Below are 72,089 nucleotides of genomic sequence, written 5' to 3' on the forward strand. Positions count from 1 at the left end.
GTTTCCCATGCGAATCAATAGGTTAAAGGAGTAACTAGCAAACCCCACCCCAATAGTCAATCGGGTTAGTTCAAATGAAGCAATCCCCACGTATGAATCTGCTGTGGGAACAGGGTTGATAAGACTGCCGTTCCCTTGGCTGTTAGGTTGTTAGGTCTTCGCACCTTCTGCAGCTAGAGATAAGGCAGATGGCTGGAGGCACATTCCATTGTCACCCCAGGCTGGCATCAAGGGGAATAGATCAAAGAGCAAGCAGAAAGTGGAGAGGATACATGGTAGCGCTCATAGCTTCCCCCCTCCCCCCAGGGCTATGGCAGAACCCACAGGAATAAAGAAAAAAGAAACCCAACAGCTGGGTTCTGACACCTGACATTGTTCTTGGGATCTGTTGGAGCCACTCTCCCAGTATAGGAGTCACACCACCACTGAAACCATTTTAGCCTTTATTTTTCACATTCTCTCTAGTTCTTTTTTTAGGCCTTGGTATATCTCCAGCTCCTCATGCCCCTTCCATATGTTGCTGTCGCTTGGCACTGCTACATTGAGTCACTCGGCATTGAATCATAGGCTTGCCATGATCAGTCTAGATTATGCACAGATTGGTCTGTTCAGACCTTGAATCTTAAGACAACTGCTGTATCTATGAGCAACTGGTGTTGTTTTTTTATTTTAATCCCATTTATATCCCGCCCTTCTTCGAAGACTCAGGGCGGCTTACAATTTAAGCACAAACCAATGTGCTTAGCAATAGCCTTCATTCTATGTATATGTCTGCTTATTAGGGCTTTCGCCCTAATGTTCCCAATGTCCTTCTGAGTTTTGCTCCTGTAGCTTGGTAAGTATAATTGACTCCCGACTCAATTTTGAAGACCATATAGAAGCCGTGACCAGGGGGGCTTTTGCCCAGGTTCGCCTGGTGCGCCAGTTGCGACCCTACCTGGACCGAGATGCCCTGCGCACAGTCACTCATGCGCTCGTGACCTCCCGTTTAGACTACTGCAACGCTCTCTACATGGGGCTGCCCTTGAGGACCACTCGGAGGCTTCAGCTGGTGTAGAATGCAGCCGCACGAGTTGTGATGGGGGTTTCCCGATACTCCCATGTAACACCTCTACTCCGCAAGCTGCATTGGCTTCCGGTTGCCCTACGGGTGAGATTCAAGGTGCTGGTAATGACCTATAAAGCCCTAAATGGCTTGGGTCCGGGATATCTGAGGGAACACCTGCTGCCAGCATCAAGCTCCCTTCATCTAGTGCGCTCCCACAGGGAGGGTCTTGTCAGGGTGCCGTGGGTAAAAGATTGCCAGCGGGTAACACCCAGGGAGAGGGCTTTCTCAGTGTGTGCGCCTGCCCTCTGGAACCAGCTGCCCGTGGAGCTGAGGACTGCCCCCAACCTCCGTCCATTCCGCCGGGACCTGAAGACCTGGCTCTTCGAGCTCTCTGGCCCAGGCAGAGAATTTTAATTTTAATTTTAATTGGGGGCTTTTACTTTTTCAGGGACTGTTGTAATTTTTTAAATCGTTTTTAACTTTTGTATTTCTTGTTTTAATTACCCTGTAAATCGCCCTGAGTCCTTCGGGAAAGGGCGGTATACAAATCTAATTAAATAAATAAATAAATAAATAAATAAAGCTTGATAGGACATTCCATGTTGTGGTGAGGCAGGTTATTGGCTGCTGTGACGGTGAGCTTTTCTGGAAGACTACTGAGGTCTGCAATCACTTTGCACTTGTGTTACGTATCTTCTCTTTCTTCCATCTGTTCAGTTTCTGCTACTGATGTCTCTGCTGTTATTGTGTGGTTGTACTATACAGTAGTAGGGAGCACACCCTGGATGTTCTTTGGAGAATGGGGCATTTATCTCCTTGGTCTCTGCTTCTCTAGAGTATCTCCCTAGCCTGGTAGCCAGTGCTGTGAGCCTTTGTTCAGCTGTGCTGAGGACATCAGAATGAGCCTGGTCCTTTTATTGGCCCTCTCCCTCCTATATAATTTGAAACATTTCCAGAGCTATGGTTTCCATGTACTCCGTCCCATGCAGATATGTAAATTTACAGGCTTTTTGAATTATTGGAACATAATTTATGCTCCAAATCTTAGCTTATTTTAATAGTTAAAACATTAAAGGTGAAAAGTAAGTGTAGAAATGCTAACCAATGAAAAAGACAGAGTAATCATAGAGTGCATAACAATACCTAATCAGATAGCAATTTAGATTCCAGGCTAAAGGTTTCAGAACTAGACCCAAGTCTTCCTTGCAACTGTAGCTGCTGAACGGTATTTAGCAAAACTCATGAATATTTCAGAAGAGAGCACAATGTTGCTCAAAAGTGTGATCTGAGGACCCTATCGGGGGTCTGCAGAATCCAAACTATTTGCCACCCTATCTTGAATATTAAAATCCCATCAAAGAATTGTGATAGGTGGTAAAAGTCACAAATGTGTTGATTTTATTTTTAATGCAGTAAATATTTATAACCATTACCCAAAGAAAGAAAAACTTTGGGAGGAGTTCTCCATAATTTTTAAAAGTCCTGAGAGAAAAAAGTTTAAGAAACATTGCACTGGCAGAAAGCTTGCATTTCATGCAGCCAATCCAAGCAATTAAGTAGCAGGGATATTCTTAGAACAGAGTATAGAAGGGACAACATAGCAAAAGATGAAAAACCATCTCAACAGATCCTTTGAGTGTTAAAGGGTTCATCCTACAGGTAGTCTTCAATTTATGACCACAATTGGGACTGGAACTTCTGTCACTAGTTGGAGTTAACTGAGTCAACCCCAATTTTAGGATCACTTTTTTTGCCAGTCATTAAGCAAGTCACCACGGTCATTAGGCAAATCCAGCTCCCCCCATTGACTTTGCTTGTCAGAAGCCAGCTGGGAAAGTCACAAGTGGTGATCACCTGATTGAGAGCATTTATGACTCCTCCTCCTCCTCCTCCTCCTCCTCCTCCTCCTCCTCCTCCTCCTCCTCCTCCTCCCTCTTTTACCTCTAAGTGTCAAGGGAGATACAAAGTTCTCGTTCTTGTTCTTCTGGCAGCCTCAGCGATTGTTAATTGATATTGTGGCAGTGAAAATGTTGTAAATACATACCAGTTGCCAAGCGCTTGAATCACAAATACATGATAATGGGGTCGCTGTGATGATTGTAAATGTGAGGGCCAGTCATAAGTCACTTTTTTCAGCACCATCAAAGTTTGGTTGCTAAAGGAATGGTCATAAATCAAGGACTACCTGTAAATCAGCAAAATGTTTCTTCTGTATGAATAAAAGAGAAAAAGAACTGGATAGGATAAATGATCCTCATAAACTATTTGTAAGGAAGAGGGGAGTGGGGATTTAGACTATAATATTTCTAAAAATTACAGTCAAAACAAATTGCTTTATCTCCAGGCTTGCTCTCTTGGGCTTTTGTGGAGATCAGAAGAATATAGGATCTATAATCCCAATATTTTCAAAGGGAATCAAGGTAGATGATTGGAAGCATCACATACTAGGTTAGGGTTACATGCCCTTCTTGCGTCGTCTTCCCTTCTCTTCTGCCTTTTCCCACCTCAGAATTAAAATCCAGCAAGTTTGTAAGATCTCTGAAGGATCTATTACTTTTCTTGCCACCATCATTCCTTTTTTGGGGTGTGTATAAATTATTTTGTTTTTCTCTTTTATTTCTTTGTATCATGGACATAATGTGACTTGGTGGATTATGGGAGAAGTTATAGGATAGCACAGTCACTTCCATAACATTTGAGGAAACACCATTTATTAAATGACCTAACATGGGCCTGCATGTTCTCTAAAATAGTAGCGGCCTAAACCAAACAAGACATAATATAGTAAAGTTTGAACAGTGAATTTCCAGAGAGTTGGGAGACATGCTCTTGTGCAAATGTTCCCTTCGTGCCTATTGGGTGCCTCTTCATTATATAGCACGGGTGTCAAACTCGTGATGTCATGGGACGTGTCGTGACGTATCCTGACTTTTTTCCCATTGCCAGCAATAGGGTGGGCACGGTTTTGGTGTGACGCATTTAATGCATTTAATGTATAATTTGTATATTAAGTACAGATGGTCAATATTTGCCTTCTCTAAATATTTTCATAACTTTTTATCTCTGATAGAGGGTTTTCTAGGTCAGGTCTCTGAGCCTTCCTCAGGCCTTTCTTTCCACTTATATCTTCCTCTCCCCTCAGTTCACTCCTCCATCTGGAATATAAATTAAAAGAAGGGGTCCTGCATTGCCATGGAAATTTCATTACCCAGTTAGCTCAGTTACCCATTCATAAATATTTCTGATATTATAATGCCATAGTTGGTAGAAACAGGTGTCTTAAAAAAAAGAAAAGAGAATGACGCAAGAATGCTTATTGATTGACACCATATGGGTTTAACTAACACAGAAAATATATCCCAAAGGTGCCAGACCAAAAGACATGACAGAAAGAATCAACAAGGAATGTCAAAAACCCTTGGAACCAATGCAGAGGACACCACTTAGCTGAAAGTAAAGAAAAATTAAGAGGATTCATATTTTTGTGAGCTTAAGGGAGAGGTGATGGCAAAGATGCGAAAGTGATAGTTTTGTAGGTGTGAAAGTGAAAGTGTTTTCTAGATTTATCACAGTTCTTGGGATTATTATCATTCAGTGTAGGCATTACAGTATTAAGCCCATTTACTTGGTTTATTGCTAATAATAAGCATTAATGTTTCAAAGTAAGATTGAAAGAAAGCCTTGCTTACATCCTGCATTAGTTTCACTCCATGGGGAAAAAAATGCTGTTTTTTTTTAATGGTGTGGTTTTTAAAAGCAACTCCGTCTTGCTCCACAAAAAAAGGACTTGGAAGTGTTCCATCCTTTAGATTGGCCTTCCTCAGCCTGACACTTTCCAGATGAATTAGACTCCCATTAGCTCCCAACTATCATGGTCATCTGGAGGACACTTGGTAAGGAAAAGCTGGGACTTGACCTCCTTCAAAGCATGGATTAATCAAACCAGGTTTCACACCCACTGAAGGTTTAAAGCTTGGCCTGAAAGCTTGGCCTTCTTTCATTTAAGGATCTAAATATCTTCATATTTGGACAATGTGTCTAATGCCTATTTGCAAACTGTACCGCATCTGGGTCAAGTGACTAATGAATGCATTAATCAGAAGCAGCAGAATCAGCCGTCAGCTCATAATTCACATACTTGGCAGGTATGCCATCCTTAACATTACAATTGTATTTGGGATATTTTTTTTTAAAAAAAAGCTTTCTTAGAGAGCCTTGCCTGTACTAATCTTTAAATACCCTAATTAAAGAATTACCATTCTTAATTACAACAAACAGAACTGCTTGGGCCAATTTATAGTGAGTATTCATCTACAGAAGGAAAAACAGCTGGTGTTAACTAAAAAGCTAGAGCCATTGTAAGTTAGATCTATGCAATACCTTTTGTCCTTTGCATGAATTGTGAAAGAACCATGAAACGCTGTGTTAAGTTTTAGATGTGAAGGTCCATTGTTGGCAAATGTCTGTTCATCTGGAAAGGACTCACCTGGAGCAATTTGTATTATTTGCATAACAATGTAACTATGCAAATAACACTAAATCAGTGCAGAAAATTAGTCTACTCCATTCAAATTCTGTTGAATTGCAATCTGGTAAATTGAAATTTCTGTATTGTCTTTTGCAGTAGAATTTTTTTTCTTGTTGCACAGAAAACTGGAAAAAGGGGCTATATTCATGAACAACAGAGAAAGTAGTGTGTGCCTGAGTTTGCATAATGTCTAAACCATTTTTTAAAAATCATTTTCAAAGTATGCCCAGTCCTGCTAGCCATAACAATTTTAGCCTTAGAACTGTGACTAGATTTTGACTTAGTTTAGCTATATTTTATTCTAATTCATTTGTTATTGCTTTTTTTTGCACAGGGTGAAGACAGAGAAAACTTTTTGTCTTAATCATAATGAAGTTGGGTCGTAGGGTCATCTGAGGTCAGTTTTCCCTCTGCAGATCTTTCATTGCTACCTAGGTAGCATCTTCATTGCTATGACCTTAGAGAAGTGAAGTCTGTTAGCAGCTGGAAAGGACTCAAAAAGAACGGGTGGGTCTATGTTCTGGCATTAAAACTTTACAAAAATGCCACCCCACTCCCACCTCAGAGTTTTGGGAGTTTTAGAAAGAACTATAGAAGAGGTAAGCAACTTTGCAAATTGCATCCGTGCCTCTTAATTCTCTTGTCCAAAGAAAACATTCAAAATTTTCAACCTTGGCCACTTGTGTGTACAAATGATATACTGAGGCCCTGTGCACTCATGAGCTACTGGTTGCCCATCCTGAACACATCTAGAAGGTGCTTGTGATAAATGCTGGATCCACAGAAAGTGTCCAAGTTGGGGGGGGGGGAATATAAGCGATGAAATGTGTGTTACAATTTCACCCTGCAAAATCTGCCTCTTTTGCACTTGCAAAATAACACTGCACACAAGAATGTATAATGGGCAGAAATTATTGATATTGCCACACATGCTTTGTCTATGTGGGTTATCGTGCTCCGCTGCCATCAAGCTGCTGTAAATCCTTTTCCCTTTCCAGGATTCCATTTAATGAGTATCTGTGTGTGGTATCTTTATTTCATAAACACAATTTAGCTCATGAGGAGGAAGAAAAGCTAAAACACTTTCATCCCTAGCAGTACCTCAAAACAGTTAAACAGCATAGATAGTGCCAGACAGACATAAACAGAACCACCAACAGTATGTTATGCAAGTCTTGGATTAGTTGTCATTTATCTACTGATTACCTTAGTTTATTGACTCCAATGTTTTTTTCACTGTCTGTTCCCACTAAACAGATGTCAACTTCCTAAGGCAAGGACTATCAGCAGGCAAGGCTGTAGGAGGTGGTATTTCAGGCAAAGTCTTAGTCATAGATTCACTTAAAAAGACAACCCAAATGAATAACTCACAAATGTTATAACAATGATGTGTTACTGTGTTGGCAATGGAGCATGCTTCCTTTGTAATTTGGCAGTCTAGTTTATGCTTCCATGCCCTGTTTGTTAAACTCCCTGCCCTCTAAATTCTTTTTTTTATCTTTTATGTTGGTTAATGTTACTGTTTAATAGCTTGCTTTTGACTCTTGCAGAAAATTCTCTCTCTCTTAAACTGCACAGAGCTGTGGCTTTAATAATGTTGCTTTAAAACTTAACCCATGTTAAGTAAGCCTGTGATGGTCTTTTCAGATGCAATCTCATTTATGATTACTGGCAATTTCCATACAAGTTCAAAGCACAATTGACTTTTATGATCCAGCACATTCATTAAATGCAGTGGCATTTCTTTCTCACATCAACTTCTTCTGTTTTGTGGCAAGCCAGAAGATGGCAGTCTTTTTTAACAGAAGAGAAGGTTTCTTTAAAAATAAAAATATAAAGAACCCAGGACTGGGAGACAGCAGGTCTGGGAATATGATTTGAAGCTTTACTTTTTCAATAATTCCTGCTCTGGTGAATAAATTTGAAGGGATAACTGACATGGCAAAAGATGCACAAGACAAAATAAGCTAGCTAGAAATTAAATAACACAAATACTATCTTGGAAGGAAGCAGGTAAAGTGATTGGCTCATGCTACCTTTCTTACTGATCACTTATTTTGTGATTGCAGTATACAGAAAGCTTTAAAGTGAATGTGTATGGCAGCTCCAATTTGAAGAAAATCTGAGTGGTGAAACAATTGTTGCAACACGGGATACAACACTTGGTAAACTTTTCTTCAACATGGAGAAGAGAACAATCTCCTCAAACTGTGAGATTAATGGCTTATAAATTTGATAAATAAATGAAATTGTCACGAAGTCAGTCACGAAGATAGAAAGAGTGCAGAGAAGAGCAACAGAGATGATCAGGGGTCTGAAGGCTAAACCATATTATGCATGACTGAGGGAACTAGGTATGTCTAGTCCAGTGATGGCGAACCTTTTAGACACCGAGTGCCCCAAAACTGCTCCGCCCCACCCCACCCTATTATTCTACATTCTGTGTTTTATGTTCTATTATATGGATCACTTTGGATCAGCTAATGATAGCAATATAGCAATCTGTCTATCAAAAACGATAGGAACCGGAAGGTTCTTGAAGATTCCCTTACTTTCAGTGCTTCCAGAGAATAATAGATCTATTGTCAGTGAATGCTATATAACAGGGGTGTCAAACTGCCGGCCTGTGGGCCGGATGCGTCACACCAAAACCGTGCCCACCCCATTGCTGACAATGGGAAAAAAGTCACGATACGTCACGACACGTCCCAAGGCATCACGAGTTTGACACCCATGCTATATAATGAAGAGGCACCCAATAGGCACGAAGGGAACATTTGCTCAAGAGCATGTCTCCCAACTCTCTGGAAATTCACTGTTCAAACTTTACTATATCATGGCTTTTTTGGTTTAGGCCGCTACTATTTTAGGGAAGAGAAAACACAGCATTGAAAGCAATTATATAAGCTGCATTTGCCTAAATTGGCTCAACTGAACTTAAATGTAAATTAATTCCAATGGTAATTCTTGACCTAGGCAATTCTAAGCAAAATATGGTTCATGGCCTGAAAAAAAAAAGATTCTGGTTTATGGCTTAACAAAACTCTGAATATATGTATGACCTAGCCATTGGATTCCTCATTGTGCAAGTTCATGTTCAGAGATTCACTGCAGCCTAAGAAATTTAAGAAGTATTATTGTAAGATATTGAGGAATAATATATAGCCATCCTTTTGTATGACTGGTATAGCTAGTTTTAGCCAGAGAAACCCATTTTGGTAAAAAAACAAAACCAAAAAAACAAAAACCAAAAACCTCCATTTTGCATTTAGATGTTTCCCTTGGGCCTCTCATACTAGGGCAGGGGTAGGCAACCTCGGCTCTTTTATGACTCATGGACTTCAATTCCCAGAATTCCTGAGTCAGCTCGGCTCTTATGACTCATGGACGTCAACTCCCAGAATTCCTGAGTCAGCTATGCTGACTCAGGAATTCTGGGAGTTGACGTCCATGAGTCATAAAAGAGCCGAGGTTGCCTACCCCTGGTACTAGGGCCTCACATCTTTGCTCTAAAATTCCTGGAAGGCTATGTGATTGCTTTATCAAGGATGTCGTCCTGGGTCAGCAGATTCAGGGTTACCAGATTCAGTGTAAACTTCCTTTTCCTGAATTAGCTAGAAAGTTTCCCATGCTTAATTACCAGCCTTATCAGTCAGTGACAGAAGGCCAAGGAGGGCTATGATATTTTAGTAGTGAACCCAATTTCTAGGAGGGCCACCCACTACTAGGCATGTGAATACTTCATTGCTTATTGCCTATTGCTTGCTAATGATCACGTGCCTAGATTTTCCAGAAGTGTATCAAAGCCATTACTAATGTATAGTTTGTATTGGGGGCCCTTGATTTGTGATAGTCCTACGATGGCTGGGCCAATCTGTGGTTTGGCCAACACATTGCTCATAGTAGTGCACTTTTCAACATCCCTTATCATTGACAAACCACGTTTGGAGGGCCACAGGTATTCTATCTTTGCTTTCAAATAGCTACAGTATAATACTCAGTGCTTTTTTTGTAAAAGAAAAAGGTGCCGGAACTCAAACACGTCATACAACCCGCCTTGCCTACGCTACAAGGTTCCATCCAAAAAAGGTGCCGGAACTCCGTTCTGAGCGTTCTATGAGGAAAAAAAAGCCCTGATAATACTAATGGAAAGTACTTCCTAATTCGAACCTTAGGCATGCTATATGACGATAGTTTGAGGTAGGCTAGCAGTCGGAGGAGGAGGAGGAGGAGGAGGAGGTGGTGGTGGTGGAGGAATCAGAACACAGGTTGATCCTAAAATGCAAGTTATCTGGCTCTTTGATATCTTACTTGTCAATGCTAAGCCTGATTGTTTTACTGGTTGTCATTAGTTTGGTCTTCTTTGTATTTAATTTTGCTCCCATTTTTTCACTGTCCTCCTTGAGTTTTAGTACTGGGGTTTGCAGATTGTTTGCATTTTCAGCTGTCAGCATCATGTCATCATCATCATAACATTGGTGTGTATGGAGATTCTCAGTCATCCAGGACATTGTTATCCCAAAGGTGCTTTTTCACAAGGCAACTGGACTTTCCTGTTTTTCTTTGAAGATGTTTCACTTCTCATCCAAGAAGCTTCTTCAGCTTTGACTGGATTCCCCACCATCCAGTCAGAGTTGAAGAAGCTTCTTGGATGAGAAGTGAAACGTCTTCAAAGAAAAAGAAGAAAATCCAGTTGCCTCGTGAAAAAAACACCTTTGGGATCATAGCATAGGCTATTGATGTTTTTTCCCCCCAGTTTTAAAACCACACTCATCTTCTTCCAATCCAGCTTCCCTCAATTCAATATACAGTTTGGATAAATATGGGGAGAGTATACAATCTTTTGTCAACCAGGAACCTCTCTGTTTTACCATGTTCTGTCCAAATGGACACAGAACCATTTCCCAAGTTATGTTAAAAATCATCAGGCTCATTTCGTAGGGCTTCTCTCCCTTTAAAGAAGGGCAAAATGGGATATGAATCCAGTTTTCCCATGCCAATGAAAGAAACAGAGGACTGATCATGAAAATTGTGGCTAGTACTATAATTTTACTTGAGAGTGTATAGCTAGATTGTTGCTGTCAAAAAGAGCAGTGAAAACTCTTACGAGTTTCACAAAAATAATCAAATTCAGTCACATTGGGTAAGGAAAGTGTCTCCCAGACTGCTGAGGCTGCTGTGGCCAAGAGGCTATTGAAGTTAATTCTTAGTGCAGTCATCAAATTAAAATAATCATATAATGTGGAAGGTAATGAACAGCCTTGGTGGAGCAGTGGGCTAATGCCTCCTTAAGTAACACCAGCTGCCTGCAATTAGTGCAGGCTCGCATCCCACCAGGCTCAAGGTTGACTCAGCCTTCCATCCTTCCGAGGTAGGTAAATGAGGACCCAGATTGTTGGGGGCAATAAGCTGACTTTGTAATAATGCCGCTTGGGGGTGGTGGTGAAAGCCCTAATAAGCAGGCATATACATAGAATGAAGGCTACTGCTAAGCTTGTAAGCCGCCCTGAGTCTTCGGAGAAGGGCGGGATATAAATGGAATTAAATTAAATTAAATTAAATATAATCTGGAAGATTTGACATAATAGTTTTGAGAAGTTTTCCTAGTTGTTGAAATGGGCACATGCAGGGCTTTTTTTCTCATAGAACGCTCAGAACAGAGTTCCGGCACCTTTTTTGGATGGAACCTTGTAGGGTAGGCAAGGCGGGTTGTATGATGTGTGTGAGTTCCGGCACCTTTTTCTTTTACAAAAAAAGCACTGGGCACATGTGATCACAAGCACTTCTGTTGGGATTGGCAAATTGAAGCAGTTGCATGGGATCCTTGGTCCTCTCTGAGCTTGATTGTTTTCTTATAGACATTTCACTACCAAACTGGGTAATATTATCCATGCAGCAATTTGCATGCTCATATATGTGGAGGTAATCCTGGGAAGTTTTTGAAAGAGCTTCTGGAGGACATATTTTCTCAATGCTTGGAAGGACATTATAACTTGATAGAAAACAGAGAGTTCTAATGTTCTGTTAGTGATATGAGAACCCAGACAAAAATCCTGAGCATGGATAAAGCAAGTTTTTTTTAAAAAATGTATGGCAATAACGCATAGACAAAGAGCCACTTAGAGTTATCTTTTTGGATAGCCATAAATAAACAAACAAAATTTCAGACACATAGTCTTACTAAAAATTAATGCCTACAAACTTTTCAGTATGGTGGCCCTTGATTAGGGATATACAACTTCTGGGAACTTGTGGGCGGGATAGGATTTGTGTAGCATGCCAGGGTTCTCATCCTAAAAAGTAGGCAGGGCCAAACCAAAATCTAAACGCAACTGAAACTTCATTTAAATGTAATAATTAAACTAACTAAATGCAATTCATACTGTGAATTTCCAAGGTTTCCCCCCTGAAATTTTTGTTTTACTGGCTAATTAAGAATTTGTAGAATGGGTACTGGAGAAGGGGATTAAAAGAGGTGCCAGGACCAAACCAAACAGGATCGTGTTTATTTAAATTGTCCCCATTAATTACTTACTGCACCAGGAAGTCCCTCAGAATGATCTTTGGAATTTGATTCACAAATAGGTGACTAGTTTAATAGCCCCACAATCTCTCTTTCCCCCTCCATTCCAAGAATTGCTTAGTTTAGGCATTAGAAAAAGAAGGTAAGATCTTAATGAGGATGGAGTGTCTGGGCACCTGCTACCACAAAAGAAGGAAATACTTATCTGATTGCTGTTAGAGCAAAATGTTTGTTACCTCACAACTTGCAAGACTAAATGGGAAGAGCGACTGTACCTTACCTAAGTCTCACTTCCAGGTGAGACTTAGGTAAGGTACAGTAGCTCTTCCTATTTAACACTTCCAGGTGTTAATTGAAGGGTGCAGGTCAATTACAGGATACCTATTTTATTTAATAACCCCCTTGTTCTTCTGTGTTAAGAATTACAGTTTAATGATAATGTTTGGAGGGGCACTGAGAAGTTTCATCTAAGGTTTTTAAGGGCCACGTGAAGGTGTGAGTATTCTGACTGCGTCCTGCCCTCATATGTGAAGATATACTACTACAAGTAAAAGTTGATTCAACCAGAACATCTCAGTTTGTAAATATAAAAGTCTGAAGTGACTTTCTGTGGATGTAGGATTTTGAAATATAGCCTCATAAAGCAGCTGAACTGAAGGTTTAACACAGGGGAACTCTGAGGCAGTTATTCAGGGCACGGAGGTAGGCAAAGGAAGTGGTGTGTTGAAACCAATTCGAGCAAACGCATTCTCCGCATTTTGTTTTTTGTGTTTGTTCTGATCAGTGATCACGATAAGGTTTGACATTATTGTTCTTAGAAAAATTGCACTGCTGACAAGTTTACTTTGTGTCAGTCTCAGTCTAATCTATCTTTATCAAAACATTGTTCCCTTCTTATAGCCAGTGAGCACAATTCTACAATTCCGGTTCATCAGTAAGTTCACAAGGAAGTATGACAAGGGATAATCACACTACAGTATGTTATTTAAGCTTACAGAATAGTGGTCTGGACTTCAAACGTTTCTTCTCCTGTTTTAGTCCTTGAACCAAGCTATGTTTGAGATCCATGTATACAGGTAGTCCTTGACTTAACAACCATAATTGAGCCCAAAATTTCTTGGGCTCAAAATTGCTAAGCAAGGTAGTTGTTAAGTGAGTAAGCTGCGTTTCATGACTCTTTTTTTGCCACAGTTGTTAAATGAAACGTGCGGTTGTTAAGTGAATCTGTCTTCCCCCGTTGATTTGCTTGTCGGAAGCTGGTTATGAAGGTTGAAGACGGCAATCCCATGACCCCAGAACCATGCAAGTGTCATAAATACATGCCAGTTGCCAAGTGCCCGAATTTTGATCATGTGATCACAGGGTGCTGCAGTGGTTAAGTGTGAAAACCAGTTGTAAGTTATTTTTTTCAGTGCTGCTGTAACTTCAAACAATCACTAAGCGAATGATGGTACGTCAAGGACTACCTGTATTTCCAAAATGTTCTTTGATAAACAGGAAATAGCATGGATAGGTGAAGTGGAGAAAGATGATGGAAATTCAGCTGAATTCAACTGAAATGGAAAGGAGCCTCTACGAATAATATTTTAGGAAATGACTGAAACCAGAAGCCAATTAAAGGGAAAGAGAAAGCAGCTAAGAGCATGGGCAAATCCACTTAAGTGCATTAAAAATGTGTGCAAGTCAGACCTTTGTCCCCAAAGCTATGGAAGAAGAAGAATGACTCCCAAGTTAGTTTCCTGATCATTTATTCTGTCTGAAATATTTTTCTTTCCCCAAGTACATTTTCAGGTCAGCCTGCAGAAATCTACTTACATATCTTGTTATAGCTAATGAGACATTCAAAGCAGCGTATAATTTTGGTCTGCTAAAATTGTCTAACTTGTATTACATCTATCAATCTGACTTCCCTCTGTACTGTATTTCATTAATACCTAAATGTTAAGGTATAAATGTCAAGCTCAACTTACAGTAATAGTGATTTTTTTGTAAAAGAAAAAGGTGCCGGAACTCACACATGTCATACAACCCGCCTTGCCTACTCTACAAGGTTCCATCCAAAAAAGGTGCCGGAACTCCGTTCTGGGCGTTCTATGACAAAAAAAAGCCCTGAGTAATATTAAAACTACCAAATTCTAGGTTTCTGGAACAGCACATGAGAGCAGTATCCATCAGAACATGTGTACGTGTATGTGTGTGTGCATATGCGTGTATATATGGATGTGAAATGAGGAAAAAATGTGTAGATTTTTATTTCTATCCACCCACCCACCCCGTTTTCTACTTTGTTATAACCCCATTTCATGGGGGTAAAAAATACTTGCACCATACAAGATGCTAACATTAAAGAGAATCCCTGTTTTTAAAAAATGCAGAAAGGAAGGCACTCTACTATAAGCTGCATTCAGAGTGTGATCATTGAACTAAAATGTATATATTGGGTGTGAGGGGGAAATTTTCTCAAAGAAAGCTGCATTGGGGTCTGCCTGTCAGAGAACAAAAGTAGAACAATCTGCATTGAAAATGGTTTCTGTGTAATTTACGTTAGCAACTAGAAAAATTGGTTGCAGAGGCATTCAAAGGCCCCTTGTACTAGGTGACATATCAAAAGTAAGTGCCTGAATGCTTCAATTCCATGCCTCCCACCTTAAATCTATAAATACACCTGCCAGAGAGGAGTAGTGCTCTACTAAGTTTATTTGGTAGTATTGGCTATATTCAACTCTCAGGCTGTAAACAAACATACAATGGAGTAATTGAATATAAGTGAAAAGCAAAAGTCTATTCTGGATTTCCCAGCTCTGCAAAACTTAATGTACATTGCTAAAGGTAAGATTAGGGATTGTGTGGTTTGTCACCCTCACCCTTCTGGATGTTAGAAATTCTCTGGTTGAATGCGGTGGTATTTAAATATGGAAATATCTTCCTGCGCTATTAAACCCAGCCCCCCGGAAACAATGAGTACAGGAGCCTTTCCCCTTTGACTTATCTTCTCTTTGCATTACCATGATGGATGATAGTTCAGCCATTGGGCTAGTGGTAGAACACATGATTGGAATGCAAGTCATCTTCCTGACAGCTCCAGAGGGAAGGATCAGGTACGAATGTGATATGAAAAGACCTTCGCTAGAGAGCAACTGTCAATCATTCCTTTCCTTTGGTCCTTTAAAGTCTTTCCAAGGTCAATACAAGGAAGACTTTCCAAAAGTGCTTCCCATTAAAATGAATAGCCTTACCTCGTGATTTGCTATAACTCTGGCCGAAGCGTCCTTTATATGCAATCGAACACTTTTTGTTTGTTTATTTGACAGGCACTTGGTAAGTAGGGATGAAGTATATATGGTTTATTTAGTTTAGATTAAGTTATTTTATTTCACAATAATTTATTAGCTGCCACGAGCATTCCAAGACGGGAACAGGTATAAACTCAATTAAACAATGGCATTTCCTGGCGCTTCAAGTTACTCGTGGCTTTTGATTTGCAGTATTTTGGTTTTGAGCAGTGATTACAAGTTGGTTTTCTCTTGCCTTCCAATCTTTCAGGCAGCTGAAATTTATTCACAACTCAAGGTCTGTATGTGCCTGTTTGATATATAGCCCTTATTGGATTCTGTTGTCAGTCTTAAGAAAGGAGAATCTAAAAGGTTTCTAATTTTGAACATTGGGAGTAATGATCAGTTTCACAGCTGTTTATTATAAATGTAATTTCTGGAAAAACTAAAGGAAGCCATGATGGCAAATCATGACTAATTTTTCTACTCTTTCCATTTCTCCTTGCTTAATATTGTTAATTAAATTAGCTGTTCCCTTCCAGCTGTTCATACAACAGCAACTAGATGCTTTCCTATATTCCACACATTTTATTTGTTGCATCAAAAAGAGTAAAAGAATATGCAAAGCATGTTTGTGGGGTGGGGGGGGGGAGGCAAAGAAAGCCCACTGGCAATATTAATATCTGATATCTGACAATTTCAGTCACAACATGATTATGTGCCATCTAGTCAATCTCAGCTCTTAGTGACCACTTCAATAGACGTTATCAGGATGATCTGTCCCCATCCAGATCTTTCCAGTTTTCCAATGGTACATTTGTCACTGCTATAGCTGAGTCCATCCATCTTGCTTCCATCTTTCTGATCATTACTGACTTCTCAAGAAAGCCAGGTCTTTGCAAAATGTGTGACACAATCTGAACTTTGACTGAGAACTGAGGATCCATCTATGACTCATTTGTTTGCAAGGGCGATCCATGTTGAAGTTTCCTCCAACACAAAATTCTAGAGTATCTTTTTACCCTGCTTCTTCAGAGTCCAACTTTCACTTCCATAAAGTATCAAAGGAAAAACCGCTGCCTCAATATTTCTGATCATCCGGCCACAATATATTTTCCAAGGTTTTATCAATACCCTACCAAGTGTTACTCTATGGCATATTCCTGACTGCTGCTTTCTTTATTGTTAGTAATTGATCCTAAAAGCTGAATCTAGGCATATCATTTTCAATTCTAAGGTGGTTGCTACACCTGTTGTCATTAGTTTGGTCTTCTTTAATCATAATGTCATTTTTTTCCACTGTGTTCTTTGACTTTCATGAGTAGAATTTGCAGATTATTTGCATGTTCAGCTGTCAGGGTGCTGTCATCAGCATAAAGTGGGTTACTGATGTTTCTTACTCCAGTTTTAAAACCATGCTGATTTTTCTCCAATCCACCCACCCTCAAAATATATTCAGCATATGGGTTGAATAAGTAAGGAGAGAGTTTATAGTCTTTCCAATTTACATGTGGCATCTCCATTTCTATGCATGGAATTTAATTTGCATTGGATAATGCAGATGTTTCAACTTGGTAATAACCAGAGTGGTGATCTAATTTCCACTTATAGTACCAATTTTGTAAATAAGGAAATAGCTTTCAAACTGCCTTAGATGTTGACCTCTTTATTGTGCAGAATTTCACTGTATTCCTCCCATATTTGTTTGATTTTCATGGAATCAGTTACTATCTGTCAACTGGTATCCTTTAGCATACCAACTAAAGGTGGAGCCTTCTGCATATGGAGACTTTTTGGAAGATTTTAATTTTTACTCCAGTTTGTTTCCATCTTCAGTAGAATGTTGTACTATTGGTTCTTGTCCGTATTAGCAGTTCTCTCGCATTATTGGTTAAGTTCCTTCCTGAAATTCTTGATTTTTTTAAAAAAAATAAAAATAAAAAAAGAATTTGGAAGTCTTGAGATTGGCCAATCTTTTCTTGGCGACTTGCCCCTTTTATTCTTAAATCCTTTTGACTTTCTTTTGTTTCTGACTCTTTGGCCATCTCTTTTTACATTCATTTTTAATAACTTTGATTTCATTTCATAGTTCCTCTTGTTCTCTGTCAATTAGTTTTCAGGACTTCAAAGTGATTCTTTGATGCTCTTCTTGTAAATTATGGCTATGTGCTCAAGATCGTATCATCGAAACTGGTTGCCTTTTTTTCTTCCACTTTAGTAGGCTTGGAAGTTGCACACAAGCAGTTTACAATGTGTTCTACAGTCTGCCTCTGGCAATGCCTTTGATGATATAAGTGAGGTCTTCTACTTCCTTTGAAAAATAATAGTCAATTTGATTTCTGTGTGCTTATCTGAAGATGTATGTATAGGTATCAGTTTGTGTTAAATATTGGAGTTCAGGAACACAGGCAGCAGAGTTCGGCATAGCAGCTCTTTATTGGTGTGAGAACTGAGTTGGGGAATAGGGGTTACCTGTACCCTTTATATACCTGGCCAGGTACCCACCCAACCAATCAGGTTAAACCTGGCCAGGTGCACACTCAACCAATCAGTTTAAACCTCTGTTTCCCGCCGAAAGCTTATCCCGGCCACAGCGGTTTCGGTACAGCGCCACCTGGTGGTATCGGCTAAGCCGCTGCTTAAGGTGCTTCTTTAAACCCATACATAACAGTTTGGTTGTTTGAAAACCATGTTAGTGTTGCAGAATAATTGAATTTGAAAAAAAAAACCTGATTTGCCATTCTCCTGTTTCATTTCTGATTCCTAGACCATGCAGTTCAGCTCTATTTTCTTCTAGTTTTGGTATTCCAGTCTCCAACCCAAGTGACATGCCTTGCCTGCATGTTTTATTAATGTCTGAGTGAGCTTGATCCAAAAGCTCATCAACCTCTTCTGTTCAGCAGTGATTGGAACATAAAGTTCGATAATCACCATATTAAAGGATTATCTGCAAACTCTAATTGATATTATTTGGACATTGACTTCCTTATACCCAAGTACGGTCTTTGTTATATGTTTCATGACCATATAAACAATTCCCTTTCTTCTTTATTTTTTATGCCCTGAGCACTAATAATATGATGTTCTGAATGAAGGTGCTCAGTTCTAGTCCACTTGAATCGCTGGTATCTTTAATGTTAATGTGTAATTGATTTGTTTCATTGTTCACTTTTCTTCCCCATATTTATGCTTCTTATATTCCATGTTCCCACTGTAATTCTATCTTTTCAGCTTTGGATTTAGTTTTATCATATGGCAATCGGCACCTATGTGTCCTGAAAGCTTTAATCTTAGCGGTGTAGGGCCATCTGACCTGAGAGGTCCATTGTCTGACACTATATTATCAGAAACTTTATCTTGTTTATCCGTGTGCTTTTCTAGGTAAAATATAAGAATGTTTTGCCTTTCCTTCTCCCATGCAAAATGAAATTATAAGTTTACTGTTATTAAGGTAATTGTCTGCCTTATATTGCACCACTTTGGCAGAACCGGTAGCTAATTTTTTGTTGCCCAGGCCCAGAATGGACTTCTGGAAGCAGCATCCACCCAGAGAACTGGTTGTTCACATATCTGAATCCCACCATTGTATATAGGGTACCTGCTTGGGCAGCTGGAATGACCTTAAATTACTGCAATGTGATCCTATGTAGTCCACCTAAAGGCTAGTTTGGCCAACAATCTGGCATCATACTTTTTTTCTCTTCTTTTAATCATGTCTAATTGTTGGAGAAGTCACTGCAGTTATCCTGACAAATATTTTTTTTACAAGTGGTTTGCCATTGCCTCCTTCTTAGGGCTGAGAAAAAGTCATCTTTGGGTTTGTGCCAACCAAAGTAGGACTAGAATTTCTGATTTATAATCTGATGGTTTAATCACTACACCAAACTGGCTTTCTGGTGTCATACCAGTCCTTTATAAATCCATAATTCTTCACATGATGATAAAACTCCAATTTGGTTTTATTATAACTCCAAAATACATTGATTTTGAAACTGTACATATCTTCATAATATAATATTAACAAGTTTATTAATGTTAAAGCTAATAAATTTCATTTTAAGATTGTAAGAACCTTACTTAATACCCTTAATATTATTTGAGACTCTAGCGATTGATTTGTTAATATGGACTATATCCTTTTATTCCAGAGTTTTTGAAGATAAGTAATATTCACATTAGCATTATACATCACTTATTTAACACACAAACGAAACATAGACATCATCCACAACCTGTTCCAATACTGATAGTAATCAAGCAATTTACTTATTGTTTTGACCACTGGTTGTAACAAATGAGATAAAATCTGCACAAAAGAAGCCAAACAATAACAAACTAGATTAGCATTTGTAATTATGGGATTTTAGATATTGCTAAAGAATTTTGTCTGAATGTTGAAATCAAGAAATATTTTAAATAAGTAATATTGCCATTTCCCAACTAAAGGCAATCCAAAAGCCACTTGTAATGTCATCCTAATAGGTGTGGGAACACCCCAGTGGTGGGATTCAAATATGTGAATAACCGGTTCTCTGTGTGGGCCTGGGCAACAAAAAAATAGCTACCGGGCTCTGCGCAAGTGATGCGAACTGGCTGAATCCCACGACTGGAACACCCCTATCACCTCTTGCATATCGGCAGAAAACACTGCAATCTTGTCAATTTGAACTGGAGAAACTCTGGGGCTTCATAGGCTTTGAAGAAATATCCAACATTTTCTGCAACTTTAAAAGAATGAAAAAAAAATATTGTGACTTTCCTAAGGTTACTCAAGGAGCTCAAGCTGATGCCTTTCATGCTAGTCCCTTCAGTGAGACACAAAACATGGTGCAAACGTTCAGCAATGTCATCTCTAATAATCTGAATATTTGGAGGGCTTTATTAGGTAGAATCCAACCTGACTATTTCCCACAATGAATCAATGTGAACTTTTAGTCTGTACTGATAAGTCTGAAGAAGGCCACTATGATAAATACTTGCTTGCTAACTTTTAAGTTTAAAAATATAGTTTTAATAATTCATATTGTATTGCCTTCTAATTACACATCACTGGAACATATATTTCTTGAGGTATTGTGAGATTGGGCACTGTGGCCCAGCACTATGACCTTTTTATTCTTACAGTAATTATGACTTTTGGGATAGATAGGCTCAGATGACTGGAATTGGAACAGCAACAGCATCCTAAAATACGATGGGCAATCTGTTAAAGTTTTCTGTGAATTCCATCCTTGATATTGTTAAATTTCTTGAGGACAATGTTTTTCATTTCATGTATGGATGTGAATCATTGCACTATCTTTATCCTGGGTAAAGAGTAGCTACTGTATATAGCAGGGTGCTATGATAAAAAAATATTGATTTAACAATGACTTATTTGTGTCATATTTCTTTAAATGTAATATAGCCGCAGTATTCTTCTTTCTGTGTCCTAAGACAAAAAAATCCTGCAAGGTTTTTGCCAGATAACTACATGGGAGCTAGTTATATCAATGAAGGCATGCATTCTGAGATGGGATGTGGTAATTTAGAAAAGATGTTCATTTACCTAAGACAGAGCAAATGGATTTAAACCTGCTGTCTTCCAGCTCTGAGCTTTTATGAGACCTGGTCCCTGCAGTGTTGCTTTGATTTAATGGACCAGTTATCTAGAGTCCATTAAATCAGAGAGTATGTCATCCATAGTGATGTTATTGGGTAAATGGTACAAATTGTACTATTTAAAAATAAATGAGAATTTTGTTTGTTGCATCTGATATCTGTTCCACTGAACATTTATCAAACGATAACCTTTTTATTGCTCAATTAAAATAACATTTTAATGGAGAATTTAATGGAGAATCTTGCATTCAGTGATTACAGCTTTGTCTTCAAAGCCCCATGAGCCTTATGCAGATACCACCTTAAGTTCACCATTGGTCACTGCAACCTCAATTTCTTGGACTAAGAGAAAAAGACAGATACTTTTCATTCTATGATGTGCAGTGGTATTTCGATATTCAGCATTAATTCGTTCTGGGCAGTGTGATGGATACTAAAATAAAAGTAATCCTCGAGTTACGAGAGTTCACTTAGCAACCGTTCGAAGTTGCGACTTTCTGCCTGTCTCTTTTCCTATGTCAGTGACCTTTCCAGCATGGCAGGCTTCCTGTCCACCCACTGTGGCCACCCCTTCCTTTTATAGTGACCTTCCCAGCATGGCTGACTTCTCGCCCATTGCTCACAGGTGTCCCCCTCTTCCTATAGCAGCATGTCAAGTACTAAACAAAGGCTGAATACCAGGACAGCATTTTCACGTCAAAATGCATCAAGAACCAAATTCGACATGTTTTGAAGCAGTCAAGTACCGAGGCAGCACTGTATCACTTTAGCACTTGCTCTGAAGGCATAACTTTGAAATCTTGTTGATTAAAGAAAGCAGATGTTATTACTTTAAGTCATCTAATGGGTACTGCTCAAAAATTGCTCAAGACAAGAGGCTGGGAAATATTAATTTTACTTTTAAAAAAGTATTATTCCCAAGAGATAAGGAATAAGATTAGCAGTGTATGACTAGCTCTGATTTCTGATTTCTTGTTGGCTTGTGTACCAATCAATTCATGTTAAATATTTAGGGACAAGATTAAAATCTTTACAAAATTTTGCAGTTGGTGCTTCTCGTCACTTAAGAATAAGCACACTGAGTTTTCTTTCAAATTTGAAATTGTATTATGATGCTGTTGCCTTGACGTGGGTTAGTGATTGGCTTAATTTAACTAATAAGAGAATACTTCATCTTGAGGGATGGGATTTGGTATATGGATGGCATGCATATTTGCTTTACGATAAGAAGGTGGACAGGGCTTTTAAATCCCATATTCTTAGAAGTGCTTTATTGCGTGTCTGGAAAAAGTATTATTATAAGTTAAATTATAAAATACCGATTTGGGGAATTCCTGGACACGCGATAGAGGGTGTATCTATGGGAGTGAGTTTGGATATGGTTTCTTATAAGGAACTACTTAGATTGCAAGGGAATGATTGGCAACTTAAATCATTAGATGAGTTAAGACAAGAAAACATAAGTTACTCTTGGTTTCAATATACCCAATTGAAAGCTAGGTGGAAGTTAGACCAAAAGGTTGGCATCACAATTACAGATCAAAATTTAGTAAAATTAGAGATTTAAATTGTGCACATATAAAGAGGATATATAATGCTTTAATTGAATTGGATTCTGAAACGGAATTAGTTAAAGATTGTATGATAAAGTGCGCACAAAATATTCAGGAACCAATTTTCGTTGGACCAATTTCGTTATAGATGGCATCTGGATCCCAAGAAGTTGTCTAACATGTATCCTAACTTACAGTCTAATTGTTGGAGATGTGGTAGTTTAGAAGCCACCTATTTTCATATGTGGTGGACTTGTAGAAATATAAAAGCTTTTTGGATTAAAATTTGGTGGAACATTCAAAAGATTTTTTAGAGAAAGATAAAGTTTTCTCCGCAATTGTTTTTATTGGGTATTGTTGTAGATTGTGATGTTAAAGAAACTAATTTGATGTTGAATATGATAACAGCAGCACGGTTACTGGTGGGACAATATTGGAAGAAGGATAGTTTGCCTACTATAGAAGAATGGGTGTTTAAAGTTTCGAATCTTGCAGAAATGTCTAAGATTTCTGCTTACTTGAAAGATCATTCACCGGAAAGATATATTTCAGTTTGGAGGAGATGGATAGATTATATTCAGAACAAATATGGGACTAAAAAGTTCCATTTAGCTTATGAGTAGATTTTAGTGGGATATTGTTATTGGTACTTTGTATGTAGTTATGTTAAAGGGGAGTTAAAGTACATTATGAATTTGGTTAATTGTATATTATGCATAATTTTTATTTAGAATATTATTATTATAACTAGAATCCTGTATTTAGCTCTGGGAAGTGTGGGGGGAAGTGGGCGGGTTTGGGGTGGGGGGGATTTGGGGATATATTGTAAAATTTTGTTTTTGTAAAACTCTTTAATAAAAAAAAGAATAAGCACACTGAGATTTCTTTCAGTTGGATAACTATGTGACCAATATATGCACATCTTTTGGGGGGGGGACATACCGACATTAAAATATGTAATGCCATTCCTCAAAATAAATGGGGAAAATTGCCTTTTGCCTTTTATCTTTTTTTCCCTTTATTTTTTGTGGCTACTATACATCCAGGCTGACTATTTCACCTTCTTGTATCTCTGCTGTCATTCCATTTCTGTTTCATTTAATACTGCATGCCATAAGAATTAACTACTTTTGTGCATTCAGATCTCTTGTATCATTATCTCCTATTTCATTCAGATCAGGAGAAATCCTGAAATCAAGAATTCATTTGTAATATTCAACTTGGCTGAGTCCAAGCTGAAATACATTCCTGCATAAGTTCTCAGTGGGGTGGAAGTTATGATACCTTACACACATGCTTGGGTAGCAATGATGGGAACACTCTCAAGTGAGACACATATTCTCACATACAGCCTGAGATTTTATATAATTCAGCCAGTTTTTCGGTGCCTTTCTACTAGAAGAAGAGCATAGCCACATCAGAAACTATTTAAATCCCCTAAAATAATTGTTCACCAATCAAACCCCGGCAATATACTTCTAGCTATTATGGCAAGCTACTTTTGAATAGAACAAAGCTACACGGCCGTGTTCATGAAATCACACGGAGGACCAGACTTGAAGGAAACTTTCCTTTTAAGTTAATAACAGACTCTTCCCGCAGATGGTTAACTACAGATGAACCAGATCAATCAGAATTTCCAAAGACAATGAACAGCTGTATGTTCATAAGACTCTTTCTGCTGAGCACTGAATGAAAGGATGCTGGGAGAGTGGATAGTGGAATAGAATCAAAAGGCCATTTGTGTACAAGGAGAAAAGATTTTGTTCTACAAGGACGCAAAAATGACATTTCTTTGGCAGAAAAATCATATGGACAATTTCACTAGCAATTTCTCAAGGGCAGGATTCCAAATCCAGTTAGGGCACTTTCCTCCCTCCCGTCCATCATGCTCGATTAGAGCAAGAAGGACATTTTTCTGCCCACCACTATTGTCCACAAACCTCCTACCACCCCCTTCATGAACTAAATTTGTGCAAATAAAAATTAAATATATCGTAGATTTAGAATGGGAAACCTCTGCCTGGTTAATCCAGTATATCATCCTTCTTCTACAACATTTACTTGCTGTGATTACCTGGTGAAAGACATAGAGCTTATTTCTTAAGCAGAAAATAGACAAGATTGGATCGATCCAATGCAACCCCCCAAAAAAAACCCACAAACAAACAAACCCTAATGTAGGCGGAAAATGAAAGGGCATTTTGGGGTATTTCCACACAATCAACATTTCCATCTCCCAATTCGTCACAAAAGCAAAGCTGCCAGAAAGTGTCTTTACAGTGGCCAACTTCAAACACAGAAAACACCAGGACAATGTGTCAGGGTTCATCTCCCTTCTTTCAAGTGATTGATAGGAGAGTCCAATATAATAATAATAATAATAATAATAATAATAATAATAATAATAATAATAATAATAATAATCTTAATGTCCCTGATAATCACAATGAGGTGGTCACTGACCTCGAGCCAGACATCCTAGAATGTGAAGTGAAGTGGGCCTTAGAAAAATGAGCAACAACAAAGCTAGTGGAGGTGACAGTATTCCAGCTGAGCTATTCAAAATCTTAAAAGACGATGCAGTAAAAGTGCTACACTCAATTTGCCAGCAAATTTGGAAAACTCAACAGTGGCCACAGGATTGGAAAAGATCAGTTTACATTCCAATTCCAAAGAAAGGCAGTGCCAAAGAATGTTCAAACTATCGCACCATTGCACTCATTTCACATGCTAGTAAAGTTATGCTTAAAATTCTACAAGCTAGACTCCAGTAGTATGTGGATCGAGAACTACCAGAAGTACAGGCAGGATTTCGAAGAGGCAGAGGAACTAGAGATCAAATTGCTAACATACGCTGGATCATGGAGAAAGCTAGAGAGTTCCAGAAAAACATCGATTTCTGCTTCATTGACTATGCTAAAGCCTTTGATTGTGTGGATCATAACAAACTGTGGCAAGTCCTTAAAGAGATGGGCATACCAGACCATCTTATTTGTCTCTTGAGAAACCTATATGAGGACCAAGAAGCAACAGTGAGAACTGGACACGGAACTACTGATTGGTTCAAAATTGGGAAAGGAGTCCGGCAAGACTGTTGCCTTGCCTATTTAACTTATATGCAGAGCACATCATGAGAAAGGCAGGGCTAGATGAATCAAAAGTTGGAATTAAGATTGCCGGAAGAAACATCAACAACCTAAGATATGCAGATGATACCACTCTAATGGCAGAAAGTGAAGAGGAACTAAAGAGCCTCTTGTTGCGAGTGACGAAGGAGAGTGCAAAACTTGGGTTGAAACTTAACGTTAAGAAAACCAAGATCATGGCATCCAGCCCTCTCAATTCCTGGCAAATAGATGGGGAAGAAATGGAGGTAGTGACAGATTTTATTTTCCTGGGCTCCAAGATCACTGCAGATGGGGACTGTAGCCAAGAAATTAAAAGACGCCTGCTCCTCGGGAGGAAAGCAATGGCAAATGTAGACAGCACACTAAAAAGCAGAGACATCACCCTGTCAACAAAAGTGTGTATAGTCAAGGCTATGGTCTTCCCAGTTGCAATGTATGGCAGTGAAAGTTGGACCATAAGAAAGGCTGAGCGCCAAAGAATTGAAGCCTTTGAACTATGGTGCTGGAGAAGACTCCTGCGAGTCCCTTGGACTGCAAGGTGATCAAACCGGTCAGTCCTAGAGGAGATCAATCCTGACTGCTCTTTAGAAGGCCAGATCCTGAAGCTAAAACTCAAATACTTTGGCCACCTAATGAGAAGGAAGGACTCACTGGAGAAGAGCCTAATGCTGGGAAAGATTGAGGGCAATAGAAGAAGGGGATGACAGAGAATGAGGTGGCTGGATGGAGTCACTGAAGCAGTAGGCGTGAGCTTAAATGGACTCCAGAAGATGGTAAAGGACAGGAAGGCCTGGAGGAACGTTGTCCATAGGGTTGCGATGGGTCGGACACGACTTTGCAACAACAACAACAACAACAACAACAACAACAACAACAACAACAACAACAACAACAATAATAATAATAATAATAATAATAATAATAATAATAATAATAAGTTGGAAGGGACCTTGGAGGTCATCTAGTCCAACCCCCTGCTAAGGCAGGAAACCCTATACCATTTCAGGCAAATGGCTGTCCAGTCTCTTCTTAAAAACTTCCAGTGTTGGAGCATTCACCACTTCTGGAGGCAGATTGTTCCACTGGTTAGTTGTTCTAACTGTCAGGAAGTTTCTCCTTAGTTCTACGTTGCTTCTCTCCTTGACTAGTTTCCATCCATTGCTTCTTGTCCTGCTTTCAGGTGCTTTGGAGAATAGCTTGACTCCCTCTTCTTTGAGGCAGCCCCTGAGATATTGGAAAACTGCTATCATGTCACCCCTCACCCTTCTCTTCGTTAAAATACACATACCCAATTCCAGCAACCGTTCCCTATATGTTTTAGCCTCCAGTCCCCCAATCATCTTTGTTGCTCTTCTCTGTACTCTTTCTAGAGCTCGACATCTTTTTTACATTGTGGTGACCAAAACTGGATGCAATATTCCAGGTGTGGCTTTACCAAGGCATTGTAAAGTGGTATTAGTACTTCACGTGATCTTGATTCTATCCCTCTGTTAATGCAGCCTAGCACTGTGTTGGCTTTATACATATACATCATCTAATCAGTGCATCATTTCACGATAAGCCACAAGTCACAGAGTCCTGCTCCCACTTATTGAAATCCAACAGACTTGTTTCATTCAAGCCACACCCCAAAGTGGATGAATACTGTATCTATTTGCCTTGGGTTGGTGGTCTGAAAAAAAAAGGTCTGATGGGAAAAAATCTGTGAAGGGATAAGAGGAAAAGTTTATTGTAATCTATCTGTCTGTCTGTCTGTCTATCTATCTATCTATCTATCTATCTATCTATCTATCTATCTATCTATCTATCTATCTATCTATCTACCCATCCGTCCACTTACCTACCTACCCACCCATCCATCCATCCGTCCGTCTGTCTGTCCATCTACCTACCCACCTACCTATCTACCTACCTACCTACCTACCTACTCACCCATCTGTCTGTCTGTCTGTCTGTCTGTCTGTCTGTCTGTCTCTCTCTCTCTCTCCACCCATCCGTCCACCTACCTACCTACCCACCTATCCACCCATCCATCCGTCCATCTGTCAGTCTGTCTACCTACCTACCTACCTACCTATTCACCCGTCTGTCTGTCATCTGTCTATCTATCTATCTATCTATCTATCTATCTATCTATCTATCTATCTATCTATCTATCTATCTTTAACCTATTTATCATCTCTCTTTTTCTCCCTCCCTCCCTCCTAAATATCCCGTCATTTCTTTCTTACTTTCAAAATCCCCTGTGAACTCTGAAGATGAAATGATATAATAGTAATCATTCTGAGTAACTTTTTCTAATAGCTACAGCCATGGTGACCTTCTCCTCCTATGGCAGGTTGATTGTAAGATGGAAGATAAGTACCAGCCGGCAGATAGAGAATCAAACAATCTCCAGGAACAAAACCGCAATAAGGCAAGACTTCCTATTTACAGGAAAATGGATTCACACAAGATCTCTAGAGCCACAGCTGTTCAAATGAAAACATCAGCTTTGCTGTGGTTTCAGATAGCCACATGCCTCAAATAAATTAATGCCGCTCCACAAAGCACACATAGTAACGAGATCAATCCCAAAGTGATTCCGTGGAATATTTTTATTCTCTTCATTAACAGCTTCTTGTCACTGTCCTGGCACAAATTTTTCTTTCCACCAGCTTTATCAGCACCTTTCATTAGCGGTTGTGGCTCTGTAAATGATGACTCTGGCTCGCCATCCAGTGCAAATACAAAACACAGAATTCCTTTCACGATTCTCTTGTTATCCTTCTGAGTTTTGGTGTGCATGTGTATGCATGCACAACTGTTTTCCTACTCTTCTTTTTCTTGTAAGCTTGTCCATGTCCTCAGGTCTGACTTAATTGGAGGAGATATACTGCCTTTTACTTTCCCATGACTTCAGTGGAGCAGACAAAAAACATTTTCGGGAAATGATCGTCTTTCTTTTTCTGGCCCTCCTGACTTCTCTTGCCCTGAAATTTCAGGAATGAACATCTATTAAGCTTTCAGATTGAGGCAAGATGAGGAGAGCAGAGAAAGAGAGAAAGCACTTACAGCACAGGGCAGACCTTCCTCTTCTTGGAAACTCCTGGCCTTAGTTTCATCCACTGGGTTTGTTTTTTTGTTTTTTGTTTTGATAAATACAATTTTCTTTGTTCTGTGCTTTAATCTCGGTCTCTCCTTATAATACAATACTTAATCTCGCAATGTTGCTAGTCAGTTTGATATCTTGCACTGTCTTTTATTCCCTAGCTTAGCTTAAAGCTTTCCATCTTTACAAAGGGCATTAGATCCACCTTCATTCATTGCTATAAGTTTGCCCTTATAAAATACCACAAAGTTTAGACTTTGGGGTTTTGTTTTGCCCCACTTTTTCTGACTCTTCTTGAGCTATTTTGCTTCTGAATGAGGAATCAGTGCAATTTTGTTTCCCTTCACTGATGCTGGTTGGCAGCCCATTGGCTAAAGTCAAATGCAGGACACAGGCTTGGTTGACACTGTCCATAACTTCTTCATAACTTCATAAATTCAAAATTCAGAGAACAACAACAGAGCCTTGGTGGAGCAGTGGGCTAATGCCTCCTTAAGTAACACCAGCTGCCTGCAATTAGTGCAGGTTCGCATCCCACCAGGCTCAAGGTTGACTCAGCCTTCCATCCTTCCGAGGTAGGTAAAATGAGGACCCAGATTGTTGGGGGCAATTAAGCTGATTTTGTAATAATGCCGCTTGGGGTGTGTGTGAAAGCCCTAATAAGCGGGCATATACATAGAATGAAGGCTACTGCTAAGCTTGTAAGCCGCCCTGAGTCTTCGGAGAAGGGCGGGATATAAATGGAATTTAAAAAAAAAAGATGATCCAAGGCCTGGAGACTAAAACATATGAAGAAAGGCTGCAGGACTTGGCTTTAGCTAGTCTAAAGAAAAGAAGAAATAGGGGAGACATGATAGCAGTATTGCAGTATTTGAGGGGCTGCCACAAAGAAGAGGGGGTCACGTTGTTCTCCAAAGCACCAGAAGGCAAGACAAGAAATAATGTTTAGAAACTGAACAAAGAGAGAAGCAACCTAGAATTAAGGAGAAACTTTCTGACAGTGAGGACAATTAACCACTGGAACAGCTTGCCTTCAGAAATCATGGGTGCTCCATCACTGGAGGTTTTTAAGAGGCTAGACAGTCACTGGTCTGAGATGGCATAGGTTCTCCTGCTTGAGCAGGGGGTTGGACTAGAAGACCTCCAAGGTCCCTTCCAGCTCTGCTTCTATTCTATTCTATTCTATTCTATTCTATTCTATTCTATTCTATTCTATTCTATTCTATTCTATTCTATTCTATTCTATTCTATTCTATTCTATTCTATTCTACTCTACTCTACTCTACTCTACTCTACTCTACTCTACTCTATTCTTGTGACAGTTGTGCTGAGCTTCATGTGGTTATGCTTGGAAGGCATGTTATTCATTCCAGTCTTGTTCCTGCCAATAGTCTCATGCTAAATGTGGGCTTCTAGCTTTGTTTGGATTATTCTGCATTCTATCTAACTAAAAGGAATTATTCTGTATATATTCCCCCCACTTTTTTTACTAAACCTTTCTAATGACTTTCACCTTTAGAATATACCCATTCTTCTGTGCTTCTTTTTTCCTGTAACTTTCTGGCACTTATCCAAGTGTGAAGTGAAACCCTCCAGGGTCTTCTTGAGATCAACACATTTGGTTTGTCCAAAAGAGCAATAATTTCTTCTGGGTTTGTTCAAGGCTAATCATATCCATTACTACTTTTAAATTGTGTTTAAACATGTGAGAACATCACCACATCCTAATCATGGGTAACAGAGTAATGGGAAGCTTTAATTCAGATATGCCCTGACATATGCTGTTGGAAGGATATATTTCAGTGTGGTTGTAGGTCATTGTAAGTATATAAGTACTCCCTTGAGACTCAGATTGTAATATCTTCCCTGGTTGTGTCTTAAAGAATTGTCATACAGTAATGTATATTATCTACATGTCTTTTCTATGTAAGTGTAACAACAGAAGAAGGGAATCATTTGATCTAGGAATCAATTTTTCAATATTAATGACTAGTATAGATTTAATAAAAAAGAATATGTTTTCATATATGAGAGACAGTTAGGTTTAATAGCTAAATAGATGGGTTAGAAACCACATCATAAGTTACATGTCCTCTCTTAGAAAGCTGATTGGATGACTTTGGGCCAGTCACTTTATGTCTGCTCAAACCATGATAGGATTTGGAAGTATTAGGGATGTGTATCTCCTTGAGTCAACTAAAAATCAGAAAGGAAGGAAGGAAGGGAGGGAGGGAGGGAGGGAGGGAAGGAAGGAAGGAAGGAAGGAAGGAAGGAAGGAAGGAAGGAAGGAAGGACGGAAGGAAGGAAAAGATTTTTCATTTCTGCTTATGTATATTTTGTAAGAATATCAGCATTGGTTCTGTTTCCTAAACTAGGGTTTAGGTCAAGATCACATCTGACAGAGTCAATAGGAATACTATTTAAAATATTAAATAGTATTTAATACTACAGTCTCTGGACATTTCACATTATCAAGAATTTTGGAAAAAAGTCAATTTTTCAACATGGTGCTTGAGATCTAGCACACAAAGTGACTCCAGAATATATACTAAATAGAAGGGAACAGGATATTGAGAAATAGCATCCATTAGAAAACAATCGCCAGAGGCAACAGCTTTATCATCAGCCTGCCTCGAATGAAACATTTCACTGCCCAAATAGTCATGCAGTGCTTAAATTATAATGTGTGGATTTAATCATTTCTTCTTTTATGTATGATTATGAATCATGCCTGGAGAAGAATGGCATTGCTACCACTTGCTGCTTATAAGAGGGAAGTTCTGTTCCTATTACTTTTTAATTTTTTTCTTTTTTGCCTCATTAAGTGTGTTGGAACCTAAAACCTTTGTAATAAAGCATAGCCTTTTACCACAAAGGTCATGAAGGAGAATGTGAACAACAACAACACAGATCAAAGTAAATCCTGGTGCAGAGCATCTTTGGCTGATAACTTTGTGAAAGCATTGAATAGTTTCTAAAGAAAAGACCCTGAGGGTTCACATAACGCATCAAGGGAGGAGAATGTTGACAAATCTGAAAGGATGGAGAGGCCTTGTCTTGCAAGGGTGAGCCTTCGAAGACGCTTGCTTGAATCCTGTGCTCAGTATCACTGTGAGCACCTTGAAGCTCTGGTAACAAAGGGTGGAATGAAATCTGTCCCTTTATTTACCAAGCCACTAAAATAACCTTTGAGGAATCATGCAGTAGGGAAGGTCAAGCCCAGAAATGGGCAACTGTGGCCCCTTTACGAAGGTGTGGACTTCAACTCCCAGAATTCTTGAGCCAGCCTGGGGCCTACACCTAACCCTTCTGTTTGCTGACACCGCTGCTATGACCGTGTATCATCCGGTCTCATTTACTCTAATTAATTGATCTAATAGATGAAGCAGGCAGGCAGGCAGTGTGCCAAATTTATGCATTACCAAAATGTTTGGCATGGAGAGGTTTACTTTATCAATAAAATAGAACATAGAAGATTCATTTTACAATCTAACATTTTCAGCAGAATAAGGCAAGCCAGAAGCATTAGAAAGGCACTTAGCTGACTTGAAAACAAAAGGGAAAAGGGCATGATATCAATCCAAGTATATATTTCCTCTGGAAATCTGAAATACATCAAAGCCTATCTCAAAAACCTCCAAGAAACTATATTAAAAGTTTGTGGTTTTTTTTTTTTTTTGCAGTCCAAAGGCATTATAACTGTTGGATTGTCTATCATAGAAACAAAGCAACATAAGCAGTGGCCTGCTGAATCAGACCTTTGATGCATCTAACCTAGCAGGTTGTTCTCACAGTGGCCAACCAATTGCCCAAGGAAGTCCACTTGTCATCCAGCAGATGGTCTTCAAAGACAGTCATACCACCATCAAGGCTAACTATTTCCCATAACTTCTATAAATTGGTCCAGTCTTTTTTTTGAAGCCAGCCAAGCTGTTAGCCATCAGGACATCTGAGTTAGGAGAAACACATTAATTAACAATCTAAGGTTGTTGGACATTATGGTCCCATTTAAAACTACCTTGAGTTGTGTGCCAAATTATTATCAGAACAAATTGTATTATATGAGGCAGAGTTGCTGCTAAATCAAAGCATCCATATTTATCCCAACAATAGGCCTATAACTAGAAATCAAGAAGAAGTTCCTTGTCTGGTTTGGTAATAACTGTAATATTTGTAAAATTTGCATGGTAGGAATTTAGGTGAAAAAGTTTCACCATGTACTTCCATCAAAATAGAAGATGACATTCCACTATGATTTTGCATAAATTAATTGAAACTCTATCAGGACCAGACTATTTCCCTAGTTTCATAGATTGCAATGTGGTGGCCATTTCTTAAAATGAAACAAGTAAAACTGGATTAGTTGCCTGGCCCTGTAATAAATGTGGTAATCTTACATTATGTAAACAAGAACCTATCCCATGATACATTGATAAAGAATTGGAACGACAGTATACAGTTTAGAAAAGAAAATTAAAAAGGGTGACAAAGTTATGTTATGTATGTATTTCTTGCTTTATCTTGAATTTATTGGATAAGTACTGTGGGTATCTTCCAGTGTAGTTGGTACTTAGCACATTCCCATTCAATCCATATATCCAGGTCAGAGCAAGTACACACACACACACATACATATACAAACATACATAGAAAGCATACACATACAAACCACTCAATTTAGTTTCTATGAATATAGCTTGCTGTTTATCAAATGTCAAAAAACTTCAAAATACAGTACATTAACTGCAGAAAGGGAACAGTTCACTGCAAAAATTAAAAAAAAGCAAGGAATAGCAGGGAAAGAGACAAAGATAAAAAAGACAGAAGACTTAATAATTTACATTATCTATATTGCTATGTCTACCTTCATTAAAAAACATAGAACCACTGGAAACAATACTGTGGATTAACATGGACAATCTCGAAGTGGGCTTTGGTTATTCCAACTTTAACCTTTTTAATGTACCTAACAGTAGCAGATAGGGACGCGGTGGCTCAGTGGGTTAGGACGTTGAGCTTGTCAATCAGAAGGTCGGCAGTTTGGCGGGTCGAATCCTGAGTGCCGCGTAACAGAGTGAGCGCCTGTTACTCATCCCAGCTTCTGCCAACCTAGCAGTTCAAAAGCACGTAAAAATGCAAGTAGAAAAATAGGAACCACTACGATAGGAAGGTAACAGCGTTCCATGTGCCTTTGGTGTCTAGTCATGCTGGTCACATGACCATGGAGACGTCCTCGGACAAACGCTGGCTCTTCAGCTTTGAAACGGAGATGAGCACCGGCCCCTAGAGTTGGAAACGACTAGCACACATGTGCGGGGGAACCTTTACCTTTTTAACAGTAGCAGAATGGTGATGGAAAGTAGAACACTGGTGATCCCTCCTCTATTCTGCATCATAAAGGAAATAATTTTGTGGATGGGGATGATGTATCCAACACAATTGATACTACAATACTACGCTGCTTAGTTTGTTATGTATGAAAGAGAACAGTTTAATTCAGTAGATATTTCTCTCCATTTCCAGTTTTCTTTCCTTGTGGGTTGTAATAAAAAATGGTTTTAGAGACATGAAGCTTGTTTACTTCATAATTAAAAGAAACAAGATCTCTATTGATTAGGAAATGGATGGGATGCATAAAGAGTTTACAAAATTGAATGTATCCTTTAGAGATTTAACTAATTGCTTTTTCTTTTCATCAGATGCATAAGCTATAATTTGACCTTGAATAAATGTTTTGGTGGTGTTTCATACTAAGGAGAATGTTACCACTGAGTCTCTCAGTATGGGAAAAAACTATTCTCTTCTCTTCTATTACCCATCTGGTTAATAAAATATTTATTTTTTCAGGAAAGATACATTCAAAGTCTACTTAAACAGTTTGCGAAATGAGATTAAAAAGTTCACCAAAGCATGAATCTGAAATTGTAATAGCATCTATGTCACAGGTCTAATTTGCAATCAAGAAATTTATTATTTATTTATTTATTTATTTATTTATTTATTTATTTATTTATTTATTTATTTATTTATTTATTTATTTATTTATTTATTTAGCATATGGTGATGGTGCATTAGCCAGGAGACTACAATGCTAATGCAGAGTAGTAGTTTGGCTGCCTATCTGGCAGCCCTGTTTGATTCATGCTTGCGCATTTCCCAAGGTGTCCCACAGGAGGGCGAGCTAACTCCACACCAGAAAGAAAGATAAGCAGTGTTTCTGCAGCGTCATGGGTGACCCTCTCCCTCCATCAAAGCTACCTCACAATGTGAGAAAGGTTCAGCGCTGCAGGATTCTAACTGTCCACATGAAGCAGTGGTTTGTTTCCCCACTGAAGTGATACCCATTTCTTTACTTGCATGTAACATGCTTTCAAACTGCTAGGTGAGTAGAAGCTGAGGCGAGTGGCAGGAACTCACCCTGCTGTGCAGTATTAAGAGTCGAACTGCTGGAGCACAGACCATCTCCAGGGTCATTAAGTCACTGAACTACCTTTAATCTTTAATCAAAAAAATGAGATATCAAGACCTAATCTAGATGGAAACAATTTCGATCTATAGAACATAGGAAGCATAATGATGTTGGGAAAGAGTAATGGAATACCATATTTTTATTTATTTATTTAGATTTATTTTTACAAATAACTCAAGGCAATAACATACCCATCAAACCTTCCTCCTATTTTACCCACAGCAACAACCTTGTGAGGTGAGGTGGGCTGAGATAGAGTGACTGGCTCAAAGTCACCCAGCTGGTTTTCATGGCTAGGGCAAGACTAGAATTCATTGTCTCCTGGTTTCTAGCCTGGGCCCCTAACCACAAAGCCAAACTGACTCATTTGTCCATTACATTCAGAACTGCAATATCCAGTAATATCCATTAAATTCAACGTAATGTTGGAAGTCTACATCCAAGAATCTACTTTGTGTGCTAAGTTCTGAAAAGAAAGCCAAAGTTTGGTTCAAAATGTGTCCAACTATTATGTGATTTACTGACAGATATTTAAAACAATTATTCATTTGTTTTGGACAATCTTTAGCTGAGTTATATACATCTGAGAGTTGATATTCATCCAATATTAAGTATTAAAAAGTGGTCTTTTAATATTTCTTCAGTAGTCAGCTGAGGAAATCTAATAATCAAAATTACAACATCTCATATGTTTAGAATTAAACTGGCATTTCCCATGAAAATATATTTATCTTTTGGAGTGCAAAGTGCAAAAAAGCACTTAAGAAATTTCTATAACATTCTACATTACAAAGTAAAGTGCCATTAGCTACAATATTTATTAGAGACAGTGAGCAAGAAAAAATGTGCACGCCATACTGTATCCTAGCTGAATACATACAAGTGGCTACATTGCAAGTATAATTCTGCTCCACAAAAGTGAGAAAAATATATACAATTTTTAAAAAGGGAGAATTAAATCTGTATTCTGAAAATTGCAGAGTCAAATATTGTGCAAAGATCCCTGCTTTCCTTCACACATATTAACTAGAATATTCTATATACCTTTTCTGCCATCTAATGCTTATCCAGATTTTTGCAGTTCATATATGGTACCCTTAGATCAGTGTTTCTCAATCTTGAGAACTTTAAACTGTATGAACTTCAACACTCAGAAATTCCCAGCCAGCATGCTGGCAGGGGAATTCTGGGACTTGAAGTTCACACAGTTTAAAGTCCTCAAGGTTGAGAAATACTGTCCTAACTGGGGAAAAAAAAGTGAGTATGCCTGATATTAAAGTCCCCAATGTCTTTACTTCAGTGATAATAACCATGTTATTATCCAGATAATAACCAGTCATGCAGCAGCAGCCCTGCCTGAGCTGCTCGATGTCCTCTCTGCGCTGGTGGTTGAGTTCCCGAAACTTATAGTTTTGGGGGATTTCAACCTACCATCGCTGGGAGGATCATCTGAGTTGGCCCGGGAGTTCATGGCTTCCATGACGGCCATGGACCTGACGCAGGTAATTTCGGGACCGACTCATGAGGGAGGCCACACCCTTGACCTAGTTTTTTTATCTGGACAGTGGTTAGATGATCTTGGTGGGGGCTCTCCAATTATTATGCCCCTGTCATGGACCGATCATCATCTCCTGCGGCTGGTCTTCCGTTTTGCCACCCCCCGCCGTGGGTGCTTGGAACCAATTAAATGGTACCGCCCCAGACGCTTAATGGATCCCCAGAGGTTCCAGACAGCTCTGGGGTCCCCACCTGCCTCCCTTGCTCACAGCTCGGCAGATGCCTTAGTGGAAGCCTGGGAAAGGACGGCCACTGAGGCTCTTGATCGAGTTGTACCCCTGCGGCCCCTGACCCGGTGCAGATCCCGTCGAGCTCCATGGTTCTCTGCGGAGCTTCGGGAGATGAAGCGTCGGAGACGGGGCCTAGAGAGCGGTTGGAGGTCCAGCCGATCCGAATCCGACCGATTGCGACTAAGAGCCTACATTAGGTCTTATCTCGCTGCGATAAGGGAGGCGAGGTCTAACCACTTCGCCACCCTTATCGCGTCCGCAGATAATCGCCCGGCCGCCCTGTTTAGGGTGACTCGCTCCCTCCTAAATCAGGAGGTGAGGGAGGATCCCTTGCAGGGCCGTGCCGAGGAGTTTAACCAACATCTGTCGGACAAAATCGCTCGGATTCGGACCGGTTTGGACTCTGACTGGGCAGAGTCTGACGATCAGGACACGGGTGGTCTTGTCGATATCATCTGGGAGGAGTTTGATTCTGTGACTCCGGAGGAAGTGGACAGGATCATGGGGAGGCTGAGCACCACCACATGTTTATTGGACCCGTGCCCTTCCTGGCTGGTTTATGCAGCCCGGGAGAGGACACGCAGCTGGTTCCAGGCAGTTATATCGGCTTCTTTGAGTGAGGGTATCTTCCCCGCCGTCTTGAAGGAGGCGGTGGTGAGGCCTCTCCTCAAGAAGCCTGCCCTGGACCCTGCTGTATTGAATAACTTTCGTCCTGTCTCCAACCTTCGCTTTCTTGCGAAGGTTGTTGAGAGTGTGGTGGCGCATCAGCTCCCTCTGGTCCTGGATGAAGCGGATTATCTAGACCCGTACCAATCGGGTTTCAGGCCCGGGCACAGCACGGAGACGGCATTGGTCGCGCTGGTGAATGATCTCTGGAGGGCTCGGGACAGGGGGCATTCCTCTGTCCTAGTCCTATTAGACCTCTCGGCGGCTTTCGATACCATCGACCATGGTATCTTGCTGCGGCGTCTCAGGGGATTGGGAGTGGGAGGCACGGTTTTACGGTGGTTCTCCTCCTATCTCTTGGGACGTTCGCAGTCGGTGTTGGCAGGGGGACAGAGGTCGACCGCGAGGTCTCTCATTTGTGGAGTTCCTCAGGGGTCGGTCCTCTCGCCTCTCCTGTTCAACATCTATATGAAGCCGCTGGGTGAGATCATTCGTGGCTTTGGAGTTGGGTATCATCAGTACGCTGATGATACCCAACTTTTCTTTTCGACCCCAAACCACCCCAGTGATGCCCTCGACGTGATGTCCCGTTGCCTGGAGGCGGTTCGGGTCTGGATGGGGAGGAACAGACTCCAGCTCAACCCCGACAAGACTGAGTGGCTTTGCATATCTTCATCCCGGGTTTATTCGGATATTCCATCTCTAACTATGGGGGGTGAATTATTACCCCCCGTAGATAGGGCTCGCAACTTGGGGGTCCTCCTAGATTCACGGCTCACCTTGGAAGATCATATAGGAGCCGTGACTAGGGGGGCCTTTGCACAGGTTCGCCTGGTGCGTCAGTTGCGGCCCTATCTTAGCCGGGATGATCTGTGCACGGTCACTCATGCGCTCGTGTCCTCTCGTCTGGACTACTGCAACGCTCTCTACATGGGGCTGCCCTTGAGGACCACTCGGAAGCTCCAACTGGTACAGAATGCAGCCGCGAGAGTGGTGTTGGGAGTCTCCCGATACTCCCACGTTACACCTCTGCTCCGTGAGCTGCATTGGTTGCCAGTTGTCTTCCGGGTGAGATTCAAGGTACTGGTAACGGTATTCAAAGCACTCCATGGCATGGGGCCGGAGTACCTTAGGGAACATCTGCTGCCGGCATCAAGCTCCCTGCGCCCTGTGCGTTCCCACAGAGAGGGCCTCCTCAGGGTGCCACCGATCAGAGAATGTCGATTGGTGGCCCCCAGGGGGAGATCCTTCTCTGTGGGCGCTCCGGAGCTGTGGAATCAGCTACCGGTAGAGCTCCGGATGGCGCCCGATCTTCGCTCCTTTCGCCGCGATCTCAAGACATTTTTGTTTGTACAAGCCGGCCTAGCCTGAGGGGGAGTGTTGGGGTTGTTTTATTTTTTGTTTTTTAATTGTTCTGGGGGTTTTTAGCGTTGTATTATATTGTTTTTAACTAGGGCAATTGTTTAATCTGTTTTTAATGTTTGTATTGGTTATTTTATTCTGCCCTGTGAACCGCCCTGAGTCCTCAGGGAGAAGGGCGGTATATAAATGTTATTAAATTAAATTAAATTAAATTAAATGATGGTGCTGAATATTATTTGCACATTTATAGGAAAATACACTTTTAAGTTGTAATATTCTAAATTGCCTATCTTTTTCTTCTCCCTAAAGTTTTGTAGAGTTTCTAAAAGTATGGCTTTTCGATCTATCAGGCCTGGACTGAAGGGGTTTTAGCTTTTTAATATTGTTTTAATTGTTGGGCTTTAATTAATTTAATTCATTTTAATTTTATATTATCTTTTTATATTGTCTTTTATATGCTGCCCTGTAAACCGCCCTGAGACCTTCGGGAATAGGGCGGTATAGAAAACTAACTAACTAAATAAATAAATGCTAGCTTATCAATAACAATCTAGAAATATTATCCCCTGTGTATTACTTAATTTAACAGTCAAATTTCGACTGATTATATGGCACTGACAGTCTTTATTTTTTAAATATTTCTTTATCATGCCTTTATTACTGTATCCCAAGGTAGTAGACATATCTAATACTCCTTCCTCTCCTATTTTCTCCACAATAACAACCTTATGGGGTGACCTGGGCTGAGAGAGGGTGACTGGACCAAAGACACTCAACTGGCTGTCATGCCTAAAATGGGACTAGAACTCACCGTCTCCTAGTTTCTAGGCCAGCACTGTAACCACTAAGAGAGCAGAGGGTGGGAAAAATCATTTTGACATGCTATTATTATCCATTCCTGAAAAAGGTTATACTTTTTGCATGTCATGAGGGAGAAGCAAGAACCCAACAGCAACTTGTAAACTGTAATGGAAAATGACTTAAATTAATTGGAAATGAGACAAAGATTGATAAAGCTTTGATGTCCTTCACATGAATTGAATTCATTGATGAACAGGAGAACATTTAATTACACTGTTAAAAAAATGAGTCAAGCATTCTTTGAAGTTTAAAATACCCGGCATTTTATGGTTAGGTAGCAATAATTAAAAAATGTGCATTTTGATTCAGTGGCTATATTTGGTCACTTTCTTCTATTAAGACAGTCTTTTTTCCCCCTCCCAAAGTGTATAACTCCAAGTGTATACATATCATGACATTTAATTAAATGGAGTTGCTGATACTCTTGACAGAATCTTTGTTCCTTGCTTAAACTAAACAAAATGTCCATCAGAGGGACATTGCCACCATGCGGGGCAAAAGAATGCTGGTCTGAGTTTTCAGGAGAAAGAATCAACAAGCATAAATTCAACTTTCAGGGAGCGATTTTTGTGTTTAAGTATCACAAAAGTTGCCTGTAACTCTTGCAAGTGCAGTCATAAAACATAAAGGTGATAAAAATTTACCAAGAGCAAAATTCCATTGATGAAAAACTCTTTCTGGCAGCGATTTTCTGCTAGTTTCTCCTTTTTAGAACCAGAACAGAAATCTCATCAGGGAAATTGTCTTTGAATTAAAAGTGCCAGGTATCAGATAAACCCTATGTTAGGATACAGAAGGAACTAGATAACGATTTGACTAATCCTGCAAGTCTTGTGAGGTAGACAGATCAGGAAACCAATTCCTCAGGAAGACTAGAACTAGGCATTCTATAGTGACAGGCTCTCACAACCCTGATTTTTTAAATTGGATAACTGCTTTTACAGATTATGGGAATGTTGTAGATTTGGAATAGCTTGTCTTCAACAAAACATTGGACAAAATAGCCTATGGGATGGTGAATAGTATCCTAGTTAAATGTCAGCTGGATGTTAGCTGGTGAATTTATGGGCCAGGTCTCTCCACATCTTCCGATCTTGCACTACTTCTTTGAGTTTTTCTATGCTCTTTGATGGTATCCAGCTATTGTGTAGTTTGGCAGTCTGGTTTCCTTTTACTGTTAACTCTTCCCAACATAATTGCTTTCTCCAGTAAATTCTCCTGCATGATACCGCCAAAATAAGAATATTTCCATTATTTTTTTTGATATTTATTTCCATTAATTATTTAGATAAGGAAGTGGGGAAATGCATATCAAATTAATAGCTCATTCCTGGTTTTTGTGTTGTGGCAAGATGGATGCAGGAATGCAGAGGTCTGCCCTCTGTGCCCGATTTTGCCCAACTGGGGCCCCTAAAAAGGGCCTAAAGCCACCCCAAAGAGGCAATGAAGAGGAGGGGAATGAAGAGATGATGGTCTTTTGGTTCAATCTGAGGAAAACCCTCCAAATTGGCAGAGGAAAGAATGGCTATTTCTCTGTGGCCCACCATTAGCTGCTGACAACCGAAGAAGAAAAGCACCAATTAATACAATGTTTGGAACTGGGTGAGAAGATTGGTCTTTTCTTTACTATTTTACAACTGAATTTCCTGGGAAAGGAAGCTAAAAACCTCTGAATGTGAATGGAAGCAGGGTTTTAATTTTATGGGGGACAGAAATATACAGTACTGAAGTAGAAGTAACATAAAGGTACAGCTTTGATAAATTTGAGAACTGAGGTAATTGTTAAGATTTTCTCTTTGGGGGAAAAAAACATTGAGGTGAAATATAAGAAATCAAACCTTTGTCTTAAGAGTGGAAAATGAACAGCTAGTGGGAGAGAAGGAAAATTTGACTTTGGACTACACCAGGCTGGGAGAGACTTTTGAGCTGTTTTCAGGTAGGTTGAACATTTTGAACACCAACGTTGTGGATTACAACCTTGCCTGACTGACAATTTTTTGATACCTGAGACAAAGGATCACTATAAAATATTGCTTTCAGGACTGGAACTACACTCTGGAACCTATTGGATTATAAAGGCTACACATAAACACCAGAAAACTAGATGAAACTGATTTACTCTTATTGAGACTGGTGATACTAGAGGATCTCCAGGAATGATGCCTCAAGAAAAAACAAACACCTTTCAGAAGGAACTATACAAATAATTCACCAATTGTTGCATATAAAGAGGACATAAAAAGAAACCATAATGAGACTAAAAACAATTTAGATAATATAAATTAGCAAATCTGCAAATTAAATCTACAACTCTTGCTGGCGGGTAACACCCAGGGATAGGGCCTTCTCAGTGGGGGCACCTGCCCTTTGGAACCAGCTGCCAGTGGAGCTGAGGACTGCCCCCGACCTCCGTTCATTCCGCTGGGGCCTGAAGACCTGGCTCTTCGAGCTCTGTGGCCCAGGCTGAGGATTAATCTTATTTTAACTGGGGTTTTGTTTATGCAGGGACAAATATAATTTTTTAAATTTGTTTTTAACTTTTGTATCTTGGTTTTTTAATCACCCTGTAAACCGCCCTGAGTCCTTCGGGAAAGGGCGGTATATAAGTGTAATAAAATAAATAAATAAATAAATAAACTAGAAAGCTCCCAGGCAACAACCACAAAGTATGAACAAACAAACCAGAAATCAGAAGACAAAGCAGAGGAAACGGATTTAGAGATGGAAGAGATAAAGGATGGGAAATATAAACAACCATATACAAACAAAATACTGCAAGATTTAGCCATAACAATAAAAATGCGAAAGACCCTTTAACCCTTAGGTCTGCAAAATACATCTGATGGCAAGGAAGAAGATTTTAAAAAGTATAGAATATAGAGCTGTTAGGGGAAATGTCACAACTTGGGAGACAAGGAATGAAAAGAGAAATTGAGGAAGAAAGAAACTGGGAGTTGATTAAGGAATATAAATGGGCAGAATACTCCCTCAAAAATACTCTACCTAAATTCTCTTCCTCATGCCATGCAAATTTCACAAAACTAGAAAGAAAATTCGTGAGTGATTTAATTGCCCTGGCATGGAAAGTTACTTGGCAAAGAAAGAAAGTGAGAGTTAGATTTAAAAAACAGAAGATTTGACTTTTTAGCGGGGTCATTATATGTTTAAATACTTGTTTGCATAAGTATAATAAGACCCTTAGCTACAATTAGACTTTTATAATGAAAGATATGTTTTAGAATTAAAATAGTATTTTTTCTTTCTTTCTTTTGATATGGGAAATATGAAAATAAGAGGATTGGTATGAATAAAACTTTTAGCTATATAAATGTAATTAATATTGAAAAAATCATAACTGACAAAGATATTTCAAATATTGATGGGAAATCAAACCTTAACAAGAGCACGTAAAATAGGAAGTTGATTTATGAATCGACATTATTGTTATTTGTATGACATTAGCAAAATATGGTGAACATGTTTGTGTTTAACTTTGTATACACCGATAGTATCAAACAGTGTAACTGTGTAATGAGGAGGAAATGGAAAAAATATGGGGAAGAAAGGAGGATCAGGGAGTACTGAACAGTTTTATATTGAAGAAGTTAATGTTAAACATTTGAACCCAGACAACACATTATTTACTAAGTACTAAAAATTGTAATTTTTAAAAATCAATAAAACATTTTTTTAAAAAAATTAATAGCTCATTCCTTAGAAGACAGATTGACCATGTGCCAACAGGACAGCGTCAACACTTACAAACACACAAACTTTCTCATGATAATTTGACCCTGACCTGTTCTTTCACATCTTCCAATGGTGCACTCTTTATGCTGTAACTCAGTCCATCCACTTTGCTGCTGGTCATCCTCTTCTTCCCTTTCCTTAGACCCTTCTCCAAAGAGTCGAGTCTTTGCATAATGTGTTTGCAGTAGGATAATTTGAGCCTAGTCATTGGTGCCTCGAGTGAGGACTCTGGGTTGCTTTGTAAATGAGCCACTGGTTTGTTTTCTTGGCTGACCATGATATTCTCAGGAGTAAAAAAATAAATAAAACAAAATTACATTGATAGGTTGAAGAAATAGGTTGAAAGTAACTGAAAGAAATTTAACAAGATAAGTGCAAGGTTTTTCACTCAGGAAAGAAAAAAACACACATACAGCTTTAAGATGAGGAATAAACAGCTTGGTAAGACTACTTCCAGAAAATGTCTTGAAATAATAGTTTGATGGCATCCTAAATATGGAGCCAGCAATGTCATATTCCAGGGGGAAAAAAAGACAATGCAATTTCAGGCTGCATCAACAGGCGTATAATTTCCAAACTGTGGAAAGTAATCATTCCACTCTATACTGCTGTTCTCAGACCTGACTTCCAATACAGCACATAATACTTCAAGTGGAATTCCGAAGAACTAGATCTGATTCAGAGAAGGGTAATGAAGTTGATCAAGAGGCTATACACTGTGAAAGGAGATTAAGAGTGCATGGTGTGTGTGACAAGATGACTGATGACAAGATGTAAGAGCCTTTCCAAGTACCTCAAGTGGTTTCGGCATGACGTATCCAGCCCACAGGCTTTTGACACCCCTGATCTAGAGAGTTACGTTAGAATGGAGAACCAGGGACAGAGGCTAAACTGATACCCATTCTGTCCAATTGTAAGTTTCTCTTAAGTCATCCTCAACTCCCAATGACTGCCCGATCATATCCATACCATTTTCTTAAGGGAAAATAGAAGAGATTGTTATTGTCTTCTTTGTGGATTTTTTCTTCTTCACAATCAAGTCTCTGATATTCTCTTTCATGGTGATTTTCCATAAAATCATTAGGTGCTATCATCCATAGGCCACACATCTTCTCTTTAGAATTCCAGTTTTTCTACTACAAAGAAATATTTTCAGGGTCTGTGTTAGAAAGTTTAAAGGATCAATACATTATTATCACATTATCTAACTGTAGATAAATCTGGTCATTACTTTTGTTCTGACATTAAAATCCTGATAGAAAATCTAAAACATTACATTTAATTTATTTGTGTGTTATTTGTATGTTATTGAGAATATATGCATCATTCCATCTGAACGACACTTTCATGATAGCAGAGAAAAAGTGATTCTGGAAAGGTGCAAAAAATGATCTTGTGAATAATACTATATATTTTGTCATCAACAGAAAGCCAAAGTTAAAACTTCTAAGGAGCTGCCAGATCAGGCTTGGAGAACTAACAACAACAACAACAACAACAACAACAACAACAAAGTTGTAAGGGACCTTGGAGGTCAGTTAGTCCAGCCCCCTGCTCAGGCAGGAGACCCTATACCATTTCAGACAATTGGCTGTCCAATCTCTTCTTAAAAACTTCCAGTGTTGGAGCATTCACAGTTTCTGGAGGCTTGCTTACTTTGTTGGGATTACTATCTGGGGGAAAACTCCTGTACTTGGAAAGTTGAAGTTTTGACTTCTTTCATATCAGGTTCAATCATGTTTATTATTTTATTCTTTCAATAGCTTGCTAAAATACTTCCCAATTTTCTAGCTTTCATTTTTTTAACATATCCTAGGCAAGTTATTATTAACAAGTGAGAGATTTCCTAAACAGTATGTTAACTGGACTCATACATTGAATGCCATTTCTAGCATATCTGAATTTTTAGCTTGGTACCACAATGTTATTGCACATATTATTTACATTAAATCTTGGCATTCAGGTGGCTTGTGTATCAATCCACAGAAGAGATGCTGTCATAATAATTTGCCCCACAGGTGATCTTTGTTTTCTTTGTCTGCCTGTCTGTCTCTCTTCTCTCTATAAAAGGAATATGAATTATTAACCAATAGTCCATCCTGGTGATCTGAAACAAATGGATGTTTTTGTTAACAAGCAAGATGCGTTTTGGGAAATTTCTAGGGTGATGTTAGATTTATTAGATTTAGCTTTCCATAATTCCAGCCAGCATCCAGGCTATGAATTATAGGAGTTGAAGTTCAACATCCCTGCAAGCAACTGTGCTGATAAAAACCTCTCTTGAATAGATGGCAGCCTTAATGTTTTGGGGAAAATAATGCAAATGAAAGAAGCAAAATTTTGCTACAATGTCAGTGTAGATAAGTAACTGCATCAACTCTGTTACTTCATTTGAACTCAATATATCACGGGTGTCAAACTCGCCATGTCACGTGACGTGTTGCGACATATTGGAACTTTTTTTGCATTGCTGGCAATGGGGTGGGCGCGGCTTTGGTATGATGAAACCAGCCCATGGGCCAGCAGTTTGACACCGCTGCAATCTATGATCCAAACCCCAAAGATTTAGAATTGATATCATTCCCCAAATTGCTATTATTTCAACCAAAACAAAAACAGAGGAACATATTTTAAAAATAACTTCAGATTGAGGCACAAGGTGGCAGTACAGTTTTCTTTTAGAACTGATGAAACTTTTAGAATTGCAGTAAAATATATCAGAATATAGGTGCAAGAGATACGGGATCAAATGTTTACTACTTACTGGATATCAGATGTTCAGCTTTTTCATCTGAATGCTCCCAGCAGAAGAGTGACCAGACTTTGCAAGTGTGCAGAATAAGACATTTTACAAGGTACAACGTAGGTCTGAGATTCCACATACTGTAGACCTCATTCTTTCCACACTGAAAATCCATGATCCTAGATTTGAGATTTGGTTTGAATCTGTAGGATCAAATGTGACATAATCAAGAAGCAAATAAGCCAAACTGAAGCTCTGAATTGGAACTGAAAGAGGAAATCAAGACAAAAGAACAGTTAAAAAATGATGGTCCAGGACAAAAATACAGTAAGTCTGGACAGTCTTATACTGTATATGGCTTGCTACATGCGTAGGCATTGTTTTGAATGATATTTATCCGTTCCCACTCAGGAATTGAGTGGGACTACTTGCTTGGGCAGTCACAGTCAGTCAAGCCAGAATGTTTTTATCAGCCATGTTCATTGATTAATTCAACCTTGGCAGTTACCTGAACAGGCTAATAGCTGACAAAATAATCTCTTGCTATACATTTCATTACCTGAACAGATGCATGAATTTCCAGTTGTTGAGGACAAATAAAAACCAGCAAGAACTCTCTTTTATGTGTAACTGGGCCAGCCCAGGACTCACTGAATTGGAACAAAATAATTTAAGTGGTTGGGAAGGTGGAATTTCCTAAGTCCAGGTAGGATCCCATTTTTCTGTTCCAATCTGAAGGCTTTTTTATGGAGGTGTTGTTCCCTTTCATTATTACTTCTGACTTGTTTACATTTCCTGGTTCTTAATAATGCTACAAAACCATCCTCTAGCCTGCTTTGTTTTTCTTCGTTTCTGTCATACCGCAGGCATACATTCCTAATTAGAATAAGTCTTCCACAAGCATAGAAATGTCTAGTAAATATATCAAGAGTACAATACCTTTTTGCTTAGGCTACAGGTTGGCAAAGGAAAAAAAAAAGGTTGCCAAGATTTTTTTTCAATCCCTCCCCTCAGTCAGCTGTACTGAATGCCTTCTGAATGATAATTATGAGGATTTATAATATCTGTTACATTGTGAACTAATATAATTTGCAATTCATATTCTTGGGAGATTGATTTTTGTTTAATGCAAGTGTGGGTGTTCTGTGCACTAATGTCATTATATTTAAATATTGCACGGTGCTTTGAATTGAAAAGTGCCAGGGTGTTTAAGAGCATATGGGGGCAATGCCCCCAACGATGCAGATGCTTTTTGGAGTTGCCAGAAGGTGTCATGTTCCATTCCTGCCCCTTCAAAGCACTTTTAACCTTTGAATCTTAAGTAGTGCACCATCTTAATATAGATTTTCAAAGTCCACATGTTTTATTAGCAGGTCATTCTAAACCTGGGTAATTTAATTTATTAAATTTAGGCTACTTAGATGAAAGCTGAATGCAAGCACTGAAATTGATCACGAAAGTGTTCAGAAAGAATCAGGGAACAAATAGTAGTAAAAACTAGAACAAACAAGAAAAATGCTTAGTTGTATTTTTTAGGAAATATAACTATAGAATTAAATATATAGTTATATTTCCTGAAAAATTCTAAAATGCTTAAATCCGGGCTTACAACTGGGGCTAACAGAAAAGATATAGGTTTCTATTAAAAACTTACTATTGTGATTATTAACACACATATCCAATTCCTTCAAGCAGATATTCAATTACCTTTTTTACCTTTGAGATCTTCTGACACATCAGAATCTATGAAAAGTCATTCCTTCATCTTACAGGGCTAGAGAAAGCCGCTGTTTTTAATCTGAATTAATGGACATTGTATCAATACAAAAAATTGGAATCCATGCTTGTAATAAGAGGCAATGAAAAAAACTTTGTTAATTACTCTCCTTATTATCACTTACCAATCTCAATTTCATAGGTGGTATTAAACCATCATTTGTTTGGCCATAACTTGCTAAATAAATTGCAATTATTTGGGTTCTCATAACGGGATATGGACATTCCTCCCCCCACAAGCCCTATAATGAGACGAAAAGTTAAATAATGTCCTAGAACTTAATTTCTTTTCAATATTTTTCTTTGTCCTTTTCCCCCCCCAAAATTCTTCAAAACTTTAATGAGCCTCTTTTGTAAATTCAGTGCAGGAAAACTATCCAGATCACTCTCTTGGTTTGTTATTTTGTAGATCCATTTTAATTGTTAAGACATTGGCTGTTTTTTTTTCCTGCATGTCCAGAGCAGCATCTTTTTCTATAGTGTACCATTATTGTAGCCTGTCATTATAAATTCCACTTTCAGATCACTCTTACGTAGTCATGCCTGGTAGAATATGTTCCTCTTCCATAATATCTTTTATACACTTCTGTAGAGGCAGATACTCTTTAATATCAACTTTTGAGTTCATGGTTCAAAAATATCCTTCAATATGTCCAGTGCTGAAATATTTTGCTCCATTCTGAATTACTGCATTAAGTCAAATTTAAGTGTCCTTCCCTTTTAATTTTAATCTTTAGTTCTTTCTAGTTCCCTGTAGTGCCCAACCTTCAAAGTCCCTTCCCTTTCAAAGACCTTTTTGAAGAACCCCTTTTTGAACAGGCCTGTTCTAGATTTTGATCTGGGGCAGGGCTATTGAACTCTAAAAAAATCCTAAGGCTAACTCTTTCTTTTCTCTGTTTTACTGGGCTTAGCAGATTTTCACAAATTGCTTAGTCCCCAGAGAGTGGTCTAAATATGTCTTGCAAACATCGCAGCTACCTTATAAAAATGCATTGTTTGTACTGGAACGTGAAAATGACCTTGGAAGGTGGAGGAAGGGGAAGAGATGCTGCTTAGGGACCAATTAGATAAAAGGAGGAGAGGTCCACAACTGTGAAATGTGAAAACAGGCAGGGAAAGAAATTTAGAAAGGATGGAGCCTAACTTATCAGGTGGTTAAAAAGGGACAGCAGAAGATTTGTACTTTCAGACTTGCAAGATTCTGTTAATGTAGCCTTACAGTGAAGTAGAATTAGTTCATCCAGTGAGCTTTTCATGAGCCAGAAGAAAAGCTCTTGCATTGGAATTTGCTGCCCCTATAGTTGAACTAAGGGACGTGTGGCTCAGTGGGTTAGGACACTGAGCTTGTCGATCAGAAGGTCAGCAGTTTGGCGGGTCGAATCCCAAGTGCCGCGTAGCAGAGTGAGCGCCTGTTACTCGTCCCAGCTTCTGCCAACCTAGCAATTCGAAAGCATGTAAAAATGCAAGTAGAAAAATAGTGACCACTACGGTGGGAAGGTAACAGCGTTCTGTGCGCCTTTGGCATCTAGTCATGCCAGCCGCATGACCACGGAGATGTCCTCGGACAAATGCTGGCTCTTCGGCTTTGAAACAGAGATGAGCACCGGCCCCTAGAGTTGGAAACGACTAGCACGCATGTGCGGGGGGACCTTTACCTTTACCTATAGTTGAACTTGCTTCTGTCACAGTTTCCTCTCCTTCCAAGGTAACAGGTGATAAGACCTAATAGATTTGAGCTACCTAGAGGCTGTTCCTGCACGGTAACAAAATAAAGGGTCATTGATGCATCTTTTAAGGGATGTAATGTGGTGTTGGAGAAAGAAATGGCTGCTGAGATAAATTAAGCTGATCATCTTAGATTTAAGCAATAAAACATTCAAACAACATCTTCTGGATAAGAAAACTAGATATAGGCTAAGAAGGATTTCTCAGAGCTTTACAATGCAATTGGTGGCTGAACTGCACTCTATTTCTTTTTTTTGAAAAATCACTTTGCCAGCATGAGGGAGGGGAAAAAATATCTCAGTGCTTGCCTGGCATAGACAGAGACAAGCAGCATGTTTTTCCTTATAAGAAAATGTTGTTAATGCTCCAAAGGAAAATACATTTTAAGAGAGTCCTTGGACATCATGGAGTCAAATGTAACCCAATAACAATGAGGCTGTGTTGGCAGTTTTTAAACTTGATGCCATCTGATAAAGTCAATAAAGCAAGGTGATTTGAGTCTGGCAAAAAGAAAATACAGTAAATGACTGCACTGAAAGGCAAGAAAGCTTTACAGAGAGAGGAAAATGGCATTATAGATCTGCTTTTGCTGTACAAACAATAAGTAAATGCAATTGTTGGGTAAAGCTATTCATCAATTTAGTAGATTTTTCACTCCCAGCATCTGAAATTACTTACAGTTTTTTGCTGTGGGGAAAGAGCAGTAAAGAAATCCTATTCCATGCAAAATGGAGCTGCCAGAAAAAGCAACTAGGCTTAATTTATCCCTGATTCAATACTCTCCCAATTGCTAGACTTCTAAGTACTCTGCTGGCAAAGACCTTGCATGTTTTCTTTTAAAAATGGGATTTTTATCTAAATAAACTTTGAAGATTGGTCATCTCTCCTGTCAGCCAATATAGTATCCAGCTGAGTTAAGCTTTCCATGGAAAGGATGACTTTGATCTGATAAGTGAAGGACCAAGGACTTCATGGCTGTTGGATTGTAAATGTAATTGATGGCATTGTGACACTTACTAAGTGCAATATCAAAGAAACTGGAAGTCTGTGTGTATCCAAGGACCACCTGGTTGCTACGATGTAAAGATATAATCTTAGCATGAAATAATATGCTTACATCAGGTGTTTATTAATGCTGCTCAGAGGTTTATTTGCACAGACTATTCTCAAAGTGGTGAATATGGACAGTTCTTATGCACTAGGCTTTGCTTATCCCCTGTAAATAGATCTTCTTTCTGTTGTAGTTACCAAAATTGCTTCAGTAATCATTGTTTTAGTCATGTTCTTTTCTTGGGAATGCTCACATTCTTCAACGAGGAGGAGGAGGAGGAGGAGGAGGAGGAGGAGGAGGAGGAGGAGGAGGAGGAGGAGGAGGAATCTTTTATTTTCTGTTGGAGTAAATATTTTTACTCCATCAGATCAGACCACTTCTATTCAATTACAAACAGTTACAGTGTTTTCTTTCTCTTGATTTTATGTACAGGACATCTACAGTGGTTCTTTCTCTTTTGCTTTTAATTGTTAATTTGTTAATTTATTTGTTAATTGTTAATTTAATTTGCTCTTCACTATTTACTCCTACTATATTCCATGTCAACATATTCCATATTTCTTGATCATCATCAAGTGGCTGATGACCCTCTGCTGTCCATTATGGTTTTGCTCAATCAAAACTTTCTCATCATCCCTGATAATAAGATTAAAGCGTATGTTCTTAACCGTAACCTTATACTGTATATGCTCTGAACCAAGCTGATGCCATGTTTCACCACTGCATGAACTTTATCATAAAAATAATAAGTTGCACAGTCTAGCACAGGAGATAACTGTAAATGCATGTGGTGATAATGCCAGGTGCAGATATCCTGAGGTCACAGGAAAGCTAGTTTCTCACACAATCTGTTGTGGACATGCTCAGCATGATGGTTGTAAAACTTTACAAACCATTCTCTTGCGCTGAGTATAGAGGAATTGTCTTGGGTCCCATAACATAGTTAATGTGGAGCAGTGGGCTAATGCCTCCTTAACTAACACCAGCTGCCTGCAATTAGTGCAGGTTCGCATCCCACCAGGCTCAAGGTTGACTCAGCCTTCCATCCTTCCGAGGTAGGTAAAATGAGGACCCAGATTGTTGGGGGCAATTAAGCTGACTTTGTAATAATGCCGCTTGGGGGGGTGTATGAAAGCCCTAATAAGCAGGCATATACATAGAATGAAGGCTACTGCTAAGCTTGTAAAGCCGCCCTGAGTCTTCGGAGAAGGGCGGGATATAAATGGAATTAAAATAAAAATAAAATAAAAATAAAATGTATATAAGACCACATAATAAGATTAAAAGTTTACATTCTTTGGGGACCACATTACTAGTTGTCCAAGGCCGCAGATGGCCTGTGGGCCATGGGTTGGATATGCCTGCTCTAAATTAAAGTCAAAAGAATGGGATCATGTGAATCCATGTCACTGTTGAATATGGTGTAGGAGATGAGCAGGCTGGGCCTGAGGGAGGGGTCAAACACATCATCAGTCATGAGTCCTTGCACACCCACAAGAGATCTAAGTCCAGCCCTAAGTCTACCTTGAATTCCTTTCTTAACTCCTGCTAATTTCCCTTGACAATAGCAGTTCGGATTCTTGTAGAGACTTTAAGCTTGCAATAAATCTTTATGCTCTTTTGAACTTCCTGAATCTCCCAATTTCCTCAGTGTTTGACATATGACGGCTTAGTTTGTCACTGGAATTTGGAACTATGCTTTGCTACATGAATCAGGATAACTTTAGCACTGTTAACATTTTGGGGATTTTAATTTTCATTGATTTACCCCCTTTAAGGAAACATTTTTTTTTCAGATTTAGAGATTGATATTTTGCCCCCTCCTACACATCCATTTTGTATTGCCTTTGCACAATATGTGGCTCATGGTCACACAGATTAGAGCAAATGGTGACATGTGGGGAGGAAAGGCTTGGCAGAGAATTGTACTCTGATTCAGATAGAGTTGCCTCTTCTGTTGGTAAGGATTTGGTTTTAGCTGGAACAGCTAAAATACATGGAATGCATTTATCAAACTCAGGGTAAGCAATGTACAGCCTGAGGGCCTCCCACCTGAAGGCCTCCCAACATCTGTTCTGCAGTCTCCAGAACACGGCTAGATTATAACATTGGCATTTGCCAGGAAAACCCCAGATTTTTGACTATTGTCCCCTGGCTTTGCTTTTAAAAAGGAACAAAATAGAACCACAAATAATGTGCAAGGCTAAATCCAGCCATCAGCATTTCCCATGTGTCCTCTCCTCTCAAAAAAGAAGGAGGAGGAGGACGAGGACGAGGAGGAGGAGGAGGAGGAGGAGGAGGCTGAAATATTTTGCTCGAGCCATCAGGTCTCTGGGCCTCTTTTCCATGACACTTAGAGGCTGAAAAAAATAATTACAAATGAAAATGAAGAGTCTGGTCACAAGTTACCCCCCCCCCCCTTGTCCTGCTCCCTTCATTAGAAGCAGAGGCTAGTCTAAGTTTATATGACAAAGCCACTGAGAAAAGGAAACATTTTGTGGTTTGTAGAGAGCAAGATACAAGCAAATACATGTTTTATAGGGCAGGAGCAAAGGATAGATGCTCTTAATGTATAAAAACTACAATATATCATGCCTCTTGTGAACCATGGTCCATGGTTGGTGCTCTAAGCCCTCCGATAAGCTAATCAATATTGCTTCTGTGAAATTCAGTAAGATTAGTTCAAAGTAAATGTCAAAGCTTAGCCTTTGGAAATGTGAAGTATTAATAAAGCACAGAGTGCTTCTTAGTTTGTATAAAATACCTTTTACTATCCAGTAATAACAGACAGACGGAGCCATGACATAGGAAATGTTTAAGTCCCTCAGGGACATAGCACTTCCTCCGCTCACACAAGAAATTAGGAAACCATAAATTCAATATTGGTGGGGAACAGAGAATACATTTATAGCGATGAAGTATGTGGACATGTATTGGTTTGCAATTTTCTAGAGATCTAGCTGATTGACCTGTATACAGCCTTGACTCAGCCTTCCATCCTTCCGAGGTAGGTAAAATGAGGACCCAGATTGTTGGGGGCAATTAAGCTGACTTTGTAATAATGCCGCTTGGGGGGGGTGTATGAAAGCCCTAATAAGCAGGCATATACATAGAATGAAGGCTACTGCTAAGCTTGTAAGCCGCCCTGAGTCTTCGGAGAAGGGCGGGATATAAATGGAATTAAAATAAATAAATAAAAATAAATACATGGGGACAATTACAAGTCAAAACAGAGATGTTTCAGCATGTTCCCATGCAGCCTGGAACAATGCAAAAAAAAAAGCAGCAGTGAATAAGTGGAGGGTTAAGTCAAGTGGAGGGTGGGGGAACACATGGTAATAAAGGGAAATTTGCTTGCAAAAGTGAATAAAAGTTTATATCCAGGAGAAATGCATGGAAACGTGCTTATGGATTTTTATAGGGAGAAGTGGAAATGAGTGAAACCAGATTTGCCCTAACTGATTTTTTTCATTCTGAGTTGCAGGACATAAAGAAAGTGGTCATCATCCTGAAATGGACTCCTTGCTTTCTCTTATGATCTCCAACCCACAACATTTTCTATAGCTTTAACGGTTGGTAACATCTAATTTCTCTGCCCCAAACCTTCTACAGATTTACGGCACAACCATTCCTCTCATCAGGTGCCAAATAACCTGAGCCTCTTTATATTCTTCACACCATTCTTGTCTTTTTAAAAATATACTTCTATTTTTAAAAAGATTTTTTTAAAAAAATGCTACAGTATAAAGCTCCAGTGTTCGGTACAGAGACCACCCACTTCCATAAAGCAAGGCACAACATTTCAGTCTTCAGTTCTGCTAGTGTGTCTTTTAAGCCAAGATTTCAGTGTGATGTGGAAAATCAGAGTCAGGAAGTTATTTATTTATGTATTTTTTATTTTTTTAACTTTTTTATTTTAATTCCATTTATATCCCGCCCTTCTCAGGGCAGCTTACAAACTTAGCAGTAGCCTTCATTCTATGTATATGCCTGCTTATTAGGGCTTTCACACACCCCCAAGCGGCATTATTACAAAGTCAGCTTATTGCCCCCAACAATCTGGGTCCTCATTTTACCTACCTCGGAAGGACGGAAGGCTGAGTCAACCTTGAGCCTGGTGGGATGCGAACCTGCACTAATATTCCTGCTTTTATTGTTTTTGTAAATGACTCAAAGTGGCAAATGTGCTAATACTGTCTTCTGCTATTTTCTCACAGAACAAACCTGCTGAGGTGAGCTGGGCTGAGAGACAGAGGCCCAAAGTCACATAGTTGGCTTTCATGCCTAAGGCAGGACTAGAACTCACTATCTCCTAAGTTTCTAGCCTGGTGTCTTAACCACTAGAATCAGGGGTGTCAAACTGGCAGCCTGCTGGCTGGATGCATCACGCACAGGCCATGCCCACCCCGGCTCCACAAAGGCAAAAAAAACATAGTGATACATCATGTGACATGATCGAGTTTGACACCTGTGTGCTAGACCAAAGAGGCTTTGAATATTAGACATGCCATTGAAGAAATTATTCCTTCTGAGTTTATAGCTAAAGGAGTTAACGGGAGATATATTTGGGCAATCCAAATGAGATATCTGTTTTGGAATTCCCAGATGCTGGAACAGAAATCTCCAGTTGAGATTTTGTTGTACAATATGAAGTTGTATGAAACCCACTCTGTTGGGCTGTTTCCTAAACTAGCTTGGGTCTCACAATGGTAGTTTGGTTGCAGGCTGATAAACCATTAATTTGTTTTGTAGCAGAGGGAGAAGTAATGCAAAATCAGAATCAATTATCTAGGAGTGAGGAGATGCACATCCTAGAGACATTTGGATTGGGACGACTCAGGAGATAGATAATATGCTTCAAAATGAGCAATTTCCTCCACTATTGTTCCTAATGTAAAATGCCAGAGTGCCACACAGTTGTAGGATTACCTCTGGCATCCAATAAGCAGTTTGAGATTACAATCTTAAATTTGTTTTATCCTCATTAAATGTTTGGCACTGGAAAAGATATGTGCTTTGCCTTTTCTATTAACATTATCATTTGAAACTTGTCCCTGGCCTTACTACCTTGGTTTCGATGACACTTTCATTTTAGTTTCCTTTCTCTTTTAAAAGGCTAACATCTGAATTACATCCCCCTTTTCATTTTTGGGAAGACTAGATATTTTGTACTTCCCTTTCTGTAATGCTATATATGGAAATGGATGCATAAAAATGTTCACCGTCCATTTGTTGATGTTTCAGTTGTATTGACATTCTCTGAATATCAACATGAGAGAATGAGTAGATGAGAAAGTGGTTCTACATTTTGTTCCAAAACAATTCTCCATTATTTTACTGGTTCTTGGGAATTCCACCTTAACTTCCCAATGGAGAGGAAAATCATTAGCCTGACACAAAGCCCAAGAGAACTGTAGCACTATGCCAATTCAGCCAATTTGGTCTAGTGGTTAAGGTATCAAGCTAGAAATTAGGAGATGGTGAGTTCTAGTCCCACCTTAGGCATGAAAGCAGGGTGGGGTACTTTGGGCCAGTCACTCTCTCTCAGTGCCATCCACCTCACAAGGTTGTTGTGGAGAAAATAGGAGGAGGAAGAAATATTAGGTATGTTCCACAGTCTTGAGTTGTTTATAAAGAGAATAAAAGGAGATATAAATAAATAAAAATGAATAAATAAATAAACCGGGATCCCTGAAGGAATAGAAAACTCAAATAAATAAGTTATAAAGATTAACAATGCTGATGGGTCCTGGTTTAGTAACCTTTTAAATTTAATATTGTAAGCTACCCAGAGTTACTGTGTGGCAAGTTGGGTAGCAAACAAACAAACAAACAAACAAACAAACTTTTTAAATCTCAAACGATAGCTGAAGCATCTACTATTGAAATAGGAACAGAAGGCATTTCTGCACAGAGAAGGGGAAAATGAAACATTGGTTGCTAGTTGTTCATTCAACAGCATAGATAAAAAATAAAAGCTAAAGATTAGAAAATATTAATCTGGATACGGAAAGTCTAAATCCAAGATAATCTTATTAGAGAGACCTATTCCAGGTAGAGGGACGTGGTGGCTCAGTGGGTTAGGACGCTGAGCTTGTCGATCAGAAGATTGGCAGTTTGGCAGGTCGAATCCCGAGTGCCGCAAAGCAGAGTGAGCGCCTGTTACTCGTCCCAGCTTCTGCCAACCTACCAGTTCGAAAGCACGTAAAAATGCGAGTAGAAAAATAGGGACCACTATGGTGGGAAGGTAACAGCATTCCGTGCGCCTTTGGCATCTAGTCATGCTGGCCACATGACCACGGAGATGTCCTCAGACAAACGCTGGCTCTTCGGCTTTGAAACGGAGATGAGCACCAGCCCCTAGAGTTGGAAACGACTAGCACGCATGTGCGGGCGGGAACCTTTATCTTTACCTTTTTATTCCAGGTAGAAGATATTCATGTGGAGGGATTAATCTTTTCCATGGATGCCTCAGCTGGAGATGTTTCTTCAATGGATTAGAAAAGCTATGCAGGCAGCTACAAAATGCCTCTAGATATTTTGGGTTATTGAGTTGGCTATTAAATCTCAACACTATTATAATCCCAGCTTTCATCTCTACACCATTTCCCATTAATATGCATAAAAGTATATGTAGGCTTGAAATGGCTTCTACTCTGTGTAGAATTTGAAATGTTCTCTTCTACCACCAGCCCAAAGTGATGGTTTTAATACTTTAATGGAAATGTATTGGGCTTTTTTTAGCGATTAGGCTAATTATCAGGAAAAGATTCCATCAAGGAGAGTTTGTCCATTACTAAACCATATGAACCTTAACACAAGGGGCAGATGCAGCTAGTCCAGTGGCTCAAATAGCAATGGGTGCACCCATGTAACACCTCTATTTCAAAAGCTGCAGTGGTTGCTAGTAAGCTTGCAGATACAATTCAAGGTGCTGGCTGTCAGCTTTAAAACGCTTCATAGTTCAGCGCTCAATAACTATGGATAAAAGAAAGAAGGTAAAGATTTCTCCTGTCCAGTCGTGTCTGACTCTAGAGGACGGAGCTCATCTCTTTTTCCTAGCTGAGAGAGGTAGCCTTGTCCAAAGACACTACTGTGATCATGTAGCCAACATGACTCTACACCAAGGTGCACAGAATGCTGTTACCTTCCCTCCAAAGTGATGCTTACTAATCTACTTGCATTCACTTGCTTTTGAACTGCTAGGTTGGCAGGAGCTGGGGCAGGAACAGGAGGATAGCCCATCATATGATGCTTGAGTCTTGAACTGAGGACCTTCTGGTCAACAGCCCAATGTCTTAACCACCAGGCCACCACTCCTACCAATAGCCTCTGCCCGTTGGAAAAGTTCTAATGAGATTCTGTCCATATTCCTTGATAAGAAATTTCCATTTTTAAGAGCCGCATAAACATATCTTTTCAGTCCTCTGAAGTAACTTTCCCCCAGATGTTTGAATCTGGTTCTCCCTGCCTCCTGGTTTTTAGAAAATTATGTAAACCTGGTTAAATCTCCAAGCTGTATGGAGGCTTGGTTGCTACCCTATCTCTCCCAGAGATGATTTGGTTGTACTGCACTGCACATGATTCCTAGTTTTATATGTGATTACAGTGCCAATTAATTATTTACCTCTTTTTAAAAATCCCAAATTACATATTTGAGGAGCTGTACATTGCTCAGAATTAGCTGCTTGGAGCGGCCAATACATAAGTAAATGAATCAGGTAAATAAATAATGACAAAGTTGGTAATGTCTGCACGGTGATGATCTACATGCAAAATACTTCAGCACATTTCAAGGTTCTTTCCTAAACAAATTTGCTCTAGAAAAAAAATTCCCCTCCACATGGGTAAATCTGAAAGCTACTGATAGACTCCTCGGTGTGTTTGTCCCTTTTTCTCAGACATGGGTTTAAATGAAACATGATGTCCCGGTTGCATAATTAAAATCTTGTTGGGTTAGAAAATTTATACAGATAGTCCTTGACCTATGACTGATCATTTAGTGACCATCAGAAATTACAATAGACACCTCTCCTAAAAGGTAACTATGACCCAGATTCAGAGTGCCAATGGTCAGGCCTCCCCTGTGGTCACGTGATTGCCTTTTGCGCCCAAAACACAATCACACAACCACAGGGGGGCTCAACAACCAGCCCAAATTTACAGTCATTTGCAGCATCCCATGGTCACGTGACTGCAATGTACATATTATAATTTGTTTTGCTAAAACTGGCATTTGCTTCCATTTTCTGCAAAAAAAAAGCTCATTGTGGACAGTGGGTTCATTAATCACAATGATGATTTGCTTAATGGCCACTGCAAAAAATGTCAAAAAATTTGGTTGCTGATGTGATGACCTGCTTAATGACTGGCACAACTTGCAACCATCATTTCGGACTCAGTTATGATAGTAAGTTAAGGACTACCCGTGTGGTCTTTGCTTTCTTTCTTCAAATGAGACTCAAGTACATGCTGGGTATCCTTTGGTTGAAACTGCACCCATCTGAGTTACAAATTAAATATAATTGTACCAGAAAGTTTATCATTGCTATATTCCTGTTCGTTATTGGTACAGCAGTGCATTTAGTTTCATAAACAGTGGCATCAATAAACTTAATAAATCTGTCCTGTACTTAATCGAAGCAATTAATCCAAGGGTACAGAGGTCAATATGGAGCAGCAGAGTAGGGTGGTGGGAACTGACTGGAAGTGAAAATTGCAGCACATGATAAATTAGGTAATGCTTAGAAAACAGAATATAAAAGCTGTAAGCATCTATTTATATTTATTTTCTAATTATTCCAAGGTATATCATATTAGATGAGCAACATGTTTTCTTAAAATCAAGAATACAAATTGATAATTGATTGTGGGGCTGGCCTGCTTGAGAGGTTTCTAAAAACTGAACAGATTGGATTAACCATCAGAAGCGGTACATATTTTTTCTCCTCTCCAAATTCTAATTTGAAGCCAAATTCATGCATACATAAACATATAAATAGATAACTGAAAAATTAAAAATAAATAAAGCTTATTGATTATGGTGTCAGGGTAACTGGAGTTGAACAGCCTAGAGAAAAGCACAGTGAATAATGCAAATTAAACAATAATAGTATATATCTTCTCCCCCTGAAAACTGCTATATCTTTTTGTACATAGCACTGGTTTACTGCAGAAAAGGGATTTGCTTTCAGCTCAGGAATATAATTCTATTTAGAGTAATAAATATTCCTATGTTTTCTCGACACAGAATCTCAGACTAGTTTGCAGAAGAATCATCATCAAGATCGTGATCATGAGGACTCTTTTACAAACTCATCATCACCACCACCACCACCATTGTCATCCAAACCAACAGAATATACCATCAATGTTTAAAACAATAAACAAAGATTTAAATTGTTGTTGTTAGTTGTGAAGTCATGTCCAACCCATCGCGACCCTATGGATAACGTTCCTCCAGGCCTTCCTGTCCTCTACCATCTTCTGGAGTCCATCTAAGCTCACGCCTACTGCTTCAGTGACTCCATCCAGCCACCTCATTCTCTGTCGTCCCCTTCTTCTCTTGCCCTCAATCTTTCCCAGCGTTAGGCTCTTCTCCAGTGAGTCCTTCCTTCTCATTAGGTGGCCAAAGATTTAAATAAAGTTCATTTAAAAAAAAACACTCAGAAAAGTAAAATAATAGGTAAAATTTAAAGCAAACCTTTCTAAGAGTAGTAGCTGTCTCATAACATTTTCTGAAAGAAAACCGGTCAGACACCTCCAAATGAGAGACTTCTTTAATGAAGATCCTGTCATCAATAAGGAGTTGGTTCATTCCTAATTACCATAAGAATCCACTGTTGGTTCTGCAGGGAGTTTTCCCTGCTAATCTTACTGCATTATGAGATGGCAGAGGACAAGCTAAAAGCATAAACCATTAAGGTCTTTAGGGGTTAATGTCAACACTTTAAATTGGTCCCTGCAGCCCCATAACACTCTCCAATGTGCTCTATTGAGCTTCCCCATTAACAATCAGGCAGCTCTAATTTCCAAACTATTTTCATGAAGAGCCCTGTGCTGAGTTTATTGCAGCACAGGCAAGTCCTCAACTAACGACCATAAATTGAGCCCCAAATTTTTGTCGCTAAGAGAGGCAGTTGTTAAGTGAGTCATGCACTATTTTACACCTTTTCGCCACGGTTGTTACGCGAATCACTAGAGCAATTAAATGAATCATGTGGTCATTAAGCAAATCTGCCCCCCCATTGCCTTTGTTCGTCAGATGTTCCTTGGGAAGGTTGCAAATGAGAATCCCAGGATCCCCAAACACTCCAAGCATCATGAATACATGCCAGTTGCCAAGCACCCCAAGTTTGATCATGTGTCTGCAATGGTCATAAGTATGAGAACTGTTCCCAAACGACTTTTTTCAGTGTCATTATAATTTTGAGCGGTCATTAAATGACTGGTTTACATATAACCTAGCAAATGTTATTAGGGCACATATAGTAGGTACTTTTCTCCTTCCAATCATGGCACTAATTCCCAACAATAACCATTTCAGTCCCATCTTCTTGTGATATTATTTATACCTTATCCCTAGCCCGAAAAGTAACAGATCAAAGTTAACAACAGCACTGAAAAAAAGCAACTTTTGACCATTTTTCAGATTTACGACTGTTGCAGCGTCCCCCTGGTCACATGATTAAAATTCAGACACTTGGCAGCTGGCTCATATTTATGACGGTTGCAATGTCCCAGGGACACATAAATACCTTTAGTGACCTTCTGACCTTCTGAGAAGTAAAGGCCATGGGGAAGCCAGATTCACTTGACAACCATGTTACTAACTTAACAACCGCAGTGACTCACTTAACAACTGTAACAAGTAAGTATGTAAAATGGGGCATATCTCACTTAACAAATGTCTCATTTAGCAACAAAATTTTGGGCTCAGTTGTGGTTGTAAGACAGGGGTCTTCAAACTTAGCCCTTTTATGACTTGTGGACTTCAACTCCCAGAATTCCTCAGCCAGCACTGGCTGAGGAATTCTGGGAGTTGAAGTCCACAAGTCATAAAAGGGCCAGGTTTGAAGACTCCTGCTGAAAGAGGAAGACTACCTGCGTTGCCAGTGTTATGGGGACATTCAACACGTTTCATCTAAATTCTGAGATGCTTTGATAGCTTTCATCGGCACTATCTTTTAAATAGTAAAGATAATTTTTTTTCTCTCAAAGTAACATTTTTTTTACTACCAGTATATTATGTGTAAGCTTCATCCAGAAAATAATTGCTAGTAGTTCTTGTGAGAGGATAGCTTTGTGTTGTTCATTTTATTGAATGTATTTTATTGGTCAGTAACCAAAATAAAGTTCTGATCTATGGTTTTGTTTGGTGTTATTATTTCTTTTATTTTATGTTGTAATATTGTAATACATTGTTAGAATCACTCCATCAATCAAGGCTGGATTTCAGTATAAGCTGAATAAACCAATTAATTAAAATTTCAGTATGAGATGTAGGTGAGATCTGACTTCCGCAGAAGCAGCTACCCCTGTAATAACTGAGTGGTGGTTTCTAAAATATTTGTCAATACTTGAAGAAAACAGAAAGCTGGGTAATCCACAAAACTGACCCACACTAAAATAATTAACATAGCACCCATTCTGTTTTTAAGTACTAACAATTATATGGATCTTTACAGGTAGTCCAAGCCAAAATTTATGCTGCTAAGCACGACTTTTGTTAAGTGAATTTTGCTCCATTTTACAACCTTTCTTGCCACAGTTGTTAAGTGAATCACTGCAGTTGTTGAGTTAGTAACACTGTTGTTAAGTGAATCTGGCTTCTCCATTGTCTTTGCTTGTCAGAAGGTCGTAAAAGGTGATCACATGACCCCGGGCCAATCAAGTGTCCACGGGGATGCTATCAATGGTCGTAAGTGTGAAAAATGGTCATAAGTCACTTTTTTCAGCACCAATGTAACTTTGAATGGTCACTAAATGAGTGGTTGTAAATTGAGGTCTACCTGTATAAAGATAAAAATCCATGTGAAATAGTAAAATGTTTTCAAGCCTGCTAAAAATGGCTTTGAAGAACAGCATCTGAACTTCTTCATTTGGAAACATAGTACTGAACTTCTGGAGGGCTTGCCTGCCATTCCCCCCCCCCCACACACACACCTACCAGAGTTTAATTGCTACTTCATTTTTGCTAGATAGGTGCAGGGACTATAGGAGACAAGCCAAGTATATTGCAGAAGCTGTGTTTGTTCACTTTCCTTGTCCAGATGGTTTCCCATCCTGCGATTGACAAAGGAACAGCTACCTATTAGAGTTTCACAGCTCCAGTCTGCTGGGAGCTGGAAGAAATCACCCTCTGGTTTTCAAAGGTAGCCTCGCAAAGTGTGTGCAGTATTTGCCTATCATACTTCTAATTAGAATTTCCCAGCTTTGCTGCTGTTATAATAGGCGTCATTACTCAGGAATAAGGAGAAAGGACAAGAAGAGGGAAGGGAAATTGGGATGCTTTCCTAGCTTACCAAAAACTCAACTTAGGGCCCCTTCATATACAGCATTTGCATTGATGTGGGGTTGGTGACAGACCTGTCTTCCCATAATGATAATTTCCAGAAGCTTGTCTGCAACTCAGTTGATTAACCTGCATTGAGCTCAGCTCAACCTCTAGCATTAATATTGTGTATCCAGTTTTGAGGCATGAATTCTGGAGCTGTGGGCAAGCTTGCCTTGGTTTGTCTCCTGCTTCCTAAGTCTAACCCTGCTATAGTTAAAACTGCTGTTTTCTCCAGGAACAGAAGGAGAAGGATTGCATCTTTTCTTGCCATGAACACAAAGCAGAGTCAAGGTTGAGGACAGAAGAGGAATGTTGGGAAGAAGCCAGATGTTTTATGCTCCCTCTCCCATTTTGCTGGAGAATGTATTGGTCAGCTCCTGGGAAGGGTTGAATACTACAAGGTCAACAAGATAGTGCAAAAAAGCTTCTAATGATAATTGGTCTTGGTTGTAATTGGTAGATATGCAGCAGTGCCACAAATAACAAAAATATATTTCCATGACTACATATTTCTACATTTGTTGCAAAAGAGAACATCTGAGAACTGATGAAAGTTCAAATCTTCAGCACCTGGTGAGCCACCGACCACAAAAGGGAGCAGGTTGTTGATAGAAAGTCAAGGATCTCCTATTGTTCTCCTATTGATCTATCCATCTGCAAGGTTTTTGTTTGCATGATTCCTAATCTGAAGTCACTTCTTTCTGTCTCTGTTCTTAGATTCATAGACACAGATCCCGGACGCTCCTTCTCGTTGGATGTAGCTAGCTAACTGCTAGCTATCATGTATTTTTTTATAAATAACTTTCCTTTCTGTTAGTTATATAACCGGCTTCCAAAAATCCTTGCTCAGGTTAGATTCCAGCTGTCATTCACAAAACACTTCAATCCCCATCTAGAACAAGCATAGCCATTTTAAGGAATAATGAAACAAAATAGGAAATAACACAAGTTGAGAATCTTTCTTGCCAATTAAGGGAAAAAGGAAGGAGCATTGATGTAAAAAAATAAATCTTCTCCAATGTTCACTGTTCCTAGCTTGTTTAGCATTACGCGATCCATGGAATTGCATTTCCAGTGACTGAATTTGTACTTTATCAGGCATCAGAATAACATACCTCTTGTTGAAAGAAAAATCTTAATCAGGGTCCAGTCCAAGCCCGGAAGAAACAAAATGGAGACTGCTTTAGAAAGAAGGTTGTAGTTTATTGAAGAGCAGAGCCAGACAGAAAGATGGCTCTGGGAAAGCTGACCACATGTTGCTGGGAGTGGTGGGTTTTTATACCTTCTTGGGCTTTTGAGCTTGTTTCCTGTTCCTGTGGCATGAACTTTGACCGGAAGTTCAGTGTGCCTTTCTGGTATTTTGATGGTGATGGGTTAATCCTACCATGTTCCAAAGGTCATATCCTGCTTCTTTGGGGCTGTGGCTGATGGCTTACTTCCTGTGCTACATTTCTTGGGTGAGGGGTTATTGATTCTAGGGATCTTTGTCTTCCTAATCTCATCAGCTTCTAGCTTCCTGGCTCCAACCTTTCTGGAAGGATTATCACATCTGCATTTCTAAAAGCTGGTTTCTGCTGAGTTTTCTGGCTTCCTTTGGAGAAATATATATTCTGCCTTTTTAATATTCCCCAAAATATTTCTTTCTCTGGATTCTTCCCACACTCTAATAATTGCTTCACTCTCTGTCATTCCTATACATCAATAAATTTTAAAATTCCTTTTGGGATTTTTGCCTAAAAATATTAAAGAGTCTTTCCTGTCAACTGATTTAAACCAGAGGTTTCCAACCTTTGGGGCACCAGGGACCGGTTACGTGGGGACAGGTTTTTTTGCAGACTGGAGGGGGCATGATTTTGTGTGCTAACTGCATCCCGCGGATGAGGCTTTGCTTGTTTGTGCAGACTGGTTGCTGGTGTGCTGCGGCCCAGTACTGGTCCATGGACCAGGGGTTGGGGACTGATTTAAACAAGTCTTTGAAAACAAACATATTCTAGGGTTTATTCTTGTCTCACTGCCAAATTTAGCTGCATTTTTGAGGGCTTTATTGCATTTGATTGGAGCCAGAATGCAGTATGTAATTGGCTAGTGCTTTTTTATAACAAGTTATAGTTTGCTGAACTTTACTAATCACTGACTATGTCAGAAAGATGCTCTCTCTCGGTTGGGCTTCATCCAGAGTCATTCTTCTTCCTTGTTCTCACATAGCAAGACAACAACAATGCACAGATGAAAGGAAAAGGAGGAACAATGCGGGAGTGCTTCTAATGGGACTTATCTAACTATATACTACTAGAATATTGCCAATCTTCTGTCTCCTTGTTCTGTTTGTAACCTTCAAGTAGCTCAAACAATGCATTATAGTGCAACAGTCTTTGAACCTAATATCCACTAACTTAAACAATGCAAAAATGAAAAAAAAACCAAGCAGAACAAAACAAAACCTGGGACTCATTAATCCTCTGGAACTCAAATTTCCAGTGTTCAGGTCAGTTCTATTTGCAAAGTTGTAGTTGTTGCAGCATCCCCACAGTCACATGATTGTGATTTCCAGTGCTCCCTGCCAGCTTCCCACAAGCAAAGTTAATGCAGAAGCTGAAAGTAAGTTGGAAGTAACTCCAGCTAATGCTGCTTTTTTTGCCCACCCAGGTCATTCTGTTTCTCTGTTCAAGTAAAGAAACATCTCTTCAAGGATGTCCCAGCAGGTCATGGGTTGTCAGGTTATTAGCTGAAACTGGAGAATTTTCAGTGGGGCTTCTTTCCCCTTCTCCTCTCTCTTTCTCCCAGAGGAAATCAAGGTTGTTGGTATTCAGGAAGGTGGAATTATACTACAGGTAGTCCTCAACTTACAACAGTTCATTTAGTGACCATTCAAAGTTGCAATGACACTGGAAAAAGTGACTAATGACCATTTTTCACACTTATGACTGTTTTCAGCATCCTCATGGTCAGGTGATCAAAATTCGCATGCTTGGCAACTGACTCTTATTTATGACAGTTGCAATGTCCCGGGGTCATGCAATCACCTTTAGTGACCTCCTGACAAGCAAAGTCAATGGGGAAGCCTAATTCACTTAACAATTGCGTTACTAACCTAACAACCACAGTGATTCACTTAACAAGTATGGCAAGAAAGGTCATAAAATGGGGGCAAGTCTCACTTAGCAAATGTTTATCAGCCTAAATTTTGGGCTCAGTTGTGGTCGTAAGTGGAGGACCATCTGTACTTAGTCCTTTTGTAATGCTGAAAGTAGCATCCCGAAGTGGCTTTTTTAAAACTGGAGATGCTGACCATGACAAGGCACTTGTTATCTTTTGGCAGAATAGGGATATAACTAGTGTTTCTCCATTTAATTGAAAGGAGAAATAGAAAGGATGGTGGCTTTGTATGATAAGATTATGAAATGTTTCCCAAGGCAGTGCAATAATTCTGGATAAATGACAGTTGCCGCACAATTGCTTTGACTACTTGCTGCTTTTGACTTGTTAAAAAAATGGTGAGCACAGAATCTATGTGCTTTATAAATTCATAGCATTAACAATTATAATAGCAATTTCCTCATCCTCACTGTCATAATTTTCCTCTGTTTGCTGTCAAGGGTATATGCTTCAGTAATATTTCTGGGTACGAATGTTCAACAGAGGTATAATCAGCCAAAGAAAGTGTCACAGATTTGTCACCAGTTTGAAAACATCTGAGGAAAATGAAATAAGTCACATCCTGAGACTAAGCCAATGCTTCAGTTAAGGCAATTCTTATGTAATATGTTTAAGAAGTGATGTAACATTGTATTTTGTAATAAAGAATAGTAATATTTCATGACATTTAAACAGTATTCATGGAGGATAACAAAAATGAGTACCTGTATGTAACACCTACCTGGGTTGCATTACAGAATAATAAGATGGTGCTTTAAAAAAGGTTCTAGATGCAAATGTTCAAAAAGACCAATTATACGGGCAGTTTTCTTTGGTCACACTGACCTCAACACCTTGCCTATCTACTTTTAATGCACAAAACATCATTTTTGTGATCTGTTATTCTCATCTAAGATATCTATATGTGTTGATTAGGTCAAAACTGGAGCTGAGAGGGTGAAAACGGATGCCAATAATAAGCCTCATCATCCTATTCCAATGTCAAGGTCAAGGTTCTGACTGATGATCCCAACAAAGTAAGCTACTCTCTAATGCAAAACTTTATTGAGCACACCATTTCGGCATAGATGAATAGAAAGCCAGCTCTGGTTAATTGGTGCCTAAATCAGTATATTAAAAGTATAGAATCTCCCTCGCCCCCCAAATAGTGCAGGTCACATTATCCAATAAGGTGTCAGATAATTGTTATGAGAGAGTATTTCAGTTCTCAGTAAACAGCCTGCATTCGATTCTTCCCTCCCCTCCCCCCCAAGTCTGTAGGCAAGCTAAGAAGCAGTAATCGACACACCAGTGTAAGCATTCTTCGCAGCTTGACAGTCAACCCTTCAGGATAAGCCATGTGAGAAAACAAATACTTCAAGGACTGTCGGAACTGTATTGTATCAGGATATAATAACAGATTCTTAAAACTCTTGTTAGGGTGTCTTTCTGCCCCCTTTTATGTGAAAAAGAATCAAAGTGGGACGATCTTGAGATTCAGAGATAAGATGGCATTTCATCTAACAACTGTTGTATTGCTTCTTCAAGACCATCTCTGTACTCTTTTACACTCAATGAGAAATATGGGAAATAAACACCTGGATGTCCCAAAGGTGTTTTTCAAAAAGCAGCTGGACTTTCTTGGTTTTTTTTTCTTTTCTTGAAAACGTTTTGCTTCTCATCTAAGAAGCTTCTTCAGTTTCTGGATGAGAAACGAAACAGTTTCAAGGGGGTAAAAAAACTAAGTAAATCCAGTTGCCTTTTGAAAAGTACCTCTAGGACATTCATGGCCTGGATGATTGAGAATCTTCACAGACATAAATGAAATAAAGCATTAGGCACTTCTAATTTTCTTATTTTTTTCTTACTATTCTTTGTTAGTTGTAGCTACTGTGTTTCCCCCAAAATAAGACTGGGTCTTATTTTATTTTGCCTCCAAAAGAAGTACCAGGTCTTATTTTTTGGGGTGTGTGTGTGTCTTTATACTCATCTCTGCCACCGACAGCCCCCCCTAGCAGCTGCAGCTGCATTCTGGCCTGTGTTTTGCAGCCAGGCCTTTCCAAAAGGCCACTGCAGCCGAGGACCGAGCTATGGATTCGACCATAGCTTGGTGCTCAGCTGCAGAGGTCTTGCAGAACCGAGCTATGGATTGAATTCATATTTCAGTTCTCGGCTGCAGTGGCCTTCTGGAAAGGCCTGTGACTGAGAAATGCTGGCCTGGCTGCAGAAGAAACCACAGAAGAAGTGGGCTAGCAAGGAGAGGCCTGGCTGCAAGGTAAGTAGGTGCAGGGCATGTGGGGTGGCTCCACCCCGCCACCCCCATTTTAGGCATGCACCTTGCCCCAAAACTAGGGCTTATTTGGGGGTAGGGCTTATATTAGGCCCACTCCCAAAAATCAAACTTGGGCTTATTTTGGGGGTAGGCCTTACTTTTGGAGAAACACGGTAGTAGGCCACTTTTCTTAATAAGCTGGGAACAGAGATAAGTTATATGCAATATTTACAGAAGAATGAACTGGATGTTTCAATAGCTGTAATTCTTGGTTTGTGCACTGGCACACTTGAAATGTATGTGTTATGGCTAGGTGATCTATCCACCCCCCCATCAAATAAGTAAATGAGAGGTGCAAAATCTAAGGTTCAAAGATCTAGATCAGGTATGTCAAACTCCCGGTCTGCGGGCCGGATGCATCATGCCGAAACTGTGTCCACCCCATTGCCAGCAATGGGGAAAAAGTCACGATATGTTGCACGATGTCACGTGACATCGCGAGTTTGACATGCCTGATCTAGATGTTCACTAGAGGACAGCGAAGAATGACAGTTTTCTGTTTCTCCTTGCTACCATCTAATGGTCACTATGATTTTTGAAAATGAGATCTGATAGACTTAAAATAAATAAAAGTGAATTTGTAAACATTTGTTTCTGAAAATTATGTTTGACGATACAAAAACTGGGGATTCAGATGTAATTTGCATAAGCTAGATGTATTCTCATACTCGTTAGCTTGAACATTGTTAAAACTTTTTTTGTTATTGCATGATTTTGACAAAATGATTACCTTGCTTATGAGTGCAGCAGTTTTAAAATCAATAACACTTAAGTACTGCAATTTTCGGAGTCCAAAGAAATTTAGTATTGTTCCACATCAGCGACAGTATTATTGTTTTTCTCACATACAATTTTTCTATTTGATAAGTGTACTTGTAAAAAATTATTTTAGCATAAAACATTTTGAGCTTTTGGAGAAATACACAGTATGATTGATAACACTCAAGTAGATGAATAAATTCAAAGCAGAACTATTCATTCTGGATTTTTCTCTCTCTCCTTCAGAAGAGGAATTAGACAATTGTAACAAGCTTTAATTATTGCCCTTCATAACTGGAATGGAGTTCTGGATGAACACAGAATTAATGTAAGCTGTTTGGAATAAAACATACATGTGGATATGTGTGCTTTGCAAGGAACAGCCAACCATGTGAAATACAGCTTACATTTCTGTGGAGTTATCTCTGACTCCAGGGCTAAGAATAATAGTTCTAGTTATTTCCCAAATACATATTTTCCATGGCAAAAACTACTTTCTGTTACAGCATTTAAATTCCATCTCTCCAGATACAACATTTCTGGCTTCACAGAACTGGAACTCGTGGTAGAGATGATGTGAATAAACTGTCTGATTCTCTCATGCTTCAGACAGTAGTCATGCTTGTCACACAAAATTTGAAGTTCGCTCATGACTATATGAAATGGTTGTCATAGAGTGAAGTCTTCCCTGCAGAGATCTTCTTTATCAAAAGGATGAATCACTTGTCAAGAAGGCTTATCAAGGAGGTACCTCCACAGCTCCCTATATCAATCATTTTTTCAAGGAGCCCTTATGATTACTTAAATATAGTTCTGTCGTCTCTTATTTTAGGACTCCCAAATTTGAGTTGCAAAAATCCAAACAGCTACTAGATGGCACCAAGAAGACTCAGAAAATTCTAAATCTGGTGGTTTTTGCAACCTAGGATGTGATGACCCTTTCCTTTTTCCAATAGCCCAAGGGAAATACAGATATTTTTTTAGAGGAGATGATTTGGGAATTATACGTTTAGGATAATAGGTTTTCCTCTCTTCCATCTGGACCACTCCTCTAAACAAAGGGCATGTTCTAAATCAAAACCTATCCAAATTTACATGCTGATTTTTCTAGTGACTCACCTTAAGCTAAAATAGGGGTCCCCAGCCTGTGGACCATGGCCCGGTAGGGGGCTGTGGCATGCTGGCCACTGGGCTATGTGACAGGCTGGCCAGTGCATGCACGTGTCTGCACACACACACCTACTAGTGGTAGTGCCACAGTTGCGGCATGCAAAACTGTGCAGCCACCGTGCTGCAGGCTGCAAAAGTGGCATGCCACTGTGCCACAGGATGCCACTGCACCATGGTGTACAAAAACAGAATGCCGCCACACCCCAGGGGGAAAACGGGACACTGCCACCATGCTTCAGGTGCAAAAATGGGCTACTGCCACAATGTGGGGCATGAAAATGGGATGCCGCTGCACCTTGGGGGGAAAAGGGACACCACTGCCACACTATGGGTACAAAAATGGATGCCACTGTGCTGCACAAGAATGGGCAGGGCTAGCGAGTATCACACAAGCACTAGTCCCACTCCATTTGCATCAGGTGTGTCCTCTTGGCCCCATGCGTGCATATAAACTGCTTCCCCCTCCCTTTCCTTCCGGTCCACCAGCCGAGAAAGGTTGATGACCTCTGAGCTAAACACATATTGTAGAAATCACAAAGGAGACCCTAATAAGGTCATTCAAGGCTCTGATTGGTCAGTTTGAATCTCAACCTTGAAAATGTCAGCCCTTCAAGATGGACCAGAAGAGGAATCACTGACACTGCAAAGATTGATTGTACAGTACCGTAACTTTATGCTATTATTGTAGAGTATAACAATAGAATCATAAAAGCCTGCCAGAGTTTGACTTCTGACTAAATACCTCACAAAATCAAGGCAAAGTTATTGTGAGCCTACCTTTTAACCAGATTGTGAGATGTAGATGCAAACAGATTCCGAAAGTGGCAAAATGTAAGCTTTGGAAAATGAACCTATCCTTCTATAGAAGGACAATCTTTAGGCCTGAATTCCTGGTTTAGTAATTACAGTAAGCAACTGTTGTAAACTATTACAGATACATCTGCTTTAAAAATATATATCCTACTTTTCAAAATTGAAGCACAGGAACAAACCCCTCAAATATTTTGAATTTTACTATTTACTATTCCCCGATGATATTGTACCAACCCATATATTTGAATTACTTCTATTGAGTTATTAAACTTTCTTAAACTTTCTTATTTCTTATTTAAAGACAGAAGGAAAAAAGTAAAGAAGAAATGAACAATGAAATATTTCTACCATCCAAAGTGGCTCATATACGAGGTATCACTGGCTTTT

Source organism: Vipera ursinii (assembly GCF_947247035.1).
Source record: "Vipera ursinii genome assembly, chromosome: 1".
Classification (NCBI taxonomy): domain Eukaryota; kingdom Metazoa; phylum Chordata; class Lepidosauria; order Squamata; family Viperidae; genus Vipera; species Vipera ursinii.